The following is a 72,089-nucleotide window of genomic DNA, read 5'->3' on the forward strand; positions in this document are numbered from 1 at the left end:
ACTAGTTTGTGTCACTCAGCGGCTGGTTTAGAGTTAATTAGGAACGACTCGTGAAGAAAGTGTTCGTTATTCCGATTCACAGATACTTCTAAACTAATCATTACCTAATGATTCATTAATATAGTATTTTCCAGTCTGTTCTCTAGTAACTCATTATTTACAAAATAGTCCTCGATTCTGGGTTATTCAGGAAATACTCATTAACAACTGATTAATTATCAGGTCATTCCTGATTCGTTCCTCACTTGTTCCTCAGTAACTACATTTTTGTGTACCTAATTGTAAAGTGTTACCAAATAACTGAACACCAGTAGTTAGATGACCATGAACCAGGTTAGCCAAACAAAGATGAACAGTAAATGATCACCCAATCTGTCTGTAGTAAACATCAATCACAGTTTACGAGACTATCCTCACCACTTCCATATAGGTACTCTGTGCAAGCAGCTTATTACCAGCCATTTTTACGTTTATTGTAGGATGCAACCTCTAGTGGTCGTTGTAATTATGACAGGAGCAAAGTAAGAAGTGGTGTTGATGGATGGCGCAAACAAAACACAGGATTTTCACCCAGGAGACCAGGGTTCATGTCCCGTGTGAAACCAAAAGTCAACGTTGACTTATTTAAAGTTTTAAGTTACATAACGTTAAGTATGTGACTTATGTTAGTTACGTCACTTACGTCATGTGACATACATAACGTACTTATTTTCTTTTCCTAAAAGAAGAGGTTTCTTTTCCTAAACCTAACCAAACTGCGAGTTTCACAACGTTAACCGTGACTAATGTCACGTGATTTATGTAACGTAGGGCACTTACAGCCCATCCTCACCTTACAACCTGTCCTCACCTGTCACCGGTAGGGGCGCTAATTTAGGAAACACTCCTGTGGGTCGTATTAGAGGGCAGGAACCAACTTTCTGGTTTAACAGCTCTTACTTTAGTAAATCTCCAAGTTATCATAACGAATAGAAATGATGGCCAAAAGTAAGACCCAGAATTTTACTTTAAAGAAGTTAACCTCTTGAAACACTTGACTGTACCTGCATTTGCCTGTGTCCGTGTATGTGCGTTCTAGTAAAGGATAAAAGAAATTTTAGACTTTTCTCATACTGTATAATGACCTCTGGATGGAAAGAGAGAGTGGTGGATGTTTCACAAACATCCTGATTGTTATAGGTCACCTATTCTACATGTAACTCTAGCCCAGGTGTCCATTTCCCCTATCTTGCAGTGCATCTGTAACTGGAAGACGGACACGCTTCTTCCACAATCCCTCGACCCCTATGCTACCACCGAACACCGTTATGATTGTTTTTGAGAGTTTAAACTGCAAAAGGTAGACAGTTGGTATGTGAAAATGTCATCACTGTAAAACTCCCTCCACTTGGAAATGGGAAAGTGTTTCGGGTGGGTGGGGGGTGCAGCAAGCCAAAAAGGCCATTAAAATCTGCGATCATTTATTTCCACTCCCTCGTCTAATCCATCTCTTCAGGGAATGGTTCTGTCCTTATCCACCCAAGGCTACCAATCTATTCTCCTGTCTGTCTCTATGCATCAGAATGAACCTGTGAAACAGTCAGACATACTCGCTTTCTCTTTTACCCCTTTCTCTTCTTCCGTCTCTGTCTCCCACTGCCTAAACCCCCTTTTCTTTTTATCTCCTACTCTCTCCCCCTCTGTCTCTGACTGCTCCCGTGTCTTTCTGTTCTCACCTTTCCTTTCCCCCAGTGCCTGTTCCTTCCTCCCTCTTTTCCTCTCTCCATTTCACTGTGTCAGAAACGTCTACATGAATCCAATTCAAATCATATCCAGAAAACAGGGAGCAACAACAAGACTTTGTCAATGGCAATTTAATCCATGGTGAGCAAAGTGTATGTAATGCTGTGCATGTTCCAGGAAGCTGTCTGATTGCATTTGGATTTGTGCAGATCTGGTTGCTGCTCACTTGTAGAGAGAGGAAACATTACACAGAAAGAGACAGCTGACTCATTTTTCACAATGTACTTTAATTTCTCGTTTTTGTATTTGTGCAGATATTTTTCAGAGAGATGTTTATTTAAGTTTTGATGGATTTGTTTTGCTCAAAGAATTGGTGTACACGTGTTTTCGGGGGGGGGGGTTCCCTCCCCTCCCCTCCCCTCTCCACCCTAACCTTGTATTTTGGGAAGATAAGAATGAGGGGTCTGAAGCATGCAGCTCATCATTCACTGACTCACTAGTCATGAAAAGCAAGAAAATAAAAGTAGAGCTTCAAACCAAGGTCCAATTCCCCATCAGGCCAGTTCCCCAAGGTTGGCCACACCATTGCGCTGTCACGTCAAGAAATAAAAAACTCCCATCTGCCTCCCCACCCGACACAAACATCTTTTGCTAATGGCCGCCACAAAGTCCCGCTAAACATTGAGTGAATATTTATAGACCATTAATAACATATGTGTAAACCGCTAGTGTCACCAACCGGGTGAAGCAGATGATGGGGAATCATGGTCAGGGCATTAATATTGGCTCAGACTTCCCCAAAGGTAGATAAATGGGCCTTAGTATCTCGGACTTGTGTGCACATGGGATTGGTTGCCAGGAATCCCAGACGGAGAGGTCTGTGATCTGAGCCCGTCCAAATTCCAGTGACATAATTGGTGTAATCATGTGATGAATTGCAGCCATTTAGCTTTTTTTCTCCACTATCTGCAAGCTTCAGTAATTTTCCTTATAAAGGTATATCCAGCTGAGTTCGTCAGGCATCTTCTTATAGTCGAGTTGGGAGAGGACCGGGGCGATGTTAAATATGTACAATTGGGCAAGTAATTAGATTAATAAGGCCTAAATGAGCTCCAGGCCAGGAACTGAAACCCAAAATCCCTCATCCTTTGAGAGTTTGGAGTGAAACACATTATAGTATCTGTTCAAAGTTTAAATGGAGCCTGAAAAAAGTTTCTACGCTGTGGTTCCTCCGCTCGTTTCTTCCCCCAACAGACTTAAATTCCCCCCTGCTCATCTCTCTGTTTATCAGACTAAGAAAGAGATGTTCAGCATAAGTAATAATGAAGCAAAACTTGTGAAGCTCTGCGGGGGAGAAAAAAAGAATGAGATAAGAAAAGGCCCTTTAGGATTATTTAACTTATTATTCAATCTTTGGCTGCACAAGTTTCATGTCAGATTTTCTTTGATTTGGGTAGTTACAGCATGATATAGATTCCTTTCGTACCTGAAGCTTTTATTGATTAAAATTTATGGATTAACTATGGTGAATGCACAAACTCACTCAACTAAAGAGGGGGCCAAAGGAAAACCCTTGGAGTTTTCCTCTCTGAACAATAGTACAGGGTAGTTACGAACAACTTCTGAACAAGACTAATAGACTCCACAGCCAGGCTGTACGTAGGTACAGTGGTGCTTTAAGCTAAATGCTAATGCTAGCATGGCAACATGTTAACCATGTTCAACATCTTATTTTAGCTTGTTAGCTTACTGGGCTTTGCTAATTAGCACTAAACACAAAGTACAGCTGAGACTGATGGGAATTTCATTAGTTTTGCAGGTACTTAGTGATAAGACAAAGTATTATCAAAGTATCACCATTTTGACCTGATGATAGCGCTAGATGAAAAGTCAGGGGATCACCAAAGTTATTACAATTCATCCTGAGAGGGACATGAACGAAACCACAAATGTCAATCTCATGATGCTGCTAAAGAAAAAGTCAGTCGGTCACTAAAGTCACTACGATTCATCGTATCAGAACCAAGTGTCAAAAATGTACAAAATTTTGTGCCAATCCATTTGGTAGATCTTGAGATATTTCACAAGATAAATGACCAACTTTGACTTGGTGGTGGCGCTACAGGAAAAGTCAAGGGACTACCAAAGTCATTAGGATTCATCCTCTGAGGACCACGAATGTCTGTACAAAATTTCATGGCAATCAAACCAATAGCTGTTGAGATATTTCAAGTGGTGGACGGACAGGATGGCATTGCCATCCGTAGAGCAACATTGCTAGCATGGCTAGAAAAACAAATCTAGGCATGTATGCCACAGAACTGGAATATTAAAATTAAATTTACATCCTTTACACACTCGATATTTAGTTGTACATTGTAGTCAGGTTTTGAGTGCCAATTTAATTTCAATCTCTTTCACAGACTAAAATTAAGAATAAGGCATCCAATTTATAAATGTCAATCACGTCAGCAAATGCTACCACTCCCATTAAGGATTAGTGTTTTTCTGTCCTCAAATGCAAGTGTTTATCAACATGATTGACAGCAGCACTTCTGATCGGGCTAATTCAAAAAGCTTGCTATTGAATTGGGTGAACTATTATTATATCACCAAAGGTGGGAGTGTAATGAACCTTTTCACCTCCATTAAACCTGAAAATTGGTTGTAGAGCCTTTTATTCTCCAAACATCATAACTTAACCAGAACTTTTTGTAGCAGGGGAGATGATTTTTATATCACTTTATATATTTTATATGGATCGCACATTTTAATTTCAGTTATTTCTACTCTTCTGATTTGATGGTGCACATTGAAATTGGGGTTATACTGTGGTCACATATATGAGCCCAGCATGAATTGTCTTTTGAAGATATATATTATTTGTTCCGCCCCCGCTAGAAGGCTGCCTCTGTCCTATAGTGGAGAAAGAGTACAATGGGACAAATACAGCTTCAGCAGCCTTTAGAAACATGAAAGTACTGTAGGAGGGCCCCAGCTCCTTGGGGATCCCAGATTTCCTTCATGAATGCAAAACAATATAGCGCAGATGTGTGTGTGTGCGTGCGTGCGTGTGTGTGGAGTGGAGTGGTGAGGTGGGGGGTGCTATAATCAAAGGCACTTCGGCTCGTTTCCCTTAGTTTTCCTTCTTCTTCTTCTCTGACCTGACATGGATTAATTACAGCCCTGCACAATTTACACCCTGCTGGAACTGTGGCAGAGAATAAAGAATGGTTGAAATGTGAGCTCAGTGACAGGGTGTTAGAATGCAGAATTGCTTTGTGCTGCACGTGACGCACCTCTATTGCCTTTGCAGGGACCATGTTTACGAGGCCCGACTCAGAGGTGAGCTCCCAAGCCTTAAAGTGACAAAATGCCCTCACTTAGATCAAGACAGCCGCAAAGTTTTATGGACTACACAGGATCTGTTCCATTTTTGTCTTTATGCTGCGACTTGATCATATCAACCTTATCTTGAAATTACAGCATGCCTCTTAGGGTCTATCACTGCTGTAATACTATGCAACTTGTTTCTGAAATTCAGCGGGACTGGCATGACATGTATTACATACCCAGACGAGAGCGTGTAAAATTTCTGCTTATAAAACATGCACTATGAGGCATGCTTATTGCGAAGGCAGCATTAGCAGACACCTCAGCCAGAGTTGGCCTGGCGCTGCCAAGGAGGTGTCAGCAACAACTGGCAAATCGGGCGCCCTGCCAGGCCGCCTGGCCGCCCTGCCTATGAATGGTGCTTTTGTCAAAGGTGGCAGTGAGGACACTTGAGTGGGCCGCAATTAACACCACCTAAAATTAGAACGCATGACCCTGTGCATCTGGCCTGGAAGAAAAGCCTTCCTCCCTTTTTTTTCTGAATACATTATGATTTTAGACATTTGAAAAAGCAATAATTTTGACAGGTTCGTGCACAAAACCATGTATATGGGGGCAACCACACGTCAGAGGCCACAGGGCAAGGGCCCAGGCAGTCACCGAGTCCACTAGGGTTAACTGGGTGGGAGCAAGCGAGACGAGAGAAGCCATATTGGCTCAAAGTGACCGGTGGATCAATGCACTAAAAGGCAGAGCCAAAGGTCAGGCTGCTCAGTGGCAGCTCAGGGATTCACTGTGACAGCCGACAGGGTGGGGGAGAACCACCACCTATAGCTATATATTTAGACCACAGACATCACTCGTAACACACCACTACTCTTTTGTGTTTTGAAAAAGTGTTGAACACATACAAGGGTGAACAAAAGTGCTACCAAACAGATTTTCAGTCATTTTTTCACACAACTATATTCCAAAAATGTTTGTTAGACATTTAACACATGTATTTAAAATTTTTGTCAAACAAGACATTTATTGGTGACCAAAGGGCTTTCACTCCCCTTGAATTTTAAAGCAATACAATAAAATATTACCAATTTGTCACAGATAGGATGCGTGAAAGCAACATCATAGCCTCTCTTCTTAATACTCATCTCCCCACAAAGGCTACATTGGCTCGAGGACAGAGCAGTTGACATACTGGTCTGGACACCTGCTTTGAATACCACTTCTGTTGAGTAGCATACTTGGCAGACCACAACCAAGGCCACAGCTTTTATAACAGGCAAACTGACAAAGGACTGTCCTGTCCACAAGACCATAACCTTCAACTCTCATTAAAAAAAACAGTTGTGTTGGGCACGCTTTAATCTTTTATCTGATGTATTTTGCTATATATTTCAACCCTCTTCAGACATGACAGCCTTTCATAATTTTCACCTTCATGCTCTGTGTCTCTTTCAATTTTTCTCTTTCTTTCTCCCTCTCTCCATCAGCCCTTCCCTTATTTTCCTCCTTTAGTAGACTATAATATCAAACTGTCGCACAAATCCAACTGAATTATAGATTTTCTGAGGGGTTTGTTGGTGTGTTTGACAGTGAGATGCAGTTATAGAAGGAAATAAACAAGATGCCTACCAAACTGAAAAGAGGGGGGTTCCCCTGCTGTGCATTCAAATTGGTCTGCGCAATTTGACAGGCCACTGTCATGCACGTCTGTGGGATTAGAAGGCCCCGAGATGCTGTTTATTTGTGTCCGCTTGCTCGCAGGATATTTTCACTTTTGTCCACAGCTTATCATCTCCTTCCTCAACCACCGCTGTCACCCAACTACACTATTAGTGGCTACAGAACTTCTGTCAGGAAGCACTGACCCCTAAATCATCCCCCTCTTTTGCTATGTTCCATCTCCATCATTGTTGCTCCAAACAATCAAGTTGGGAATTTATCACTGGGATTATCCATACTGCTTGACAGTCAGATTGTAAATGTTGGATAATGTTGAAATATTCAATGTGGAGCTGTGGCCATTTCCGATTTATTTCACCAGTAATGTGAAGGGTAAGCTTGCATTTCTAGGCGATATGGTGTCTTCAGTGATCAGTATTAAAATAAGTTTAGCGTTCTGTATTTTTTCCAAAACCAGTTAAATGTACTGAAAAACATCAAAAAGCATTACTCTCACACAATCTGCTGCTCATTTCTCCAGTCATGAATAGTGCTGTACAAACACAGAATCACCCCCACCTCCATGCAGCCTCTATTTTCCCTGGGATCGCTGGACGCCAAACAGGCAAGAAAAATGACCAGCATGCTCTCCTTACTCCCCTGAGAAGTGAGTCCTACACACAGGGATGTGGCTATTACTTATCATCATCAAAAAGTGCTTGTTTGGTGATAATAAGGGCCTGGGATAGAAATCTCAGCTAAAGGGAGGGAGGGGACTACCTGAAGTAGCAACAGAGGAATCCTTCCTCTGCTTACCCAAGCAGTTTCTGCTTTTCTGTAAAACGGAGGGCCAGCTCTAAGACCCGGCTTAGCCCAGAAATAGAGGAAGATAGGACAAACTGTTATTAGCCATGGTTAGAGAAACAAAATAAGATAAAGAATAACAGACAACAACTTGAAATGTGCTTACTGTGCAAGACACAGTCGTCGGGGAATACGGGAGGAGGGTATAATAAAGCATTAGGTCGTAGCGTCTTGTTTTTATCTAATATTCTTGTGTTTGCAATGGTAAACATAAAAGTAATATCGCTTCAGAAAGGAAAGCTGTCAATATGTGAGGCCCACCTTGAAGAACTAAGTCTAAAAGGCTTTTGAGTGAACAAGCTTTATTGTGTATTTTTTCACTGCGCATTCTATCCCCACAGTATTCAACCTGAAGCATGGTCATAACAGCTAATAGCAACATTCAGTCCTAAGCGAAAGTCGCAGCTCATGAATTTCCATCTACCTTTTCTTTTCTTTTTTTTTTGCATTGGGTCAGGAGGACCGTGCACCCTGGGGGAAAGCAGGACAGCTCACAATTCAACATGACACATAACTCATGTCATGCTGCGTGGGGAGAAAGTTCATGCAATACATAAATTTAGGGTCATATGTTACAGTTCCAGCAGGGGTTACGCTCGATAATAGCCCAATTGTGATGCAGGGCTAGCAGGCCTTATCTGTAAAAGTTCTCGACAGTGCAGCGCGCATCGCCTCCTCCTCCTTCTGCAAGCAGTTCACGTTCCTTGTTTGTTTTATCTATCACCATTCAGCTATTTGAGTTTGACACTAGGTTCATGACCACTTCAATTCACCTCCTGGTATCTGATGATTTCGTCGCTCACACTCCTCCTAATGTATTCTGAGGAGAGAGGGGATACGTGTTGGGCAAAAGGCACACGTCCCATCTGATTGCAAGGTCTTCCCTGATGAATCATACCGAAATGAACATCTCGCCTTTATCAAAGGGTGCTTTCCATCTCACTAGTGTGATTAATCAGAAAGGGACTTTATTGTTAACACAAAAAGTCACTGCAGATCACTGGAAGACTCATAAAATCGTATCATTTATTCTGTTGATGAGACGAGACCTCAGCATAATGGGGTGATGTGCCAAAGCTAATTTTTACCCAGTTCATCTTCAGTGTCCTTTTTGTTTTTAGCTTTGTTTATATATTTTCGTAAATTAAAGTTGGAAGGGTGTGATTGGTTTGTAACAAAGGAAGTAAAAAATAGAAACAAGACAGATTTCCCTTTAAAAAACTGAATGGAAGAAGAAAGTGGAGACAGAAAAAGACTCATCATCCGTGCTAACAGAAATACCTGCCTTGCCACAAGCATTTCTCCGTTTTGTGTAGATTTCTCCACTGGTCACAAGCACTAAAGGACAGAGGGGAGAGAGAGGAAGAAAAATTGAGAGAATGAAATAAATATCTATTTAAAAATAGCCTCTCAGCATGTCAAGGAGAGATGTGAAGATATTATCCTCAAAGGCTGCTGTGAGTGAGGCCGGGAGAAGGGAAGGCTGTCTACAGTGAAATATGAAAGGCACATACTCCCTGACAGCCTATGGCTTTTCCTGATACTGCCAACACCAGCCCACTGGAGTGATCCATAGACTCTTTGTGGAGACTTGTGATATAAATGCTGAGGGCTAGATGTTGAAGATCCTCAGCTCGCTGCCGCCCCACCCTCCCTCGTCATCCTTCGCCATCGCCTTGCCTGCCGCATGGGGGGAATTTGTTATGTTCTCGTACGCCTGCCTCGGAAATATCAGAACGGCAGACAGGGGCAAGTCGACTGACTTGTCCTTGTCCCTTTTCAATTTGACAAGGCAAGCAGCCTTGGGGACTTTCCAGTCTATTTTCAAATTGACCATTTATAATCAGTTTTCTAAAGGAGAAAGAGAAGGGGTGGAGGAGTCGAGCCAGTCCTGTGTTGTTGTGGAAGGTATAGAGCTGGGGGTTGGGAGATGATAATACAGCAGCGTGTTGTCTGATGTGTCAGCAGGTAAGATGAATGAAGAATAGGGAGTGGGTGCATAAAAGGGAACACACGGTGGGGAATTGACCTCTATTCAAAAAAGAAAGGGAGGGAAAAAAAGGGAAGAAATCTATATCCTCAAGCAAATAAACATATACAGGCTCTCTTTGAAATATGCACCACCTCTCAATGAACCCAAATCATAGGAAAAAGTTGTGCTGGTGGTGGCTAAAACCTTCCAGAAAGAAGATGCACCCATTGTCCATTTTTTGACACCAATGTGGCTGCATATATCAGCACCTGCAAGGTCAGGCTGACTCGGGCGTGGCGAGGGCCCCAGCCCGGGAGGCGTTACAGCATTCTGTCACACTGCTTGCTCCACCACCACCACACGATGACATTTCCACAAGATGGCTCTTCTGAATTATGCGGCCCAGCGGAAGGGTAAGAAGGGAAAGGGGGGGGAAAAAGCTCATTTTCTGGGTGTCTGCTTCCGACCTGAAACTGGCACTTGTTTTCATCAGCGCCTTTTGCCGCTTATGCAAAACGGTGTGCAGGGTAATAGGGGAACAATCAAGCCGGCCTGCTGCTCCTGTTCTCCATTCCACAGCCACCTCTCTCTCTTTGGGGTGGAACGACACGGTGTCACCTCTACACTGGCCCCCATCCTCCCCAAATTAATCCCAATTTGGCCATCAAGCACAGGGCCGTCCAAAGGGGCAGGCGGCAAGTAATTGACATTCTCAGGTGCATGAGTTTTGTTTATATAGTAATGCTGAGCCAAGGCCTTTCACCGTGGATGACAGCAGACCCGGTTTGCATACACCACTTGATTCGGGAGCCCTGCATGAGTGACTGCTCAGCAGCCCGTGGCCCTGTGGCATTTCAGCAGAGGACATTTCAGTAAAGATCGCCTCAGGTGTCAAGCGGCTTGGAAGGTGCGCACGGCAGCGGGAGGTCGTTTGTCCAGTGCATTGATTCCACCGTGACCCCATCGCTCTCTCTAACTATTGATCCATCCCCCAAGACCCCTATACAATGCCCATGCCACACTGGGGAATTAGGGCTTAGGCGTCAATGTGGCCTACCCTTTAACGAAACAATGGCAAATTTTCAATAGGACGTAACACATTACTATATAAAATAGGCATTGCACTGGCCACTTACCTCCAAGGTCATTTCAACAATACGTGGAGTCCATTTTGGTTATTGGGATTCCTTGAATGTGGGGAGTGGGGAGTTTATAAACATGAGAGCATGCTGGGAGCAGGGAATGTAAGTCATTACAGGTGGGGGATCTGTGTGTGTTGAAGTGGGGGTGTTGGTGCTCGTATATGGAATACCCTTTCCTAAATGCTTTTCTAGGCAGATCTCCCATGCCTTTTAGCATGTCATCCAGGGCCATGAATCACCATTACAGCACCTACATTTTTACCTGGGCACCTCTAAGGCTTTTTCATTAGGGTAAAAGGGACCCCAAGCAGGCATGGACAGGGTTGTTGAGGGGGTTGGCTGTGTTTGTGAAAGGGAGGGTCAGGGATTTGGGTTGGGTGGGTTAATTACAATAACAATGGGGGCGGCCAAAAAAAAAAAAAGAACACACGCCATGGCAGGGCTGAGCTGCTCTCATTTGTTTCAATAAGGTAAATTGATTCCTATGTCCTCTGGTGCCATTTGCATCGCATCCATTTAGTGCGCGCCCACTCTCCTCCCACCCTTTGCCACCTCCTCCTCCCCCTCCATTCACTTCACGTGCGGAGGGCAAGACAACATTGATGCGGACGCATTGATCTTCCCGGACAGCAGATGCATGAAAACACTCACCAAAGTCCACACGCATTCATATATTCCACCTGTGCATGGACGCGCATATATGTACATGCACACGTGGACACCTAATAAAGATATTTGACATTCAGGATTCGAGACTTCCACATATAATCTTCGTATAATTATATGATAAAAACTCTGCAGATTCCTATATTTGATCACTTGATTTTTATACTTTTTCAGATAGTTAGGAAGCAGGAAACATTTCTATATAAACCTACTTCATACTAGGGTTAGGGTTATGACCTGAAATTGATATTACAGTATTTTTTTTGTGTTTTTTACGGTCACTGTATTATATCACGGCATTACAAAAATAAAAGGAAACTCTACTCAAAACACGATTCTACCTCTTTTCACTCTATTGGCAATGTAAGAGAAAATATCTTAAAATAGAAAAAAAATATTAAAACGTTAAGGAATTAAAATGAGGTATGGTACATGTGTTTTGAGTAGCCTTTCCCATAATGTAGGTTAATTAGTAAATGTAATGTCATTCATTCTCAGAGTTAGACAAGGGTTAGGCAGATGGGGCTTTCGTGTAACAACAAAACCAGCTGAGCTAATGTTACAGTATGAAATTCCACAAATAACAACAACGTGAAAAAACAGTTGCCTACATCCAACCTACTACTCTGGTTATTTAATTGGCTTCAGATGACTTGGCTTCAGTCAATTTCTCTTGACTGTCCCTAAATATTACAACATTAGCTAGTCCAATATTGTCCCAGCCTGTGGGATAATAGACGCTAGCCACATTAGCCCCGCACCATGCTAACATCAAGTTCAACAGGCTATCCTGCAAAATAAACAGTGAAGCAACATAAAAATGACTAAACTTACAGCTTCCAAGTTTGAGGTCAGTATCCATCCATCCTTGAGCTTCAGTTTTGAAGCGAATCCTGCTTAGTACTGGCCCTCGTTGAGAAAGCAGTTAATTAAAATGGTTAACTTAGCGCACACATATAATTAATATAATAGTTTTCTGGTTGTTGTGGTGGACATTTCCATCAAAAATAAAGTTAATCCACTGGGTCTTCACTTCCTCAGATGATGGGAGAAGATGAAGACTTTTGTGTTGGTTTTTGCAGCCAACAACAGAGAAATTGGCGTGCTTTTCATAATGTTGGCGTTAATAGTAAGTTACTGGATGTAACTCCAGTTCTATGTGTTGCCCTCTGACTGCATATTTATTGCAGCCACAGTAAAGCACATTATTTTTAATATGCTAAAACATTTATCATGGTAATGACGGTATTGCAAAATCCATGTTGTGACACTGGTGATGGTGACGAAACCGGTATACCGTCCACTCCTACTTCATATGTCTTACCTGTCAACATTTCATTTTGCATTCTGAAAAATCTTGCAAACCAGAATCTTGTTAGCCTCACGAGTGTGAAAGCACTCTTGTTTCTTTATTTATTTCATAACATGAAACAGATTCATTCAATTCACTGTACATTCCCCTCCTGCAATGCCTCAATTCCCCCCGTGGACCTCCACACAACCACTGTTTTAGAGTAATAGTAATGCTATGTATGACAATTCTCCCAGTCTACTGGTGAATTTGAACCACAACATATCTTTTTGTTAGCCCTCTATACCACCCAACTATACAGTGCCAACCTGTCAACTCCAACTTTCTTTTCAGTGTCATGCTGTCCTTGTGACAACTGGTCCATCTCACCAACACTGTTGTCCTTGCTTGGCTGCTGTGCCCAATAGCCCCTGTATTGCTCACAGGCACGGTCAGTGAATGCAGCACTGCCCACTGGCCTCTAACCCAGCCCTCAGTAAGGGTGGTATCCATCTCGTCTCCCTCACTGCCTGCCTACCTGCCACGGACCCCCCTTTGGTACAACACACTGGTATCTGGTGTTAACACATACACACTCCCATCCCACACACCCATCATCAGTCACCGCCAGGGCAGATAGCAGCGGCCGTCAGGCAGATGAGTGACGACTGGGCCTGTTACCACCTGCATGACAATGGGCCTGTGGGCTGAGATAGAGAGACAAAAGCTGCAACTCTGCCACACACACGACACAACACACCAGCTGATCGTTATTGTCTGCTGTACAATTAGCTGTCAGCCTGCAACATGTAAAGATGTGCTATACAATGCACCCGACCTAGTAACACGTAACTGACTACTGTGTGTATGTGTCTGCACAAGTCATCACAACTTTTCACCTGCCATAATTAGAGCTATATTCTGACACTTAGTTTGATCACATATGCAGAGCAGTCAAAATACTGTCTGCATTGATCGAAACTAGTTGAAATCAGGGTACTGTATATATACCATATACAGTGAAAAGTGAACAAAAGCATAATAATAATGTATCTAATCTAGTCATTATTGCAGTTTCAGCATATGTTTCACCATTTCCTTCAAGATGACAACACTCCCGAGGGCTTATTTCTCAGTTAATACTATAACTTAAAAATATACATTGCAGAATGAAATTGCTACCAAAGGTATCGCAACCACCTCCTTGAATCAGCAATAAGCAAATCCTATTAAATCCTATTAAATCCCTTCTAATTGGGCCTCGTTCAGGCAAATCCTGACTGCTTGTGAACAATATGAAAATATAGATTCTAATGACTTCAGGGAGGTGGAAAGACCTTGCATATTAGACTTCATCAATTCAATCAATAGTTACACCCCCCCTGTGCTCTTTCCTGACACACTTCTGCATGCTGCAAGTGTGGGATGGTGTGCAGGCCAGGAGGGTGCACTTCCCTTCTAAACCTCCATTTGCAGGTTTACACAAGCAGATGTTGTACCCAAACTTGCGTTCCACTCCCTGGCATACACAAACACAGTCACTCAAACATACATGAGTACACCGCAAGATTTATAACAATAAGACTCCCCAAAAGGCATTGAAACGCACCGACTATTTCGCGAGCAGCCTTGAACTCTGGCTGATCTGCTATTTGTTACCTCAAGCACTTGGCAAAACAAAAACGGCTACAGCCCAAACACTTGAAAGGGCTTATTGCTCATGTTGTCCACAAGTTCAGTGCTGTCTGGCTGAAACAAACCATCACAGTTAAGCTCACTAGACAACAAACCGAAAATACCTTGATCCAATTTGAAACACAGGCTTATTTGCTTTAGTATAAATGCTTAAATTGGTAATACCAGCAGGTAATTATTAAATTCCCCCAACCCGCCCCCTGCAGAAGGTTTGTACTGCATCTGGAAACACTGTGAACACAACAATTGAGTCACAGGTTTGGGCACCAAAGGATGATGATTATGGTAATCCAACAATGCCAAAGTTGTATTGAATGTCACAGATTTTTGTTGCAAACTCATGACCTTATTAACCTTCTTAATCCTCAACTGGGTTCTCATGATAAGGGGCTTACATGCACACACAAGTATGCACACGCACTCAAACACTTTCACTTTGATGCCCGGCAAACACTTCTGAAGCCATATCCACCTGTTTTATCCTGCACACCTGAGGTTCTCTGCATATTCTCAGCGAAGGCCCTTGAGTCATCCAAGACAATTAACGCTCTCCCTTAGATCAACAGTGAAAAAAAAAAGTGGATGGCAGCGTTTGGAGCAGAGGGCCCTCCCAGTGAAGGCACATGAGAAAGCGGGTCTGATTGGTATTAAGTGGTGAGATTAAAAAGCCATCTCATAAGTCAGGTCAGCTGGTGTTCATTTGAATGCATTACCAGGGTCCGAGGCTAGATAATTCTCTCATTAGCACCACTCAAACCCTGAGTGACAACACGGGTGAGAAGGGAGCATGTCGTACAACACTTTAGAGTTAATTAGTCCGCGTGCACTGTTGCTCTGCGCCCTATGCGTCCGCTGTCTCTTGAAATGGCCTGAACCTAAAGCGTCTGCAGTTAATCAAAGATGAGCTGAGGATCTTTCCAAAGGAACCACTTGGTGTTTCAGGAAATACCTGAAAATAGGCTGCATTTTTTTCAAACTCCAAGAAAAAGGTGCACTCTCACAACTGTAAATAAACTATAGGCTATGTAATGTAGCATGTAGCAGTATGTCGCTAAACTGCTGTTCTCTTTGCGCGAGGAACAGCTAAAAGAAAATCTCCGTTTTTTACAACTACTTTTTAGCTATTTCTTTTTATAGTTATGCCCATCAGTTTAATTAGCCAGCTAGTCATCGCATGTTTATGATATTAATTTAATTATTTAAAGTTGTAATCCATAGGATTTCAGTCCTAACGGCTAACAGCAAGTGCGGTTTAATAGCCTACTATAGGTCACAGAATTCTGGGGGCAGCAAAACAAACTACTGTCATTTTAATAAAGAAGTCAGGCAGTAATTGGCTTTTTTCCATCATTCTGTGAGCAACCGTGATCTGATTTTATGCTGTACACGGCATGAGTTTGCGAACAGCAGGGCATAGTGAAAGGAGTTGGTTACCTAGCTCTTCATCTAACAGGTCACCTTGGCTGCTCCTTCTTGTTCCATTACTCCCTGCAATATTTCAAACTGATCCGCTGTCAAAAAATGCCGAAAATGACCGTTGTCTTGTTTTGTAGACGCATTTTTGATGAGCGATAGCGGTCAGTGCTAATCTCACTGACAAACACATCACATTTCCTGTGACTACTTTATGATAATAGTCAACTCATGTTTCGCCATTTAAATGCTTTTAATATGAGGCTGCAGTAGGAAATGTTCGCTTTACATTAGCAGTAACTTAATACAGCATTTTTTCCAGGAATGGCGCCACCGACACCCAGTTTGTAATACTGCAAATGCAAGGGCAGGACAATTCATCAGTGGGCCATAGGCTCAGTCACCATTGTGTTACCTCATTCTATAGATTGTGACTTAACAGACTTTTATTTAAATGAAAATCTTACTTATTACTTTAAAAATATTTTTTGGGGGCATCAGAAAATGTTTTTTGAGTTCCAGGGCTGAGAAAGAAAGTTATAAGTAAACATTGTTAACATTGTGCTACATTACAGAGAAATACAAAACCGTAAAATTGAGCCTTTAAAATAAAGACTTTAGTGCACGCATGAAGCGAGCCACCTGTTAACAACAATGCTTACGGCAAAAGCGGTAATGATTCTGACTGTGTTGGAACATTAACAACAAGGAGACTGAACATTTTGTTCATTTCTTTCTACACAGTATAACATCATCCCTCCCCTGTCTCCGTCAACTTTACCCTGGCTAGCACCAAAAGGCTAGCATGATAAAAAAAAAACTTCACTGATACTTAGCCTATGGATAGGTCTAACAGATGATATACATTAACAATCTTCAATAACTAAATCTTCAACAAATAAACATTACCTTAAAAACAGAAAACACTTTTGTATTTTTTACTTACCAAGTGAAAAATCAGTTTTCTACTGTAACTCTGGCAAAACTGATTGGAGTGGGCTGATTTCTGGCTGCGAACTCAATCATGGGATGTACTTCGTGTCCCGAGGCACCACAGAGAAGAGATGGATAGGCTGAGCCGGTCCAGAGGAAAATCATATCCATGGTCATCCTCCCAAAATTACAAGAAAACTGGTGAAAACTGTCTACAGCTACAACTGAAGCAGTATGCCATGTTCACACGGATGTATAAAGAGAACTGGACTTCACGGCATGTTCCTGACTTCCGTATTACAAGAGAAAAGGTCTGTGTTGCAACCGTCCCCCTGATACTTTCGTCCCGGCCCTAACGACAAGGTGCAGCTCCTGAATGGAGTTTGAGGGGGGGCTGTTTTCTGTGACTAACCGACCAATGAAAACTTGGTCGACTAAGACTTTTCTCATTGACTTGGAATGGAGTGATCAGTGTTCCTGTTTGAACGGTAAGGGAGGCTGTGTCAAAAATGTTCCTGTTTGTCACACTGACATTTGGAACCCCCTGAAAACCGGTTTGGTTGACTATTAGGAGGCAGCCCTAGTGAGCACGTCGACATCGCTAGACAGAAGTTCTACTGGATAAGAAACCCTAGCTGTCAGACTGCAAACAAGCTAACAGTTTAGCCAGAAAATCAATAAACCAGGGGTAAACCGGCAATTATCTAATTAAACCAGATTAGTTGGGTATTATAACACACACATTAGACCTTTATCTCCCTTACCTCCCTCAAAGAAACTCATCAATTTGAGAGAAACTCCATCTCTCTCAAATTCTTACAAGCTCTAAATGTTTTGGTTTTACTCATGTCAGCTAGCTAGTTGCAAGAGGAAAACACAGCACATAGAGTGGCTTAATGGGTGATGACGGACTCTCTCTTCTCTTACATTTGGATGACCTACTTCAGTTCAAAACCAGTATCCTGTTGTTGTGGGCATGACAGGGTTATGATCACCTTACTGCTTGTGTTTTTTGCCCCGTCTGATTTCTTTTTACAGTAAAGATGTCGCTCCATACTATTATTACCAATGGGAATGAAGGCCAAAACTACAAAAATAAGAAACAGGTTGTACAAAAGTAGGACATAAGGCCAAGGTAAATGTGGGATGAAGCTTACACCATAAGTTGCCCCCTGTATTCCCTTCATTTTTTTCAGACAGATAGGACCCCCAGGTAACCATTTTCTGTCTTTAAAGTTTCAGAGGAGATTTAGAGCAGAATTATTTTTCACTCTTTCTTTGTTGATGACATTGTGTTTGCATATTGGGAGCATGAGGTTATATCCACGTCATTATTCTCTCTGCTTGGATCCAGGCCTGATAACTACACCGCCATCACAGTTATATTCACTTTGGTTCTAAAGGTTCCATAAATTGTCTCTTTCCCTTTCTCTCTTATGTTCACTCGCACTCCTACCACTGTTCCCATGAGACACGTCGCTCGGCTCATTGGCCACCACACACACACACACGGAGGGGGGTTCTCTCTTGCTACCACCGCTGGGCTTAACCACCACACACACACAGGCCCTGAATACCAATCACTGCATGTGCCCCCCCCCCCATCACCACCCCCAACCGAGCGCACAGGGTTAGCTGAATATTCTAGGAGCTTTCAATTTTTCATACAGGTCTGCGAACCCCCTCCCATCACGCAGCGCCATCACACTCAAGGGAGTTAGAATTTCAACAGTCGTTAGCAGGGTCATCTGCAGTCCCTCAGGGAGGGACTTAAAAGAAAAAGATTTGAATTGCCTTTCTCTCTTTTTATTCTCTTTTCATCTCCCCACGTTAGTTCTCTGTATGGGTCTGTCATAATTCCACTTCCTGTCTTCAAGGCCTAGCAATATTCATCCCCCTCAATCTTGTCTCCACCGCCAAATTCATCAATCAAAGACGAGGTCTTCCAAAGCGCTTATTATATAGTGCCGATGTCACGCTTCTTACGCCACTGTCAAAAGTGGTGACAGAGCTCCAAACCGCTGGTTAGGCCACGGTAAAGCGTTTATCCACTTGTATAACGTACTGTAGTGCTCATACAGGATCAAATATTGGATGTGAGAAAAATGGCTTCCAGCTGAAAGAGAAGGAGGGGGTTGTGAGGAAGACGGGGGGAGAAATGAGAAAACATTTCTTCTTCTAACTCTTTTTGCACTAATATGAATTCCCAGTGAAATGTCTGGCGAAGTAGGTCAATGGGATTTAGAAAGTTTGTGCTGTTTTTTTTCTCCCTCTCTCCCCATACTCTCTTGTCAATGGAAAATGAGCAATGCGATTAGGAGAGGGGAAGATGATGAGCTACAGAGAGTGAGCGAAAAAGAGCAAGAGAAAGAAAGGAGAAAGACAGGCGGAGTGGTGGTTTGGGCCTCTCACAGGTCTCTTACCAGCTGACTGAGAGACCCAGACAAAGAGAGTGAGAGGAAAGGGAAGGGAAGAGAGAGATTTGTATCTGTGCTCTAGAGGAAGGGAGTGGCTGATGTCTCATCTTGATATTGAAGCAACAATCTAATTATACAATTTCTCCAGGGAATATGCATATGAGGGTAATCAGTAAATAGAAAAAGGTAATTATTTGCCAGAAGTCATACCCTTTGCACCTGTAAGCACTGCACTGATACATGAGATTGTGCTTTTCCTATAATTCACAATGAAGATAGTTTATCAGCAGCTAAATTATTTAGTTAATTTATAATAAGTAAATGAATTTCCCAGTTATTGAATATTTCATAGTGTCTGTCAAAATATAATGACTTAAGTTTGGTCAAATACAAATGGGCCTCTTTTTAATTTGCCGTAATGTTCCTCAGGGTAAATCTCCGCCAGTGAATGTGATTGAATGTTACAATTAAACGTACTAATTCATTGTCAAAAGCAACTTATCGGTACACATGATATATTTGGCGCTAAATTGGAAAGCACATTTAGAAATGGCTTCTTCGGTGACTTTCTACATTATGGCCTAATCAGAATAAATTCTGCCCGCTGTAATGAATTGAAGTTGAATATTCGTATTTGGGCTATTAAAGGGACTTGAGGGGTGAATTATTTAAATGCTAATTAATGTTTTAAGCTTTCCAACCTGCAATAGGCACATATTATTCCTCAGTACCCCACAAATGGCTAATTTCAGCATTCACTAAGTGCAGAGTAACTTCTTGCTCATATTTCATTCAATCAATTCAGCAGCAGGGGTGGTTCTCTCACCCATGCAGCTACCTCTATCCAGCAATAGAGGACGATGGAATCCATCAATACTCGGAGACAGTCGGTGGAATTACTAATCAACTCTTAGCTGGGAATTCAGTTGCCCATCGGCTACGTTGATGAATGATGGGAAACTTGATTCAAACCTGCTTTAGTCATGATTTTGTCCCTGACACAGGTAAGAGAATTTTCAGTTGTTGCTTTTCTTTCTTACCATAAAAGATTTAAGTTTTATTAACACATTGCTTGATTTTTACACCAATGTCTCCACCTGGTTTACATTAGTAAATGTTCAGTGTTTTGTGCTCTGTCACCATCATTCTGCAGTGATTTAAAGATCACCAGCAGCTTCTGACAGAGCCACAGATATTAGATGAACGTCATTAGCGTTGAAATAGTGTGCAATGTGGTTCAACTTTGTGTTCAAAGCAGCCTGCAAAGGAGTTCTAATGCGAGCAGCAGTAGCATTATTCATGTTTCCACAATAGCTTGTTATTCATCATAAGACAAAGAAGAATCTCACTCGGCTTGACATAGATGGAGGAGGGCCACAAGGGTATTACTCACATCTGTTGAAAACAGTATGCACAGCCAACTGGATGTCACGATACACCATGCTTATTAATGCAAACAAAGTCTCCCAACACAGAATATAAATGACATTTTCCTTCACATCAGAGCATAAATATTAATTGAGTTAAATCTATGATGTATTGTGGTTAGGGAGCTGCTTTAGCTGTTTATTGTTAAACCAACAGGATGCATTTTATTAATCAAAGCAGCACATCATGTGACACCACATTGTGAAGTGCAGTACAATACACACTGGGCTGTTGAATTCAAAGCTGTAGCTCCCTTTAATGCCACAGGGTGACACTGTAGGCTTACAAACAGGAGCCATCAAACTGCTCATCCAAGTCTCTGGTTCTCTGATTACTGCAAAGATCAAGTTGATTTTAATTGGCATTTCCTTACACTTGAACCTAAAACATTACAAATGATCTACAATACGCCAGACCTGTACACACTAGTGTCAAAGCCTAATATTCAATATGCTCTCTCTGCCTTGTTGATCTACAGTGCATTGTTCAGCACTCCATATAAATAATCATACCTTAACCAAGGCACGCACAAAGAATCAACAGAAGGCTTTTCACCTTGTTCGCTCTTTTCTTTCTTTAAGTAGAGAGTTTGCACAGCTGCCCGTGGAACACAAATGGCATTACACTCTCTTCCCGTGGCAGGACATCTGTTGCTTTCAGCTGGCATCCCTTCTGAGTCTACTGGAGTGTGCTTAATGCAGCCCGACGGCATTATAATAACTGAGTTGACTATTTTTTTTTTTGATGGGTTCTTTCCAATGTGATATGTGAGGTGGTACAGGAGTTTTACGTCGAATATAAAAAGGTTGACCAAATGGACTGTATAATGTGTGATTTATTTCCCCATTTTCAAATAACAGAAAGTACAGTATTTACTTAAGCCCATCAAAGAACCTTTATTCCGAATAAGGTGCTTTGTGCTATTTGGCATATATTGACAAGCCTTTTTCATCTTATGCTTCTTTGTCTTGGCACTTACAAAGTAAACAAGGAGTAAACCTTCATGTCCCAAAGTGTAATCACTTCAGACCATGTTTGGGCATTGACTCCTCCCCTGGATCAGTCCCTGCGTCACTACATCTACAAACTTCAACCTGAAACGTCCAGTGTACAATGCAAGGTACTATACTGTATTTTCATCATGGCAGCTGCATATCAAAGACACACTCATCTGACTCTCACGGGTATATTTAAGGAGAAGATAAGATCTTAGAGATGTAGATAGACTGCCAAACAGCGTCACCTTACATACATACATGTAAGGTGCATGCATGTACTCAGGCACATAACAATGCTGTTATTCAAGATGATACCACCATTAATATTGCTATTAATCGCTGACAAATACAGTGTATTCATACACATCCTTCTGCAGCCCTGTGAGGTGGCTGCAGCAGCTCTCTCCTCTCCATAAACCTTGTTGTACAGATTGACTGGGAACCGGGCAGGATAGAATACTAATTTCATTCCATTGAATCAACTTAACACTCTTCGCCCATGTCCTCGCTTCCCCTGCTGAAGTCAGAATTTCTATAAAGGCAACAAAGTAAAGCGTACTTGTTGGACTTTTCCCTGACCATTTTCTAAACCGAAAAGATATTCAGAGACGATGGTGGTGCTTTTCATTTTGGATCTACAATGGAAGGAATCAGATGCCTGGTTGGTTAGTTGAATTGGACTGATTCATCTAATTTGTATGAATGTTTGAGTTAGACAAAAAAACTATGAAAAAAATGCTAGTTTATTAAGAATGTATTGAAAATTTCCGTCTTCTCATCTGTATTTCCAGATAATCTTCGCATACTCCCATCCAGACCGGTACATGGTTCGGCTTAGCTTTGCGTCGGCAAAGTCCACATGGAACAATCCAAAACGAACACTGAATCCATCAGCCCATTCAAAATTGTCCAGCAGCGACCATGCAAAATATCCACGGATGTTGACCCCATCTTCTTGTATAGCTATACAAAAACACGGAGAGTTAAAACATAGAAAAAACTAGTCATTTTGTAGATTTGAAAAGAGTAAATGCAAGTGCACTATTTTTTATCACAAATGTATACCATCTTTGTGCTTTGGAGGATACAGCCATCAATGACACATGACAAGATGAGCATCATTATCAAGACTTCTAAAGCATACCCAGAGCATGAATTATTTTCAAGTAGAAAGTACAGTAGCCTAGTTTAATGCTCATAAACTGCAAGCATCTTGGCAAGCCATGCATTAATTGTGTTTTCTATGACTATCATGGGAGGCAATATCTCTAATCTCATGCCAACTTTCAGTTTTACACTCTTTGATATTGTACAGCATATGTAACATAGCCAAAGGGGCTAAAACAATTTTCTCCTTTATCTCACCTTAAATGACTGCTATGCCATGCTACAGAAACTGTGAATCCTAGAAGCTCCCGAATTTGGTAGATAACTTTCAACATACCTGGCATTAAAAAATACACAGATTGGCCAGATGGTGGTGCCAAAACAAACAGCTTTACATGTGGGCAATAATTCCTAAGCCTGAAGGTCTGAATTAAAATAATATTAATAAAAACGTTTTCTTCCGTTTTCATGAATCAGGAAAAGCCATTGAGATTTTTTCAGATTTTTGTTTCCACCATAATATGTTTTTAAACCATTCTGAATTTAACCTATTTAGTGATATATGTAGATATGCCCACACAATTGCATCCAAATTAACAAAACTTGAGCCAAGGATTCTGAAAATCATAAGACTTTGCCCATAGCGCACAGATGGTAGTGTTGTCAGTGATGTGCTCTTGATGCTACAGCAACCAATCTTTGAATCCTAGATTTCTGACAAATTTATAGCCAACTGAAGAGGGGTGAGGGTCCTCCTGACTAGCATTAATTTTCTAAGGACAATTTCTCAGTCAGTTATTCATTGGCAGCTGCAGGACTGACACAAATTATTATGTAGAATGTTTCCAAAATGCTGAATTAGAATAATATTTGCCCCATTGGCTTGGACCCTACTACTCTCTGCTAATGGCTATTTGCTTATTTCCAGTGCAGATTTACCAGCCATTACCTTTAGCCACTTCCAAGATGGTGTCCTTGTAAAACTCTGAGCGCTGGACATCGTCAATTTGCAGTGGCCCCACCTGAGAGAAGCCATTCTCTGTAATGTAGACTGCTGGATTGTTGAAGGCGTCCTGGAAAGTCATGGGGCAAATATTATTGTCAAACAAGGCATCTCAGCTGTCAGACATTCCAGGGAGAGACAGATTGGTCTACACTGTGCCGTTTAGCTGCATTTCAACGGTGCCAAGCTCAAAACTAATGGCCTGTGACAAGTCACAACAGCAGGAAATTGCAATTGCAAACACTTTCAGCAAAGTAACTGTTTCATTCAATGTGACAGCACTAATGAAGCATCAATGTGTTTCTGGAGGTGTTAAAAGGAGATTACTGCATACAAAATCAATAGCAAGACACTAAACAAATGTCAGAGCATTCTCCTCGTTTGGTTGAAGGTGATTTGTCTTCTTGTCGGTCAATTCAGTTTGATGCCAAGAGAAAAAAGAAAAATTACTTCACATTTCAACTGATTGAATTCACAGTCAAAACAAAGGATGTGTTTGAACCTTGTTTGGGGTACTTTGTAGTGATGTGGGCTGGTAGGAGCTGGCTTTCATCAAAACATGACATAGAAAATGACCCCAAAAGATGAACCGGTAGTTGTAGTTTTACCTTGATGTACTTGAGAAGTTTCCTTAACCCAAGGGGCACTACAGCGAGCCAAGACACACCACAAATAGGCCAGGACGGATCCAAAACTTCTCCTGCATCTCGGTCGCCTTTCATACACAACATCTTTCCACAACCTCCTCCTGGCTTGACTTTACGAGACGTGTAGTAGTTCAACGCAAAGAAGTCCGCCGTGCCCAAAATGGCAGGCTCATCCTTTGAGAAACTGGGCAGTCTTGAGCTTCCATTGTATCCCAACTTCTTACTTTGAGCGTCAATGGCAGATCTCATTATTTCTGGATAATCTCCAGTTACAAACACAGGCCAGGCAAACCACCCTAGTGTAAATGCAAGGTAGCGTTCAGTTGCAGCAATGTCCTCGGCGCAACCTGCGCATAATGGCTCAAGCCAGTCGCTGTTGATGGCCAGAGACACTGCGCCCTTCTGCTTTGTCCTGTAGAAGGAGTTGTAGCTGTGCCAGGCCATGGAGTGGGCACGCAGCATGTTATGGCCCACCAGGTAGGCAGCAATCCCCAGTTCTTTTAACCCTGGGGCATGGATGCCGTCTTCATGGCCCAGCTTGGCACACACATAGGGCTCGTTGATAGTGATCCAAAGTTTGACACGGTCACCAAATGTTTGGAAACAAAACCTGGCATAGCTGTCAAACAAGGTTGCTATACCCGGTGATTTCCAGCCACCCTGATCTTGGAGAGCTTGAGGCAGGTCAAAGTGGTAAAGCGTGACCATAGGTGATACACTGCAAGCCAGCAAATCATCAATCACCTTGTTGTAGTACTGTACACCTGTTGGACAGATATACAGTGCTGTTGTTAATGGGTAATAATAGTAGTATACATAGTAACAGCACTACATCCATCAAATGAGCTTGTTCCATCCATTTGGATTTAAATATAGCATGGGTCGAATGGGAATATCGAAATACCTTTTTGATTGACATGTCGTGTGGTCCCATTAGGCAGGAGGCGGGCCCAGGAGAGAGACAGGCGATAGTGCGTCAGTCCAAGCTGCTGGATACACTCCAGGTCCTTCTCCCACAGCTCGTAGCTGTTACAGGCCACATCTCCATTCTGCTCCCCAAACACTCTGCCGTTCTCGTGACAAAATGTGTCCCAGATACTTGGTCCCTTGCCGTCTGCCTGCCAGCCACCTCAATGCGCACAAATAGGTTGTTTCATTTCATAAAAATATGAAGGATGTTGACAAAAATCACAGTAATGTTTCTATTGGGACTGAGTGAGTCTGTGGATTTCACTGAATTCATTCTGACTGTATCTTTGGCTTATCTCCAGTAGGATTTATTGTTTCAATTTTGCTGTAGTTTGTCCTCTATTACAAATGTAACTGTCTGTAGATGTTTGTAAGTGTGTCAGTTTTACATTAGGGTAACCTGTGAGTTACTTCAACTCATAGACTGTATACAGTCTATTGACCAAGTTGGTCAGACATTCCAATGGTAAAAGGTCAAGCTCTGTATGGGTTATAATTACACCTCACATTACATTTATGCATAAAACATCTGGTATGAGAAAATTGCCCATGTGCTTTGTGTCATCTAGAGTCTATTGAGACTATGGAGCCTATGATGTTCAGTTTGTCAGAGTGGTGTGGATTCAACTCTAGTTAAAAAAGTAGTTTGACATATTGGACTTTATTATAAATAAGGCTCATGGTATCTCCCAAATACTGTAACAATAATTATAATACTATATCACCAAAAACTAGGGCAGAGTTAGTTAGAACATAATTTTTTGACATACTGAATAACAATGATAAGCACGTTTGCATCATTCATTTTATAACAATTAACTGATAAAGTTTATTTAAAAAAACAGAAAGTTCTAGTCTCAACGAAAGTAACATTTTAACTTTAGTATTTGTTGTAGGGCTATTTATTACATTAGCCTACACAGGTGTTGGTGAGACTGTGTCCAGTTCACCCACTAAGTTACACTGAACAATTCATAAAACTCGTGGTTGTATTTACGTACCTTCTATTTGATACGCAGCAGTTCCCGCTCCCCACGCAAAGTCACATGGGAACATGTCTTTTTAGTGTTAGGACCTGTTTTATACTGGTTAGGACACTGAACCAAAGCAGCTCTAATGTCCTACTGCGTTATGTTTATCTATATGTCTCGTAGAAATCTTACTGGTCGTTTTTGCGCATAATATAACATAATACAATACAACAAAACGGCGTAGCTGAAAATATCCTCCACACCAGGAATTACTCCAAGATGTGACGTTTAGGAGGCGTGACGGTTGTCACGTACAGTGTGTTCTACAAGCCAATGTAAAGTCAAAACACATTTGCCTAACATGCTTTCTCTTTGCTTCATTCTGGCCCCGTAGCATTATTTGAATGTTGTAGTTAAATAATAATCAGCGAAAACGACTTTAGTTACAGTGTCCAATCTTAAGAAAATCCCTTGAAAGTTGTTTTTCACGACTTGGGATTTACAAATCTACCGAGGAGCACTTGAAAGCAGCACAAGAGGGTGCAGCCCTCGACTAGTTTGTGGACGTCAAGTGTGCGCTGTATGCAACGACAACTTTTACTTTGTGGGTTTTGTATGTGTACATGTTAATATGACAAGTAAATAATAGGAAGGGCTTATCAAAAATCATTACAAGAAATGTTGACTTTCAAAATAATATTTGAATTATGTTTGGCGTTATAAGCAAAACAGCTAAAAGATGTGTGTCTTGCTTGTATAACAAATTATATCGAATTAGCTAGCTTAACTGTTGCAACTGGGGGTTAGCTGCAACAAAATAAAACAAATAAATAAAAACGTGTAATTATGATTTTAAAAGAGCCCACATTCTATTAAATTCATTAATTAAGTTAAATGAAACCATACAGTCTATGAGTGAAACGTGTAAAAAAAACCTGGATATGTATAAACTTTTTCAGGCTGTGGAATTCAATTTCATCCAGAGTGCTTCTGAATGTATCATCCATTCCGCTGCATTAGCTTACAACAATGTGACGTCGTGTATGCAAACAAAAAAGGTTAAATGGCGCTTGTGAAAGTACGTCAAGCCTCACAGATCCTGAAAACAAATGGACTAGTGGAGGTGAAAGCATTATAGCCTGAAGGCATATCACTGGCCTGGGATCATTTCAGTGCTATCTGCTGGTCCAGTTAGAAGTGACTCACTCAACCTGATCATAACAAAGAAAATGGACTGTTTGCCAAAGGGCAAACACCCTTATCAGCTAAACGTCCTCCTCATATAGCTACAAGATATCGGCCTACAATTGGATTTTTGCTCCTCATGTGACTTAATCTTTCATGGTTATTATGTGTAGGCCATACAGCAAGCCAGACGGAATTTGTTTAGAGGCACCCAGAGAAGATCAGGGGCGGAAGATAAATACAGATCATTTACTTAAGTGAAAGTAGCAATACAAAAAGCGTAAAAATACTCAATTTGATTAAGTGAAATGTATTCAAAACTGTACTTAAGTAAATATACAGAAGTACAAAATTGTTACAAAATGAAAGCAGGCTACTAATGTGTAGAAAAATAAAACAAAAGTGTTGGAGTATTGGAGTGTTGGAGTATTTCTGGATATTTTTACTGAAGCAGCATTTTACTGTTGTCGGTCAAGGAGGAGCTATAATTTAACTTTATATAATGTTGGGTAGTGGTTTTGTGTCTCATTCTGCAGTGTTATTATGAACTACTGTGAAATAAATGCAGTGGAGTAAAACGTAGAATATTTGCCTCCCAAAGTGAAGTAGACGTCAAAAGTAGGATAAAATGGAAATACTCAAAGTACATGTTCCTTAAAAATGTATTTGTACAGTACTTGAGTATAGTTACTTTCCACCACTGACGCCTGAATAGAATTGCAACCATGTCCTACAAACTCATAGCTACTCAGTGAATGACAAAAATGCCTCGGCTGCGGGCGTTTTATTCTGAAATACGGACCGGATGTGGTTTGAATTCCATTGGACTTGACAATGGAGCCCGGGGCAGGATCGTGGGAAGGGGACTTCTCAATGGACAGAGAACTGGCTTTGAATACTTTCCAAAGACGCAGTGGAGCTAAAAGAGACTCATCAACCACTCTGGATACTCATCTTTAAGCGATGTAGAGCTTTTTACTTTGTTTTTCGACCATTTGCAGCACACTTTAAGCTGTGTTGTAGCGCTTTTATGGCTTTTTTTTCGAGACGGGGAAAGTTTACTCGCTCTTGTTTGGTTCAGTATATAGTCCGGGGAAGTTGAAGTGGGTGTTTAAAAAAATAAAAAATAAAAGCCTGGCCGCGTTTCCTGAAGTTAGTGCGGATAACCTGGGATCACTGCAGCCGCCTCCCGTGGAAAAGACAGCACTCGGAGTTGGACCCACGCTATGGGCAACAAAGAAAGCCTCTCAACAACTGGACAAGTTAATTAGTAACCAGCGAGCATATTCAGCATTTCAAATTTGTGGAGTCTTAGAGTTGGAGGAAATGAACACCACGCCAGGATGGAAAGGGTATTATAAATGAGTCGTTTGGCAAACAAAGGAGGACACCTCTGTTGGACTGAATACCGCCGTGCAAAGGGAAAGCCTTGCGAGAAATGGAGGAGGAAGGCTCACTTGAGTCAAACAAGATACTGGAAAAGGTCTCATTTTTGTCTTTAACGGGGTCTGGATTTCAGGTCACCCTTTCATAACAAAGCTACTCAGTATCATCTACCCTGTTAAGTATCAAAACATTCTTTGCTTTGCCAATGCTGCAGCTGTTTTCTAGTCGCGTGTGAAAATGAGGGTGGATCTGTTGCAGTTGTTTGGGATTTTGCTGCTCTGTGGCGGCGGCGGCGGTTCTGTGGTATCATCTGATTGCAAAGCATATGACGAACGCTCGAAAAGCGGTGGGAAAAGCCTGCCGTCCGACAGGAAAGTAGTGTGCAGCAACATGGAGCTCCATCAGGTGTTACCCCCGGACTCCTTCCCCAACAGGACAGTCACACTGTGAGTATACAGGAGGTGCATTTTGCATTCAGCTCACCAAAGTAAAACACATTACTCCTATCTCCTAAACCTGTTTTACACTAAACTTAGAATCTTTAAGGTTTATTACCAGGTTTCAAAAGCAAGTTTCCACTGTTGAATGCTGTATGTGAACTTACTTATATTCCCAGTGTTGTCTACTTCTAAATAGTTTATTTGGTGTCACTAGAGGGACTTAAACATGTTTCACTTAATACTACTAAAACTACCGATGAGTTTCCAAAAGGGAGTGGAGGCTTATCATTATCTAAAATAACTGTGTGGTTGACTTCATTATGCATAATATAGTGCAAAATGGGGGAAAACAAGATAAATATGGCTAAACAAGTGCACTTGAGCTATACTTGTGTTCATTCCATGTCAGCCATACATCACTCATTCACAGCTGCTTACTGTAATGTTGTAAATGTAAACCCATATAACAATAACCGCCTGTCTTCCTGTAGTGTAGTGATTCACACACAGGAAGATATTTTGGCTATTAAATCAGTGTTCACAGGAGACACTTATCTTACCACATCTCCAAGGCTTTTTAATAGATGTAAGAGCTCATTGGCTGTTGAGTTAACCCTTGTGGTGTTTCTTTTTTTCTTTTTCTTTTTTACATTTACTTGGCTGAAATATACACTCTGATGGGGCGAGAGCTAGTTTGCGTGGTACTTTGTTTTTGACAGCACACCTCAGTAAGCCTGATGTTTTACCCAATTTTTAGTTTAGTTTAGTGTTTTAAGAAGTCAAGAATTGCCCTTGTACATTCACCTCAGTCATCACTGTTATTGATACAGTTGTTAGTCTTTGTGTGGCTGCCCTCACAAGGATGAAACACACACACATAGGACTGACAGAGCACAAGTGGATCTCTCTTACAAACCTGTTCATGACCTCATGGATCGAGGTCATAAAATGTTTCTGCAGATTTTTGAGGCCTTTGCTGTATGTTATTATGCTGACTGGGTTTTAAATGAAACCAGATTTAATTTAAAAAGCAGTTTTGATTTTGGTTTATTAAGAGAGTGCTTGACAGAACAGAACAAGTGGCACCAACTAAACTAGCAAAAAGACAGAAATTCGAAGCTGTGCGTCCAGTGCACTCGTGCTTTGTGGTGGTGGTGGTGAGCGATGGGGGAAACATGAGAATACCAGGGCATGGTGCAGTAGAAAGCAAATAATAGACTCCAGGGAGGGAAAGAAAAGGAGAGGATTGGCTGGTAAGTTAAGTGAGTGTGCATGTTTTAACCCGTTTACCACAAATCACATGCACATTACTTTGAAGCACTTTCCAAAATAGATTTTAAGAATTTAAAATCTGCTTTCCATACATACATACATATTGGTTTGTAGTCATTTCAGGGCAGTATTAAAGCACAATTGCAGGGATTTGAAACTTGTTTGAGTTAGGTAATCATAAGTGAGCAATATGTCTGGTTTTATTTCTTGTACATTACACCATTGTAGCATGGAAATGCAGGCACAAGCATGTGGTGATTTGGAAAATTGTAGAAGTACTTGAACATGTTGTCTGTGATATCATGTTTCTGCAGGGATGTTATTAAGATTGGAATTTGGGTTTATGTTTGCAGTCATCTTATCTTATTAAAAATAAACAAATGTTAACAGTGTTAAATTACCTGGCTCAGGGAAGTATCGTGTCTCTGTGAATGAATAATCATACAGTACCAGTAAATGGGGACCATTAGTTGCCTAGGTTGTAGGAAATGTCATTACATTTTATCTGAAAAGCAAACAAACAAGCTTTTCTAAGTAGAATAAGGGAATTGGCTAAAACATGCAAAACACACAAAGGGATCTTGGATTTTGGTAGCTCTTGATTTTGTTTTTATTCTGGTCTGGAATTATCCCAGTGTCCTCTCAGATATTTATAGAATTTGAAATACGCTGATCGCTTTTAGCTATGGTCTGCTCTAAAGTCATTATAGTAAGCCTTCCATCTTGTCCTGGTGTTGGCTATGTCTGTATGTCTTCACTGAGCTTGGAGTCTGTCATCTTGTTCTGACAGTGATGGACTGGAGGTTGAGCCAGGTTCCTCATGATTTAGCATAGAGCTTAAGTGCTGTAATGTTGAGGATGTAATTAGAGAGCACAGACAGAAAAGCAGTGCAACTCTCAGGAATTCCTTCCACTCTCCACTTTTATATTTTTGGACATTTTGTTGTCGTCCATTGTAGGAAAACAACAGAACTATTGCCTTCGAGTGGAACTCTCTTAACAATTCCCTGTGGACACGAGTGGCAATGAAACAGCAATTTCTGTTGACTGCACAGTTTTTGGGTGTTATCTTATGAGGTGTAAAATCGGCGAGCCCTCTCAAGAAGGTGTGGTGGTCCTCTTTTACGGCTCTCCCAGTGTCTTGTGGCGGGGTTGACCGTGGCCGAGACACAGCTGGTCTGAACTGCAATGAACTGAAGCAGGGGTCGCTGCTGCTACGAGAAACCTTTCATCAAACTTGAAAATCACCTGCCATTATTTCTCCTTGTTAAGCCAAAGCAGATCCCACCCTGTTTACCTTTTTTCACTTAGCTTGAGCACATGAAAATTCTCGCTGTCAATTCACTAGATCCTGTTGTGACTCAAGTGGCGGTGACTATTTTACTGATTATTAAATAACGCAATGCTTTAAGGGTACTATTTGGTTTCATTTCAATAAATTTAAAGGCAGACTGTCCATGTTATTAACTTTCATGGAACTAGCATCTTAATGCTAGACTTTCGTAAAGAGATGTTGGACGCTTTGCAGCTAGTCCTTTTGGGTTTCCGTGGCTTTGTTCTCCAAATATGATTAACAAACAGACCTGGATCAAAATGGATTGTGCACCTAATGTTTATTAATCTCAGCAGACAGACATCTCTAATTAGTTTGTTTGGAACTGTAATTAATCATTTTCACTTGATAAATGTACATTTTAAAATCATTATACAAAATAACACCGTCACCTGACTTTTTAAACTACTCAGTTTTAGGATAATGTTATCTCGCTAATGTAGTGACTGGTGATAATACAGTTCTCTTGTTATATGGATATCTTTCAATTTGTGTGTGGACACGCCTTGTTGTGTGTGTTAATTAAAGGCCTTGCCAGAAACGGCAGTATGAGCTAGGTGTGATTAGAGACCCAATCCATTCATCATACTTGCCCCCCTCCTTTTGTACTTAAGATTTCCTGTTTTCCTCTTCAGGGGTCTGGAATCTAATGAATACATTTTAATCAGGCTTTTCAGAGAACATTCAAGAGATTTGAACCACAAGCACACTTCTTTGAGACATTTCTCAACTACTCTTTATGGTGAACTTATTGAACCACTGAGCTAATTGTTTTGACTCCACGCCAGAAAAGTTACCCCAGATACTCTCACATGATGCGTCTTACTGTTACCTCGTCCTTTATTTTAACTACGCCTGTCTGTACATGAGCAGTTACACATAAGTAGCTGTTATTTTGCCAGACTTAAATGATTGTTGGTCTTAGTTTACCCTGAGATAGAATGCATGTAGATATTCAGTGCAGCTCTGCTCTGAATGCCTCTCTGTAGAGAAAAAAAAAAGAGCGATGCATTCCCCGCATTTGTGCTCTCCAAATGATACCGCATGCCGAAGTAATCCGAGAGGAAATGACACAAATGTGTTTACAGCTGGCCTGTTCTCCCATGTCAGTGTAGGCCTCGGCTAAAATACGAGGGCTTGAACCTTTGCCTCACATGGAAGGATAAATCAGGTTGTATGAGTAGTCTATATGGATGTGTACATGAGCGTTTATTTCGGCGTACATGCTTAAGTTTCAGCCTACATACACACACAGACAGGAACTGACTATATTTAAGCTTTCTGTACTCACCCAGCTCATATTTCTTGTTTAGTGTAATCAAGAGCCATTCACAGGAACACCTGGGTTGGACGGTGCAAATAAGCGCACCTGGTTTTGGCCTCTACAGAACAGCACAGGATTAATGTCAGGAAGAAAGCAGGGATTTCCTCCCTCGCTGCAGGAAAAGCGCGCACAGTTTGATGACACATTGGAGTGCAGTAAACTGTCTTGTTTCGCGGCAGTGCAAACTGGCAGCTAGGGTTACATTTCCCTCTGGTTTCCTTGACACTTCACTTCCTTCAGGTCAAGCTTGTGGAGAGGTTTTCCTTTGGATTTCAGATCTTAAAAATCTTACAGTAAATACAGACACATCAGTTTGGAATGCATGATCAGTCTTTATGTCAATCGTATATATGTATAAATATGTTTATTCCCCCCAATATTAAAAAGCTACTATGTTATGCTGGGAGACTTTTTTGAAGTGCTTGTGTAACTAGACCACAGGTGCCTGCTGTCATGCATGTCCTAAGAGGATTTGTGTTTGTTGCTTTCCCGGTGAGCCATTTGTCTAAAGGAATGCTCCTGTGTTTTTTTTATAGTAGCTCTGCAGTGTTTGCAGAGAAAAGCAAAATCCCAAAGGCGAGGCATTGACAGCTGCACATTTAGTCAATTTGCAGCCTTTCATTTCACAGACCTGTTGAGCTTTGACTTTGCCGAGTCTCATTTAACCCCAGACAAGTAGTTTAGTGAGTCGAGATGAGCTAAGGCGATGCAGTGCCAGACCAGACGAGAATTTTACTGCTCATCTGCTTTTATCCTGGTGTTTGTGTGGTGGATGATTTTTCCATTCAGGCAGAGATAAGGTGAATACCTTGCTCTAATGGTTTGGCCTGTTGGCATGTTGAACAAGGATATTGCAAGGCCTCCTGTACGATTTACAAGAATGAAGGGGCAAAAAGAGCTTGTATGACGAGTTCCCTTTTTAGCTTGCCCCAATGCAAGTGAATCCCTTTAAAGGACTCGATATTACCTCAGTTATATGTAAAACAAAATCCTCTTCGCAGCATTGGTGCCCATACTCAAAATATATCCAAATACTGCAGAAAAATCTTTATGGAACAAGAAAGTGCTGGATAACCGCAAGTATTACCATGGCAAGTTGCAGCACCTCCACTGGACCAGTTCCCTTTTCCACCTGAGTCGAGGCCCACTTTTCCATCCATTATATTCAGAGGAAGTTACTCTAGGGTTTTTATGAGCTCAACTGCAGCCTGAAACTTACTTGAAAACCGTTGAAGAGTTACAGCTCTCCGCTCTTTGGAGTTCTTTGTCTAAAAGCCTCCTGAGCATAAAGAAAGTGTTGAGAGAGCATAAGTTGGCTTTGTCCTTAAAACGCTATGTGCCTGTGAGGGGAGTGTGTAGTGGTTGGCCATTTTTAGTCCTTCTCTGGATAATATGCCTACAGCCAGAGGTGTATGCTTTCGAAGGTGTATTTTCTTAAGTGAAAAAGAACTTGGAACTACATTTGATAGTGTCATATTTACTCACTTTGATGGCAAGATGAAATCTAGGCCAATGCATTTTATATTACTCTTTGACTAAGAATAGAAATTCCAGTTTCAGAGACAGCTTTTCCGTAAATGTCGTTGAGATTTATACCATCAGTATCAGGAGACGGGATGTGAGATTTGGTAGGATCCCCCGGCAGCTTGTTCCTGGCTTGCGTTCAAGCGGGTCTTATCTATGCACCAAGATAAGCGAGACTCCCCTCCTCCTCCTCCTCCTCCTCCATCGTTTGAGGCCTAGCCTAAAGAAATTCCATAGACAGTTCTTTAGCCTGGAGACCTCAGGCCGATGTGCAGAGACATACAGTAAGGAAGCAGACGGTCTAGTTACAGATGGCCTGAGGGTGGTGGAGATGCTGGTGGGTTTAATGGCCATAATATCCATGCAGGTTTGAGGCTTTGCTATATGTATATTGCTTATATAGTCAGTAGTGGTATTTCTCACCAATGTAAAGAAGACTAAATTTTGCAGCCAAGGCAGTTTCCAACATACAGAGGTCACACTCCTGTCATGAGGAAGAGGGAGGGACAAGGCTAGCGAAGGAGGGCAGAGCGAGATGGAAAGAGGGCAAGAAAAGGGCTCATGACTCTCAGGGGGACTCTCAGATTTATTTTGACGACCCGTAGAGTCACAAGGCTAGAAATGTGTATTTATGCAGCCAGACTCGAATGATTCCCATGACGTGTTGTTTTAAATTTATAATCTATTCTGTAAATCTAATTATACAACTTTCCGTGAAGATGAAAGGCCTGTTCGCGCTGTATGCAACCTCAAATAGCTTAACGTCAATGTTTGTGAGGGTCTACTTGTGAGCCCTCTACGTCTTTGCTGTTAGACTTTTCCCATTTGGCAAATGTCTTAATGATTTGCCATACTTTCCTGTCACCACGTTACATAATTTAGCAGTTTTTCTGCCCTTTTTTGTACCTCTGTAAATTGGCTTACAATGCCATATAAAAAGGGTGATTGTCAGGCCCGAATTGAGGATGACAAATATGGTGGAGAGGAGGTTGTGTGGCTCAGGTCCTATCTGTTTGGCAGCACCTGGTTGGTGTTGCTTATTGGCATCCAACTAAAAGAGTATCTACCTTAATTTCTGGTGCATCAGTTGCCAACACCGTCAGCCCGAACATTCCCCAAACTAGTATTAACTGCAGTTCTATTGTTTTGTAAGGTGTTTTGTGCACTCTATATTATGTGGATTGAGTGTCACATTCCTAAATGTACACATGCGTCATGGTAAATGCATCCCACTGGCATGCTAACTATTCTTCAATATAAATGAAGCTTTTGTGACCACAATCTTGGGAGGCCCAGGGTCTGTGCCTATATCATCAGATCATGTGTACACAGGCAGTGATAGAATTTGCAGCCTTGTACATCACCATGTTTTAACATCTGCCATTTCAGCATTCAGAAACACAGGAACTGTTTGTGTGCGCACTCTCTCTGAGCGGCAGGGAGCCAAGCAGCAAATCTCCAATGAGTCTCCTCTGTCCAACCCTGTAATAAACCAACCCCTCAACACCCTATAATGACTCCAATCTGGCCCCGGGTTGTGGGTGCCACCAGCATGTATGTCACCCACCACATCCCCTCCTTGCTGGCCAGAAACATATCCTAACCACAAGTCCCTGCTTGGGATTTCTGTAGGGAAACAGTGCTATTGATTTCCCAGACCCTTTGGGAGTAGTTTGGGAGAAAAACGAGAAAGAACTCTCGGGGACATGGGCACAGAAAGCTGAGCTTTACTTTGCAGTTTTGTATGCAGTGAATCAGCTTGTGCTATGCACGGGGAATAAACTGGATAATAAAATCCGGTTTATTACCCAGGGAGGAAGCAATCAAGAATTCACACTTCACATTTTTTCAAGCTCACTTTTATTTTTGTGGTGATTAAGTTGAAAACAGTGACAGATTTTCTTATATAACAGGATGTGTACTTGTTGCTTGTATCAGAGGGGTATTTCTGAATACGTCAGGCTACTTTTTGTAATTTGGGTTTTTTTTTACATTGTGTGCATTTGTTGCTTCATATTGCATTGTATTTAATCCAGTGTTATGAATAAATATGATCGATCATTTCTCTTTACCTAACACTTTTTCCTAGTATGTAGACTTTGGGTTTTTGTTTGGGTGTCCTATAAAATACTCTGACCGCTCCTTTTTAGAGATGTAACCCAATTAAAGATTTGGTTGGTTTGGTTTACTATGCTGTTACTATGCAATGAGCATACAGTGTATAATTTTGTGTCAGTTAATGGCTAGATTTAAGCTGGCCTTGTGTTTGATCAAAAACATTTATTATTGTTAGAATAAATTTACTTAATGTGAGTTATTGCTGCTACAGATACGTTAACCTGTTAAAGTCAACGGTGCTTCACAGAAAGATCACTCTTTGTCATTTTGGCTACCTGTCTCAGTGCTGCCAATTTAACATGAAAGACAATACTCTGCTGAAGTTTTACGTTGTTTTTCTTCTGATCTCTTCCTGGCAGCAGGGAACATTCTGTGACTGGAAGCTAAGAGTGGCAAGAGGACAAAGAGACTTAATATTGTTATCTCTCAACAAGTAGCAGTGTGGCACCGTTCCACTTGTTGAAAAAGACCCTAGATCCTTTTGAATCCACTTTCACAATTTAATTAACACACATTCCTTGCTGATGTTTTCAGTGCTATGGCTGGTTTTCTATATGACAACTGTTGTTATTTGGCAAAGATTAAATGTAGTCCTATATTAAATTGGACTTTACAGAAACACTGCCAACAATAACACACTATGTCAGAAATAAAAGTTACACACAGGTGTTTTTGGTGCAATAAAAGACACAGCATATATTTTTAAATTAACACAACAGAAATGTTGCAGTATTTTGTGGACTTTATTCATATCTTGTACATTAAATTTCAATAGATGTATACTTTTCTGTTGCTTTTTATAATACATATTTTCTTTCCACAGAATTTTAAACAACAATAAGATACAAGAACTCAAAAATGGATCCTTCTTTGGATTGTCTACTTTGGAAAAATTGTAAGTATTATTATTTTCCCTTTTCTACTAGTGATCTGCGTGAGCATTAATGTATCAATGTTTAGCTAAACTTTCTCTTTGCTATTGTTTCCAGCATATGTTAGTCAAACCCTACCTTGGCAGTTGAAACCCTAATAAAAGAAATAATCTCAGCTTTAAAAGGTGATGTTGTCCAACAGGGTGTCCACAGGGTCTTAAAAAGTATTGTAGTTGATAAAGCAATTTAGCTACAATTAAGGCCCTTAAGAACTCTTAAACACCACTATAAGCCATGTTTAACCAATGTTATTTTGTTGTTATTATTTGTTATGGCACACAGTGCGATCACTCACAAAAATGTGAAGGATAACTTCAGGACGTTGCACTTACTTCATCAGTGAGCATATTTGTTTCACTTTTTTTCTTGCAAACTTTCTTTCTAATAAACCTTGCATTGGGGTTAGTTGGGGTCAACTCGAAATGGTGATGAGGTATTAAAATGTATGGAAAGGGTCTTAAAAAGGTATTAAATTTAACGTCAGGATTCCTGCACATACCCTGATTAAGGCTGTATGTATCCATGAAATATCACCAATGGACTTTACAATGGTGATGCTTTTGTTGTCAAATACCATCACAATATTTCTCATTATACGTACCAGTGCATTAGCAGCACCCATCCGTCACTCCACAAGTGAAGCCTGGGCTTGTGGAGTCGGAGGTTTGTAAAACACACATTGGCCTCATGCCAGTGGAACATCCAGGTCATAGAAAATGAGTAGGCCTCCACATGGCACTTAGCCTCAGTCAAGACTATCAGTCTATGGTGGAAGACTGATGGTACTAGAAAAGGCTAATTATAGGTAAGCCCCTAGGGTTGGTTGTTCTCTGCCTAGTGACATACTCTCAACATACAGCTGCTTGGGTATTCTGGGGATGGGGCCCACTTCAGAGGAGTAACATATAGGCAACTTCATTGCTTCCCCAATATACAGTAAAACTAGTGTATAATGCAGGCTATAAAGTCTCTGTACTTTTTCTTGGAGTTGAACCTTTTTGAGGGAAGAAACTGTGGCAAATAAGTGGGAGGAGAAGGAAATTAGTTGTATACGGTGAAGACATTTATTGGTATAGTCATGCATGTTCTCTGACATTTTTTGAACGATGGAGAGATGTCGTTCATCCCATGTGACTCTGACTTTGGAGATTGGAATGTCATCACCCGTGTTTCCTTCCTACAGAGATTTCAAGAAAATGGCTCTGGGCCCACACATATGGGCCATGGGTGATTTATCACTCCGGAATGGCTTCATGCAGATAAAATAACCAGACCATTAATGGCTGTGCTTTTACCCGAAGCTACAGTAACACATGACTGCATTGATGTGGAATTCTAAGGGCATGTTTTCCCTGTCATTCTTCCTGGTCTGGTTAAAAAGACCAGAAATATAGATGGTATATGAGGCTACATTTAGCCTTGTGGTATCAGTTCAGAAAGAAGATTTAGGTTGAACTATGCTCCCAGGTGTCTGATATCATTGATCACTGATGCCCATTGATTTTAATCTTCACAGAAAACCTACAGACGTCTGTTTTTCTGGGCCATACTTGCTAGAAAAATCTAGTTTTTTTTTCAAACTTCTCCAGACTATTATGGACTTTTTGTCAATTTTGGCATGCAGCATTGTTATGACAAATACAGCATGTGACTCTACAACAGTCATTCTCCTTGGACCACGCTGATACCCCTCGCAGCCACATTTGCAAAGTTTGATTTTGTACATTATCAGTATAAAGTACCTGAAGTATTTCCTCCTCTTTGATCTGCCTAGATTGTTTGTAGATTTGCAGGAGAATTCCCTGTAGGCTCTTGAATTGGGTCAGATGTTAGTTTTTACAGCTCAGACCTAGAGGATAAACAGGAGGCTGTGTGCTGGATGTGTAAAAAAAAAAAATACAGCTTTGATCTTTCTCCACCAAGAAAGCCTTTAAGGCACTTATGTGCTTTGTCTGTGAATGGTCAGTCGATTTGGTTGTAAACTCTGTTCTGCCTGCATCAATACACAGGCAAGTTTACCTCCAAAAGCAGCCCGTTGTGCCTCGCAGGCCCCACCCCACTCCTGTCCACCCTCAACCAGTGAAGCGAGATTGCTAGATGGCTTGCTTTTGTTATTGTAATGAGGCCAAGCCAAGGCCGGAGGTGTCAGCAGTACAATTCCCAAACACACTGCATGCTGAAGCCTCTCCCTCTCTGAAATGTTCCTATACCCCCCACCCCTACCTTCAATCACACTCCCTTTTTCTCCTCAAACTCTCGAGTCTGTTTGAATGCGCGGAGGCTCTCCATCTTGCCTTCCACCCCTCCTTCTTCCTGCCTTCACAGCTTTTTTTTAGTCCACAAAGAAACTCTCCCTCATTTGGACTGCCTGTATGCAGGCCTGAAGACTGAGACAGCAGCTGGCTGTGAGTGCCAGAGAGGGGTAGAGAATCGATTACGCCTATCCGGCACTCTGCATGAAATTGCAAAGTAACTGTGGAGACTGCTGTGTTTTGTCGGGGCCAAAGGTGTCCCTGCTTGGAAATAAGCCACACAGAATCCCCATTATCACTCTCCTCATAGAAATAGGAGCCAAACTAGGCGACCGTCACATGCTAATTCCTTACTAAATCCGCTGCTGTGGAGGAATGCTTATTGTGGAAAACAGAGCAAGGAGAACAGCTCTGTGCAGAGTTTTCTGAAGAATTGATTGTTGTCTATTCATGAATGGCATACTGCTACATACTTGTGGAAGTAAGTTTATAAGCAAGTTAAGCACAAATTGAACCTTTTTGAAAGGAGGACACTGTTAACACGGCTTACTTTGCTTAACCAGTGGGCTTAAAGCGAGACTAACTTTTTAAAACACAATCTTTTTTTCTTTTTTTTTAATGAAAAGTTGAAGTCATAAGCAATGAAATGCACCCTTGCTCATTTCAGCCTCACGTGATCTGGTATCATCACAAGCTTGTGGTGGCTAATGTTAGCTAATTTGTTTGTAAGCTTTATATAGTTATTGCTGTGTAACTGACATTAGTGAGTTAGTTATCGGACTTAATATCGCTTTACCTCTTGTGCTACAGTTAGGCTACACTACACTGTTTAAGCATTCCAATGGTTTTATTGCAAATGTAAAACAAGAAGTAAACACACCATACCTCACCAGGAGATGTATTTGAAGCGTGGGTAATAAAAGGACATTTAAAGTGCTTGAATTGAATAAGGGTACGTTTTTATTATATCTATCTATCTATCTATCTATCTATCTATCTATCTATCTATCTATCTATCTATCTATCTATCTATCTATCTATCTATCTATCTATCTATCTATCTATCTATCTATCTATCTATCTATCTATCTATCTATCTATCTATCTATCTATCTATCTATCTATCTATATATATATATATATATATATATATATATATATATATATATATATATATATATATATATATATATATATATATATATATATATATATATATATATATATATATATATATATATATATATATATATATATATATATATATATATATATATATATATATATATATATATATATATATATATATATATATATATATATATATATATATATATATATATATATATATATATATATATATAGATATATATATATATATATATATATATATATATATATATATATATATATATATATATATATATATATATATATAGATATATATATATATATATATATAGATATAGATATATATATATATATATATATATATATATATATATATATATATATATATATATATATATATATATAGATATATATATATATATATATCTATATATATATATATAGATATATATATATATATATATATATATATATATATAGATATATATATATATATATATATATATATATATATATAGATATATATATATATATAGATATATATCTATATATATAGATAGATCCATGTCACATGTGTTTTAATTATGACTAACACCTTTGGAAGACAGAATGTGTGCCCCTTAAAAATGGCAGCAGCTGCAAAACCACCCTTTCGTTTGGGGCCAGTTCAAGAACAGTTCTGGAACACACTACAAAATATTCAGCCAGCTATTTCAATCTGAGCATGTCTAGAAAATCTGGCATTTTTCTCCTTGGCAAATAAAAGGTGCCATTTCATGTGTGGTCAGCGGTCTTTGGAATCTGAAGTGCAGTTATGGATGGTTAAGCATGGACTGGTTCTCTCTGACTCCTCAAATTTTATCCACAAGTATTCGAATATCAGAGAGCTACAGTGTTCTTTTTTTATCATTATTAGTAGTGGTTACTCAGGACAATTTTACAGGTTTCCCAGTGTGATTGATACCTGAACTGTGAAGACCACCTGCAGATATCATTCAGTAACTCTGTCCTTTTAGAATCGGTTAAAGCTTCTTAATATCAGAACTTTAAAACAACAGAACTTAATGTTTATTAAAAATACCTTTAAAACTTTGAACACAGTAGTACAGTACTGCAGTAAATGTAATTATCATGTTTGATGAAAATAAATGAGTATATATGTCAGAATATCAACAGTATTGATAGCGTCATTGTTCTCTGTTACTTGTTTAAACCTAATTTTGTGGTTTGAGCATCCGACCAGTGAGTCAAACTGGAGCAGAAGAGCTTTTCTCTTGACTCATCAGTCAGTTCCATTCTGAGCTTGGCCACAGGAGAGGAGAGCTGACGGTGTTTGTGTCCTGCTTTTCTTCAACTCTAATAACTACAACTCCAAGCAAATTTTACATGAAAATAAATTAGCTTCAGCAACAAGCAAATTAGTAGACTTAACATGGTAGTTTCTGCACCTAATACACACTCCTAAAACTGGTTGTAAGGATATTTTTGAGTTCTTTGTCCTGCTTTCTCATTTTTCTCTCAACACTCCAGCACAGAGAAGCCAAGTCTGCCAGCTCACATCAAAAGCTGTAACAAGCAATAGATTTTTTTGTCAATGACTTATCTATAACCACCAACCCACCTTCAGATGACAGCTCCTCGACATCAAACGGGCAGAGTTACCCAGAGGCCCTTTGTGTGGGTTCAGGTGGCGACTAGAAAGCCTCCTGAACCTCCACTGTAATGACTGACTAGGCAGTGGCAGCGCAGGTGAGCGCCGCAGGAATTCTGTGACTGCAAGCCTTTGTACCTCAAGAGAGGGAGGTCTGGGTGTGTATCTGTGTGTGTGTGGGTGGGGAGGGGGAAATAAAGAGCTAGGAAGCACCTTTGAGGGTCGAGTTGTCAGAGACAGTGGCTGTGAAGTAATGATCAGAGGGTGAGGTTGGTGGAGGTCCGGGTGTTCCATTTGGATAGAAAACTAAATGCATCCATGTGCAAGATACGCTCCACTGTGTATATTGTAACCATATTGTTATCTTATATTATTATGGGTGTTGGTGAATTTGTATCATTATGTTCTAAGGATGGTAATCCAAGTCTTTCCTTGCCACTTTTTCTTCCTTGCCATGTTGATCATTTCAAAAGTCCAGTGGTTAAAGTGTAAAAGTATGTTTCCATGTAATTAGAATATTTAAGAATCAGTCTGCAGAATACTGAACCCCTGACTGCTAATATTTCATAACTCTTACCTATGAGAAAGTCCACAAAATGCTTAGAATTGTTAAATGGGGGGGAAATGGCAACATAAAATAGAATAAATGTCAGCAAATGACTGAGGCCTGAATATTTTTTATTAGCAGGAATCACATCTTATGCATCCCATTACATGCTATTTTGCTGGGCTGCGACTAATGATTGCTTTAATTATCAATTAATTTCCTGATTATTTTCTTGATTAATCGTTTCAAGGGTAAAATGTCAGTAAATAGTGAATAAATGCTCAATGCTCATTGATTATCAAAAGTGTTGTAGATTCATTTTCTGTTGTTTTGACTAATGATCGACTAATCACTACAGCTCTACTTTTGTTGCTGTATGAGTTGTTCATGACCTAAACTTTTTTCCCCCACAGGGACCTGCGGAGTAACATGATCAGTCGTATTGAACCAGGCGCTTTCCTCGGATTGCCAGCACTCAAAAGACTGTGAGTAGTGGTGGAGCCTCTGCAGCCTCATTGTCTCTTTAATATGGTTTCTGCACGTGTGTGTTTATTCTACATTCACACATTCAGCCCCCCTGGGATTTCACTGAGGTGTTCTTTGATTATTGCAACCAAAATATTTAAATTCCAGCTTTTTAAAGGCATATTTTATGAATATTGTGAGTGAAGAGGGAGAAGCCTCTTGTTCAATGTGTCTTCTGTTAAACTTGTCATTTTGAAGTGTGGTTAAAGCCATTTTGTTTTGGTATTTTAAATTGGTAGAACTGCTGTGTTTTGCAAAATATGTTGCAGTTCCAAAGCTTTTACAGATTCTTTAGCAGTCTGGGCCGTTTTCAGCAATGACTCTGGTTGCATATGTTGTGTTTAAAGCAGCTGTTGTTTTGTATCTATCTATGCAATGTGCTGTGCATGCTCTAGAGTCTAGCAGGTCTAGAGTGTAGCCAGTGTCCATAAGGGAGCATGGTCAAGCAGCAGTCTGCTTGTTTTGTCTGTCTCACTGCCAGAGACCACTGCAAACAGCATGAGGCCTTATATACTTTCACACACTGCTATATAAACGTGTGTGTGGTGTCTATGAATATCATGTGACGATAATTTTGATTTGCAGAGAATACATAAAGCTACAGTCCATCTGGGATATGTGGTGTGTGAGTGTGGGAGGTCATAAACTGTGTACCTTAGTGTATGGTTGTGTGTTTCTCTATGTGTGTGTGTGCGCATGAGAGAGAGAGCACAGCATGAATTGGAATCCCAGCCGCTGCCAACACAAACTTGAACTTGGCTGCTGCTGCGGAGCAATAAGAGCGAGACAGGAAGGCAGTCAGCTCCTTGGCGCAGACCCGGCCTCACCCCCCCCCTCGTGCTCGATGCATATTCATACCACAGTCACATGGATTCACTCCTGCCTATATGTCTTAAAATCTTGACCCCACACACAAGCTATTCATAAAGACTTTCATTGTCACCACAGAGTGATCTGCAACCTCGCATGGATATGTTTGTTCCAGAGTACAGTTTGGTTTTGCCTAAGGGTAAAAAAGTTTAATTGGCCCCACCACCCGTCTCAGTTAATTTCAAAGAGTGGCTGTCACTCACTCGACTGTGAAAGGGAGAGAGCACAGAAAGGAAAAGACAAGCGAAGGAGACGATGAGGTAGTGCTGGACCCTGGGAATGTAAACACAGAAGCCCTACATCAGGGGTTGGCATCCACCGCTACACATCCACCCTACTTTTTCCCCCCAGTTTTTGGAAAATGAGAGAGGAGTTGATTGGCAGCAAGAAGTACATGAAAATAGATTTTTTTTACCAGTTTTCATGTCACATTTATTTGACATACCTTTGGCACATGCTTCTCTACCTTTTCTTTTTGTCCTTATCTTTGACTCTACTCTAGCCAGACTTTGATTTCCCCCCATCTGTGTGTCTACCTCCCCATATCAGTATTGCCTAATTAGATTACTTCTCATTTCAAGACGTGCCATTTGGAGGGCCTATTTATCTGACAGGGACATTTAAAGAGAAGGCTGCAGAAGTTTGGATAATATGGGTTCTACACATCAGACCTGAGTCTTATTGACACACTCAAAGGGAATTTGTATTTAAGAAGCAGTTGTAGTTTAGTTGACGTAAGCAAAGTTTGTGAGTCAGATTTTCATACCGCCTTGGAAAACATGAGTTTGGTAGATTGGTTGAGAAACACTTTAGGTTCATATATACTTCTGCGCCGTACCTGTGCATAGACTCAGTAGCTACGCCATAGGCTACACCGTAGATGACGTGTACCCCCTCAAGAATGTAACTATGGAGATACCATGAGGGGTCTACTGTCCATGTCGAGTTAAAACCAGGTCTACAGATGAGAAGACTGGCATATAAAGAACTCTCCACTTGCACCCTTACAACAGGACTTACATCTGATCTAGAAATAGTCAGCTGGTCCCAGTTGTCTGGGTTTCTTTATTTGTGCTGGGAGCTCTGGTGTAGGGTGCACTGTTGGTTACACCCTCAGGGGAAGACAAGTGTATCCCTTACTTCACTTTACACACAGATCACACACAGTTTTGCACATGCAAACATCCCCATCTCTCACAATATACAACACTCAAACCCTATGGATTCCTCTGACCTCAGCCCTCTTTACTCTGCATTCCACCAACAGCTGAACAGTCCCTGCTCGAGCCTAATCACATGGGCTATTTTTGCTTCTGCTCCACGTATCATTCACAACAACTGAAGCACTGCACTGAAACAGTCCACCGTGCTGTTCATGTGCTACATGCCTGTGGTTGAAAGACGCATTTGAGATTAGTCTTTGGTAATGAATTCTAGTCGGCTAGTAAAAGCAGATGGCGAGTTAGATACTTTAGTCAGTAATAAGAAAAATCAGTGATATGTGGATTTATTTTCATTGTTCTGAATAAATTGTTACATCGATTCCTAACACAGTAAAAGTGAGTTTAAGTAATAACAGTATTCACCATCTTATGTTAAGTCCCTTGATGTAGCTGTAACTCTAGTATTTGAATCCAGGCGATAAAGTGAGATGAAAGTATGCCTTCAGCTAGGGGAGCCCTCCCTCCACCCCTGTGTTATCCTTCCCCTGACACACAATGCTCGCACAAATTGGCAAGCCTGCAAACGGCGGCTTTTTCTTCTCTTCCAAGTGGAACTAATAACCTCACACAGTGAACTCCCCAGCTGGTACCTTAAGGACCATCACCAATAATTACATAAATGCTCGGATGTTAGCATATGCCTGACAGTCATTTTCCAGGTATCACTTTGTGTCAGTATCGCATTCCTCCAGCACCCCAGGATACAGTTTAGCTGGTGGGTTGAGGTAATGATCTGTCTTTTCTCCCAGGCTCTTGTTTCTTTACTTGGCACCTTTCAGTGACTGGATCATTCACAGAGGAATATGTGTTACAGCTATTGTGAAGTTGTTGTGACTTTGAACTGTGGTTGCTTTAAATGTTATCTCTCTGGGAATTTAAAGAGCCCAAAATGTGATTGTTGGTTAATAACCATGTTTGACAACTTATCAAAGCTGTTCAGGTTTAGCTTTCAGCAATTTTTTAAAGCTGCACTAATAAAAAATTTTTTTTGTCAACAATGGATCAAATTACTACGTGTAATGTGAAACATGCCATTCGAAGTGACAAACTTACAGAGCATTATCACCCAATTCTGCAGTTTCTCTCATCTTTCTCTCAGCTAATAAACTTTTAAAAGATAGGCAAAAAAAAAATGTATCAGAAATGCTCTTCCCTTATTTCTTATGATTTTAATCATGCTAAACAAAAGAGGTCAAAGCTCCAGCAACACTCTTAATATAAAGAACATCTTGTGAGACCAATATGTTTTGGCTTGTGGGGTGGGGTGTGTGCTTCGGGAGGTCCCAACCCACAGGTGGGGAACCACTGGATCAGAGGGTGGTGTACTAAAGTTTACCAGTGAATATTTTCTCTTTGTGAATTACACCCAATATACAAACTTTTAGAAATAGCTGCAGAGGTAGGATCGGTCTTTTCTATGTTCTGTCCTGGACTTGTCTGCGATTCCTTCTGAAAGGCGTCAGGAGTCTCAGAGACTTCCATCAGATGTTTGCCAGAGACGTCATGTCAGGTCACATCCAGAGGAGAAACACACACTTTTGACGTGTTTGACATTAATCATAGGTGATTAATCATCTCCCAGTGTTACTCTGCCTTTGATGTGTAGGTTCCCCCGAAGGCCCACACAGACGATATCTAAAATCACCTTGAAAGTGGTAAACCTGTCAGCTGAATCTTTAGGCTCTTTGCCGCAACCTGTCTCTGTTGAACTTGGCTGTTTAAAATAAATAAATAAAATTTTTCCGTTTATCTATTTTTCTCATGATACAATCTGATTTTCAGGGCTTATCTTGTTGGAAAACATTCCCAGCTTTAATGCAGTTTACTAATTGATGGTCTTTTAGACCCTTGTAGCTGTCATGTTGTGTTATTTCTGAAATGTGGAAGACATAAACCAGAAACGTATTTTTTGTGTGTGCTACAGAGACTTGTCTAACAACAGCATCGGCTGTCTTAACGTAGACATCTTCAAGGGCCTCACCAGTCTGACCAGACTGTAAGTCATTACTATTTTTACTATTACTATTTTTACAAATATATGATTAGTGTGATTAGTGTGCTAAAAAGGCATTTATATAATCATGTCTTTTGTAATAGACTGGGATAAATGATCATTGTTTTTCATCATTTCTTTTTACATTTTTTCCTAGAAACCTTACAGGGAACATGTTCTCTTCATTGGCTCAGGGGACCTTTGGCAGCTTGGTGTCTCTGAAGTCATTGTAAGTATGATAAGACACATGTTATTGTATACTGAAATCACATGCAAGCATCACTATTTGATTGTGATGTCTGAATATTTACAATGAAAATCACTGCAATCAACACTATTTTTAATAAATGGTGTTTAAGATATATAATATGGCAGCAAAATTGGGGTTTTCTCATCAGACATATGACTGTTTGTCACTTATCTTGATATTTGGTAGATCCCCACCACTTAACCCATCTTCCCCTTGTTTCTCTATTTGTGTGTGTGTTTCTATACATCCATAGGGAGTTTCAGACACCTTACCTGCTGTGTGACTGCAACCTTCTGTGGCTGCTGCGTTGGATCAAAGAGAGGAACATAGCGGTCAAGAACACGAAGTGCTCATACCCCCAGTCTCTCCAGGGCCAGCTTATTACCTCCATCAGGCCGGAGCTCCTCACCTGCGGTAGGCACACACACACACCTGAACCACACAGAAACAAAGATTTGACACAGCGCAAAGGCGTCGCCCTAAAATAGTAGTTGAACACGAATCATTCATCATTTCAGTGACACTATCTGATGTGTCATTTGTCCAGTCTCAGACATTTGAAGAAAGGTTGAGTTGTGACACAAGTTGTAGTTTCAAAATGGTGCACTGTCTCTTTTAATTTCTCTATTTTTGGTATCAGTGAGGCTGCTGGTGTTTGGGGAACAGGGGCTTGTGCAATGACACGGGAGATAAGAGAAAGGGCTGCCCAGGCCAGTGCTGCCTTTGTTTGTACTTGCTCATGTCTTATCAGTTTGGCACTCATCACAGTGAGGGATTATGAAATACATGGCACAGATCTAGCAGGAGCCACGGCCTGACATGAATGACAAATAGCGCTAATGTACCCAGAATTCAAGGCACTGTTTTAGTTTCCCTGTGTGTCCAAAAAGTGCCAAGAGTGAATCAAAAAGGCACTGTGTCGAGAGTAAATGGAACAAAACATGATTTGTGAGGGGACTATAAGTAACAATCATTTTTTACCTGACTCTCTTCCTAACTTCTGTCTGGTTTCCTCAGACGCTCCACTTGAGTTGCCCTCCTTCCAGCTCACTCCGTCCCAGCGTCAGGTCGTCTTTCAGGGAGACAGCCTGCCGTTCCAGTGTCAGGCCTCCTTCGTGGCTGAAGACATGCAGGTGCTGTGGTACCAGGATGGCCGCATGGTCAAGCCCGACGCCGCCCAAGGAATCTTCATTGAAAAGCGCATGGTGCAGAACTGCTCTCTAATTGCTAGGTATGGCAGTGTGCATTCATGTTAATGCTAACCTAAGGTGGTAAGTGTACTGTCTGTGATCATTAGCATTATATAAGGAAAAAGCTTATAGCTTTTAGCAGCTGAATTTCCCTTTTAGGATGAAAAAAAGGCATCATGTGTCTTTGTTTTCACCATAAGGCTGGCAGATGTGCCAAAATATCTGAAATTTCACTGATTTCTCCATCATGTTTCCCATCAGCGCGTTGACCATCTCAAACATTCAGCCTGGTTTTACTGGGAACTGGGAGTGCCGGGTCTGGACAAGCAGGGGCAACACCACCAGGACTGTCCACATTGTGGTGTTGGAGAGTTCTGCTAAGTATTGTGCTCCTGAACGCGTCTCCAACAACAAGGGAGAGTTCAGGTTAGTGCACACACACAAAACCAGACACAGAGCTACTCACTTACACCAGTCGCCCTAACAATCGAGGGCAACTCTATCCTATGTCAAAGCCTGAATTTTATGTTAGATTTTATGTTGGCGCCTCCAATACAGCTCTTTATATAAATAAAAAGCTGTGGTCTATCTTGACCTACACCCAGTTCCAATCCTTTCACACTTCCAACTGTTTACATTTTTATAAATAGCTGGTTATTTTGGCTTAAAATTATTGAGCATTTTAGAAACTGAATTACATTAGCAAACAGGTTTATTCATAAATAAAACAAATAAAAACCCACAGTATGGGTTTTTATTTGTTCATCTGACTTTGTAATTTACCAGAGCGAATACTTAAATGTGTACATAGATCCATTCTCAAAGTAAATATATAAGTATGATATTTTAAGTACGACATGTACAGCATGCTGCCATGTCAAGCACTGTGGCTCCCCCTCGTGGTCAAACATAGAAATTACTTCATGGCTTTGACCATAATCATTACGTTACTCTGTTGCTATTGATGTTACGCACGTTATGGCTCACACAGGACACAAAGTTAGGAGAAAATAAGGACATTGCATGTATCTGTTAATGAGGAATGGAAACAGCAGGACTGTGATTTATTTGGCTCCTTCCAGGTGGCCACGCACCCTGGCAGGGATCAGAGCCTACCTCCCCTGCAACAGACTGCCATCGAGTGCAGGCACCTACTCGGGCAGCTCAGGTGACGAGCAGCGGGCGTGGCGCTACTGTGATCGCGAGGGGCTTTGGGCAGAAGACGACTACTCCCGCTGCCAGTTCCAGAAAGATGTCACAAGATTTCTCTATGTCATCAACCAGGTCTGTATCTGGTTGCCCTGAAATCTCATTCACTTCACATCTTTTCTTTCTCAGTGTTTCTTTAATTCCTCTTATCCTTTCTGCTCGTCCCTCTTTGCTTGGACCATTTCATGTTAGATATAGACTAATTCTCTCTCTCTCTGTATCTTTCCGCTAGATGCCTCTGAATGAGAGCAGTGTGGTGGCCAGGGCCCAACGCCTGTTGGTCTGCACAAACGATGCTGCCAACTTCTCAGACAAGATGGACATTATCTTTGTGGCTGAGATGATTGAGAAGATTGGCAAGTTTGTTGAGAAGTTTAAAGATGTAAGTACTATAGTGGCTGCACTTATTTGTTCACATTTCCAGCCCAGCACCAAATTAAGAATCAGAATGAAGTCCTTTTTTACAAGCTTACCTTCACAGTAGAATGTGATGCATGCATTTGGTGTATTACCCCTTCCAAGGACAAATAGATTAATGCTCAACAGCTGTTTGTTGTCATGTTGTTTAATGAGAAAGGATGTCTCGTCACGACTTTCGGCACAGCTGTAGGCCAATGAAAAGAAAAAGTTTTCAGAGCAAAGGAGCTCCTAGCGTGTTTTAACTGCTGTAGGCAGGGAGCACTATAGTTTTTGAGCATATTTTAGTTGGGCGACACCATGCTTGAAATGTGTTTCCAATAGTCACTTAGCTACAAAGAGTCAAGTATCTCCCTCAAGCATATGTTTAGTGCTGTTTGATACAAACAAGATGCTGACTGAACATATTCACTTCTTATGTTTCCACTCAAGTAATTGAGATTATGAGCTGCTGCTGCTACATGTAGTAAGTCACTGTTTATGGGTCAAAGAAGTTATAATGACAACTTTTCCAAGTTAGTGCCATGAATTTCCCAGCTGTTGTTGAATGCATCTATGTGTGTATTCACTCATGTCAAATGTCAATTTCTTGTCTCCCAGCTGGGTGAGGTGATGGTAAGCATGGCCAGTAACTTGATGCTGGCCGATGAGAGGGTGCTCTGGATGGCTCAGCGTGAAGCCATGGCCTGCTCCCGCATCATCGCCTGCCTCCAGAAAATTGCTGTCTACCGTCTGGCCACAGCACAGGCCTTCTCCCTGGTTAGTCCCCTCAACAACACTATGGCCTTATTTTCACGGCAGCGTAACAATCGGCGCAAGCAGCGCTCAGACGGTTTGTCCTGACCTTGAACTTCGCTTTCTTGGTATTTTCATGGAAATTAGTTCTTAGACCACGCGCTTAGAATTAACGTCTCAGAACAAGAGCAAACTAAATACTTGGAGCAAATGCGCAGCAATAACAGAAAATTCTTAAAATGTAGATAAACCATTTTAATTAATCACTCTTTAACCAGTAGGTGCGTTTTAAATCTGCATCAAAAATTAACGTTTAATGTAGTTAAAGCAGGAAAAAGCAGTCTGCATTGATCTATAAATTAACAAGAGTGATTCTTCCACTATCTGCTGTCCACAGCTGCTTTATACAGTATGAAAAGCTTCTCCTTCAGTTCATTAAATCCCCGCAGCCACCTGAAGGCAGCAGGACAGATATGTTGATAAATCTGCAGCCTCTGATTTGAGCAGTGTCACACGGCCATCCACTGTGTTTACCTTCGTTAAATGACACCAAGCTGCTACAGAATAACCCCACACCTCTACATGCATCAGACTGGTCGGTGATGACTTGGTATTCTGCTGTTTATGCAGGAGACGTCAGATTACAGCGGTTCATCAGTCCTGTGTGTCACACATAGACTGTGTCACAGCCTCCTTTCCAACTTTCTTTTTTAGAAAAAGTGCCGTTTTATGTTTTTATTCTTGATATGCTTAACGGTGTATACACAGTTGTGTAGCAGCTGAGCTTGGAGACACCCACACAGTCCGTGCGCCCAAGACCTACCACGTTGCTCTTGTCGTTGCTCTTGCTTGATTTAAAATAGGGCCCCTATGTCTTGTTGCACTATAAAACTTGAATGAAGCAGTTGAATCAAATTTCACTATTCCCGTTGTCCTTCCAGACATCGCCCAACATAGCACTGGAGACTCACGCTGTCAGAGCCAACGACTGGAACGGCATGGCCTGCATGTTGTTCCAGAGGCCCAGCCCTGAGCGCACACCTGGGCAGGACCGTCAGCTCACCTTCAAATGCAACACAACCAGCTCCTTCTCCAGCATCCTTCACAAGGTCAGCTCCTACCAGAGATAATTACAATTTGTTTGCAGATTGTTTTGCTGACTGCAGCTAAAAGGTCGTTCTCAAATGCTTAACATAATCAAAACAAAACAATACATTTATTGTAAAAATATGCATATTTTTGTCCCTGTAGAGCACCATCGTGGAGGCTTCCCTGCAGCTTCCTCAGTCTCTCTTTAGCCAGGCTGCACTCCCTGGGCAGGCTGAGGACACAGTGTACAAGCTCCATCTACTGGGCTTTCGCAATGGCAAGTTTTTTCCCTCCACCGGCAACTCCTCCCAACTGGCCGATGGTGGGAAGAGGAGGAGTGTGGCCACCCCTGTCATCATGGCCAAGATAGGTGAGTCATAATATTTTGGTATAGTCGTAAGTGTTTATGTTTGTTGTTTTTGTTTTTGTTTTTTATCAGAGAGGAGAAATCTGAAAATATTCTGACACATAACACTGGCACCTAAAGCAACCCAAACTGGACAGAACCAAATTGCCATTCAGCTCATTAATCACACAATAAAATGAAAACTTAAAAACAGCTTTTTTTGTCTGTTCTGATACTCCTGTCTGTGTTTTCCATCAGACGGCATGTCCCTGCGTGTCCTGAGGACGCCCGTTAACATCACCCTGCGGCGGTTTGTTCGCGGCTCAGACGCTGTGTCCGCCTGCTGGAACTTGAGCTTGGTGGGAGGCCACGGAGGATGGCAGAGCGATGGCTGCCACATCCTGGGCCATCATGACAACTTCACCACCATATCCTGCAACTCTCTTGGCAACTATGGCCTGCTGATGGTAGGTTGGGTTATTCCTTATGTTGGTTGTATGACATAGACAAGTTTGGCCATGTGTGAGGTGATGTTTTTCCAGTGATCAGCATCAGTAAAGATGGTCTATATCATGAATTTTAATTATTATTTTTGTTAGTTTTGTAAAGCGCTTACAGGATCTGATCTGAGCTGATCAGCCCTCTAGTGGCCATTAGGAAATATTGCCATGTCTACAAAAAGGTTAACTAGACTCCACTGAACCTGGAAAATATACTGCTGTAGAGTGCAGGATGCTTTTTTTCTGGCACTTTGTAGTTGTCTATAAGCACTATAATTCTTGCCTTATGACATTTATTGATGTGATGTAACAATATTACCTGAAACTGAGGATTTATCACCTCATCTGTCATGCAGGACCTCAGCAATGTGGAGTATTTCTCTCCAAGCATCCAGCCCCTGCACCCAGTCATCTACGCCACTACTATCATACTACTTCTCTGCCTGCTCATCATTATCATCAGCTACATCTACCATCACAGGTAAGAGATTACCTATATTGTTGTTTTATTTTTCTTGTTTTAAGTTAATAATGTTTGGCTGTTGGTTCTTCATATTTAATACCTTGGAAGATTTAATTTTGCTCCCATTAATTTCTGCTCAATAGACTACAGTCTCTCCTTTTTCATGAGACAAAACAACATCCAGAGCAGTGTCAACATAAACAACTCTCCCATCCATAAGTAAGACACTTTTTTCCATTTTAATTCTATGATTTGTTGTTTTTGTGACTCCAGGTCTGTCCGTGTGAGCCGCAAGTTTTGGCACATGTTGGTCAACCTGTGCTTCCACATCTCCCTCACCTGCGGGGTCTTCGTAGGTGGCATAAATCAGACGCGATATGCAAGCGTCTGCCAAGCAGTGAGTATACACCATCCGCCCACCTCCAACTCTCCCGCTGCGCACGCTTTTCTCTAAACTTAATAGTCAGCAGTCAGAAATGAACAAGTGTTCCGGATGTTTTCAAGGGGAAAAAACGCTGGAAAAAAGTTGCCTTTGGCTAAGTTCACTCTGCTCATAAAACTTGTGGAAACGCAGTGAAAGATGCATAAAAAGATACAGTAGATCGTTTCCATGGCTAGAGGCAATCCCACACCACCCCTCATGGTGTGTTGAGACTGAGAAACATTACTTATTAATTTTTCATTGCACAAAGTACCTGGATATCACCTGGAAAAGATTTTGGCAGATCACTTTTTGTTTATTTATTTAATCCCCTCTGACATAAATATATATCTCAGAAGGTGATTTTTCAACTCAGGCTGATGAGGACATACTCAATACAAAATTGCTCAAGGATCATCATGCCATTTAAAATACTCGCATGTGCTGCTTTCCATCATTTTTATTTTTATTTACTTAACATCAGGTGCAGTCTGTCATTCTGACCGTAGGAGATGGATTGATTGATTGATTGATTGCATTTGTTTTGCTTTATTAAATGTCACATACATAATGGTGCAATCTCTTCTAGGTGGGTATCTTGCTGCACTATTCAACTCTGGCTACCGCTCTGTGGGTGGGTGTAACTGCACGCAACATTTACAAACAGGTGACGCGCAAGGCCAAGCGCTATGAAGAGCTGGACGAACCTCCGCCACCACCGCGGCCTATGCTGAGGTATGATACCACCACTCCTACATTCCAACAGATGCGTGGTAAAAGTAATACATTTGGGTTGCATTTTCTTTGCTGGACGAGGCAACTTTACATGTTACCACCTCCAAATGGCAACATTAGGAAATTGTAGGAAAATCTTTGACTTTGCTGCTCAGACATCATGCAACATGTCAGTAACCTGCAGGCACCTTTATGTTTACCAAGCGTGCCATACTGTGACGCTTAATATTAAACACTGCCATGGGGATGAGATCTAGTGTTGTTGATTACAGCTTTCTCCCAGTCCTAACTTGCTGCTGTATCTGCCTCTCACCTTCTGTATGTGAAGAAGCGAACAAACCCAAAACCAGAGGTTCACTTGTGCCGTGCTGTCTGTTTCTTTTACGATATACCTGAATCTGCATAAGCATGAAAGTACAGATAAAATCACAGCAGTCAGACACAAAGTTCTGTACTCATTGGGTCTCTTTTATCATCTTCTAGCATTTGGTAATGCCAATGTAAACTACACTTAAGTTTCTAAGTGTTCAGAATAAATAGAGGAATGTTTTTTATGTTTTTGGGAGGATTTTTAAGACATAATCAGGTAGTGTGTGTGTGATCCCTTTTCTTCATATATGCGAAACCTATCTTTATTAGCAAGCAACATTTATAATGTGACCCAGGCATAAGTGGGTGTATTTTTTAAAATGACATGCTATGTTTATATACGTGGAATATTTTTACTTGATATGCATTTCTAAAAAGAGAAGGGGTGAGTATGTCATTGAGCTTTCCCTTGTTATATGCGGTCATGTTTCTCGGTAAAACTGCCACATGGTGTCAGTGTAGAGGCCTGAAATACCATTGGACCTCTGTGTCCAGTTCATGTCTGCTTGTTGTCCTACAGAGAGACTAAATCAGAACGACCTCTGTGCTTTCTCCGAAAGGTTCTACTTAATCGGCGGAGGGATACCCATCATTGTCTGTGGGATCACTGCAGCAGCTAACATCAAAAACTACGGCAGTCGGACCAATGCACCATAGTAAGTAGTCCCTGTATAGAAAGCAGTATATGCTCATGGTAATGCCGTGTCATTTTATATGGATAACAGCATTTAATGAAGGAACATCCAGCCCCGCAAGATATTTTACATTCTGTCCTCAGGAGGAGTTTGCTTTAGTTATCGACCGGCCAGACTGCATTGCTTCAGTAAATAATGGATATTTTTATGAGGGTAGGAAAAGTTTATTCCCCGAAGTTCTGATTATGGAGGCCTATTAATGGTGTGTGCATCCAAGCAACCAGCAACTGCTGCCAGTTTACAGCGAGCTCCCCCGCCCCCCCTCTCTACAGTGGCAGCTGTTTAGCTTGTGCAACGTGGCTGACTAATTGAGAAATCTGGACCCATATCTGTCTCAAGTCTTTGGAGTTTAATTAATTTCTTGCAAGCAAGATGAATCCAGCCTGTGTTATTAAACGTAATGGGACAGTTACTGTAAAAATTATATGCTAAAAAATTTCAGTGATTTTAACTTTGTGAAGTAAATAATGATGGTGACAGATTAAGATGAGGCGATGTGGTATTAATGGTTGGTTTTAATGAGTACTGTTGGCAATTTTCCTTATAATTTAAGTTATTACAATTGGGGGACAAAAACTAAGAATCCTAAAAGCCACATCTGTTATCTTACTGTATATGAAATGTTTGATTGGTCTGTCTCTTCCTCCTTCTAGTTGCTGGATGGCATGGGAGCCTAGTATCGGGGCTTTTTATGGCCCAGTTGGATTCATCATCTTTGTGGACTGCATGTACTTCCTCAGCATCCTGCTCCAGTTGCGCCGCCACCCTGAACGCCGTTATGAGCTCAAGGAGCCGGCCGAAGAGCAGCAGCATCTGGCTTCAGCCAACACAGAGTCCGGGCCAGATGGTCCCAGCAGCCACTTCCACCCCCTCACTCTCCAGCTCCAGCCTCACGAGGCGTCGTCCTCCATAGTGTCCGCTCCCCACGCTGTGCCCCTGTCGGCCCTGGAGAACGAGCACACCTTCGCGGCTCAGCTGATGGGCGCCGCAGGGGCATTAGGACTGTACGCGGCCCTCTGGGTGTTCGGCGCCATGGCTGTATCACAAGACCACCCCTTTGACTTAGCTTTCACCTGCCTGTTCGGGGTGGTCGCACTGGCACTGGGGGCGTTCATGGTGGCGCATCACTGTGCCAACAGGCAGGATATGAGGCGCTATTGGTCCCAGGCTTGTTGCTCTGGGAGACGAGCCTACTCTGCACAGGAGGATGTCCTTCTGCCTCAGCCAGGCGTGGCAATGACATCCACAGCAGGATCTGCTGACAAGGCAGATGGGGAGTCAACAAAGTGCGGCCACAGCAGTGCAGACTCTTCTTACACAAATAAGAGCGCCCCAAGCATGCGCAACTCTGCCCATGGCAGCAAGCTGACCAATCTGCACGCAGAGGCAGCTCAGTGTAAGTCTGCCTCGGCACCAGTGACAGCCAACGGTGCAGCCGTTTTGGACAACAGCCTGACTGAACATTCACTTGACAATGAAATTAAAATGCACATTGCACCAGTTGAGGTGCAGTTCCGCCCGATGAACAACATCAACAACCCGACAGCTGCCACTAACGGACACACAAGCAGGCATCACAAAAACAGAGCGCGAGCGCACAGGGCGAGCCGGCTAACTGTGTTGCGAGAGTACGCCTACGACGTCCCCACCAGCGTGGATGGCAGCGTGCAGAGCGCCCCCCACAGGCGGCACCACCATTACGACGTAGCAGCGCGCAACAGTCGACGGGCAGCCTACATGGCTTACAGAGAGCGGCATCAGAGCCAGCTGCAGCAGGACAGCAGTGACAGTGCGAGCCTGCCACGCCGCTCCCGCTATGCAGATAAAGGAGGTGGCAGCACCCTGGGGAACGGGAGTGTGGTAACTGTAGAGACTGAGCAGGCAGCGACTGCTGCAGCGTCAAGCTCAAGTAAAGACTCTGGTCCTGTAAAGCAGCCCAGCAGCACAGAACTAGAAAGCCAACCCAAGTCATATGGGCTCAACCTCATCACTCAAAATGGTGGCACACTTAAAGAAAATGCACAGCTAGTGCCTTTAATTAACTCAGACAGTGCAGCCAGTATAAAGACTGGCTTGTGGAAACATGAAACTACTGTGTAGCGACAGTTTCCGGCCCAAAGACTGCATTGTGATATGCTCTCTCCTTTAAACTGTGAAGTGTCTTTTTATTTTTTTCGATTTGTACATTTTTTTTAAAAATGTACAATCAAATCATTACTGCCACTGAACTGTCTTTGTAGATATGTTTTTGTAAATGGTCTATTTTTATAACTTTTAATCCAAACCTTTTCATTCCGTTTAAGAGTTCTGTTAATGAAACTGCATAGTCTGAGCTGTGGCCCTGTGCATGCCCTTACCCCGGGGATTTTTCCCCCCATTTTCAAGTTTGTCCCAACAATAATAAAACAAAAGTTGCGTTTACCTAATTGAATGTTTTTATTCTTGTGATAACACCCACAATCTCCTCTCAGGCCTCTGCAGCCAGTGTAAAGGTGAGTCAGAGCTGTTTTGTTTCCAAGAATTACTCTCGCTGGCAATATATGACAAGCTGGTAATTGGGTTTTCCACTGACCTTCAGGTCCTCAGGTTCCTCTTTCCGCAGCGGAGCAGCACTTTAATTGCAACTGGCTGTGGCTTTGGGCTGAAAAGGTGTTTTCTGCCTGCCTGCTGGCAGATTTGATGAGTGCACCGGACATTCTGGGCTCCCGCTGACTTGATGCCCAGGCTGTGATTGACAGCTGACTCACAGGCCAAGTGAAGCTGCCATAAGAAGAAAGGATAATGAGAGGGAGTGTATCTTCGTCCTTGTCCACCTCATTCCATTCTCAGTCTCCTCCACAGCCGGCAGCTGAACTGGAGTCCCACTTACGGCTTGACATCGCTGTTGGGGAGAGAGCACATGGGCACAAAGTGTATGATTTGACTGCTGAGTAGTCTGAAAATGGATTAGTATGACTTTTTGCTGGGTGAATGCCATGTATCTGACTAGGTGGTTGTGTCAACAGCCAGAGACCATTCAAGTCTGACAGTGAATCAGTTCTGCTACACAAATGTATTTGTGTAGCAGAACTGATTGTGTATGTATTTATTCAATTTTTTTATTTTTCTCTAATCTTTGAAGCTTAAAGAGGTCAAATTATCCAATATTTCATTATATATATATTATATATATTATAATATTAATTAATATTTTTTAAAAGGGGAAATCACTCTTTGGTTGAACTGACAAGGAGCCACAACTTTGTAAGAGGTCATGACAAACTTGTGTTTCGTGTAGCGAAACCTTTTTTTTTTCTCCCCCCATTGGAGGGTGCCCGACCCCTCGGTTGGGAACCACTGGACTAAACCACTGAACAGTATGTAATGTATGTAAGCCGTTAAAACTAGCTTGACGTCAACCAGCTACAACAATAAAATGCTGCTTCTAAATAGTTGCATCAGTATTAATCTAATATAATATACTGTATAATAATGTATCAGTCACGGGACGTTTTACTGCAGAAGGAGTACTTTTATTTTTGATACTTTTAAGCATATTTTGCTGATAATTCTGTACTTTTACTTAAGTGGGATACTTTAAACTTGTAATGGACTTGTAACTTGTATTTTTACATTGTTGTATTGATACTTGTACTTTACTTCAACCACTGAAGATAACTAGTAACCACAGCTGTCAGATAAATGTGGAGTAAAAAGTACAATATTCCCTCTGAAATGTAGTTGAGTAAAAGTATAAAGTGGCATGTACCTCAAAACTGTACTCACAATAAATGTACAGTGAGTAAATGTACTTAGTTACTTTCCACCACACACTTAAGGCAGGCATGTAGCGTTATATTATTTTCAGAAACTCCATGACACACTGTTTGAGGTTGAGGAATCCTCACCAATGCATATATATTATTAGATAAGGAAAGTGATGTCATAATCATGACTTCTTATAGCATGCCACTAACTAACCATCTTTAAATTTTGTAGCTCATACTGTAAAATAATCCTGCTATTTACCACATTTAAGAAAGAATCCATAATCGTCGCCCACTGATCATCTTAGCAGAGACAGCACAGCTCCAGTAGCTCCAGTTTTTCATTAATAGCATATTAATAAAACGCATATTTCATTAAGGCAAAGATGTATTGCCCAGCCATCTTGGATGTGACAAATTATAATAAGACTTTTGAATTATGTAGAGAGCAGTTACGCCTTGATTAGTAGCAGCCTCACTGATTCCCTCCAGGCATGAAAGAGTGATATTCAAATAATTGCCAAGGTTCTTTAGCACTGCCATCTGTTAGAAAGTTCATCTGAGGTTGTCAGCGAGGCAGGAATGACAATCGGAGGATCTTTGAGCTGTGTGGGAGAAAAAGCTCATCAGGGCAAATAAACTGATTAGTATCTCTGCTTTAAGATCACAGGGACACCTTGGGCAGAAATCGATAATAAATTAAGATAAAACAAATGAAAATCTTTTCTCAGTCTTGTTCAGAAGTCTTAGGGTCAGACAAACATTTTAGAAAATAAGTCAGATGAGAGAATCATATTCAACACCCAAAAGCATCAGTTGCTGATAACCAGCTATTTTCAGACACAGTGATGATCCCTCCATGATGTCTCCTATACTTTTTCCACCCAGTTTCCACTTAGCGTGCTCTGTGGAGCATATCTGAGCACAATTCCTTACCAGGAGGCCCACGGACGACCAACGTCAGACAAGTAATTTGTTGTTTACATTTTCCAATCGCTGCTTGTGGCGCCCGGAGGAAGCATCTGGCTCTGTTGTGGAAACTTGCCACTGAAATGAAGATTGATACTTTCTAGAAAGTGAAGCCATCTGACTCTGCTGATTGTAATTAGGTGGCTCTGGCTGTCCAGGGGAACCAAACACATTCTTACCTGCAGTGTGCTGATCTTCCCGAAACCTCAGAGGCCTGACATACAGATGAAAGCATTACTTAGCATCCAGGGTTTGTGATGATCGCCGTCACTGTCAGGCAGCTGCCTGCAGAGATAATTGGTGAATTTATGTAGTTTGGTAAGTTTATGTGGACTTCATTTAAATATTTGCAAATGAGGCAAAGTCACATCTGTATGCAAGGTCTGCTTAAGCTAAGGTCAGGGCTTTTGCAAATCTTTGCATTTAAGCACTTAGACATTCAACACATTCAGTTACATAACACTGCACAACTTTCTTTTTAAGACAAATGCATGACTCCTAAGCAGAAACTGCCATTTGTCCTTCACATTACAGGGATACTCGACATTATTAATATTAATTGCACTTTTTTTAAATCAGAAATGTTTCATACTTGGAATATTATATTTGCATTTCCTCAAAAAAAGGCTTACTCACATCCTGACTGTCCAGAAATTTGCATTCTGCAATGCCAACTTGGTTTTTATGCTGATAACGCTAAAAAGGCATTTTAGGGAAACTAAATCAGAAACAGAGAAACTTTCCTGCCCACGTTGTGTATCTGATTCAAGTAAGTGAAAGTGGCAAGCATGAAAATGACTTAAGTTGATGGTAAATGCAGGTTATTCTAAAGAGAATGGAGGGTGTTTGAAACTTTGGGAGTCAACCCGGTCTTTAGGTGGTGTCTTCAGGGGGAAAACACTTTGACTAAAGGTCAAAGCTGATTGCCACCTTGATACCAAAGGTGTGTCAGCTTTTATTGTCCAGCTGGTGGAACACTGGTGGACTGCATTTTTAATGTGGATTATCAAATGCCCCCTCTCACTTTAGCCATTGAACTCATTTCTTGTTGGTCTCAACTGCAGTTTGGTCACACTGTGTCCCTTAAGTTCAAGCTCACATTTGCCATTCCCATGACTTGTCAAAGACAAAACCAGAGAGATACAGAGCATATTACCTCTTTGTATTACACTCTTTAGTAACAGTGCATTAATGGCTTCTGAGATTGCCTTTGTGACATTCATTCTTGTGCCTGAATAAGATGAATGCTTTACCGTTCAGTCTTATTTCATTCAAACTGATTATGGTGTCTAAAGGACTTTTTGGCAGAAGAGCCGGCTTTAAGTGCTGTCTTAAATAATGGTGTCGCAAATCGAGAATCTGGCTGTCATCGGTTGGAGATTGCAACTCCACATTTCATCCTGTTAAACACTGCAAAAGTCAGCTTTGATTTCCACCTCATAACTGACTTTTCTCTTATATTGTGGAGTGCCAAAGAATTCAGCCTTTACCCCGCAGTAGTTTCCACACTTCTGGAATGTGTTTGATGCAGATATAATGTTCATTTTTGAACTGTATGTTCAGATGAATCGAAGTGATGGGATGTCAGCACAGTCTCCTCATTAAGCACAGCACAGAGACCTTGTGCAAACCAAAATATATCATGATTAAACTTTGGGCACCATCAGAGAGGACAGAAATAGATGCTCATTTGATGATCCCGGGGGGGGGGCTCTGCTACTGGTTTGATATCATTAGATCAGAAACACACTTCAACGCATGTGCGTGTATTGAAATAGTTTTTCCAAAGTGAGAAAAGTATCATTCCTTCTTTGCATTCAGACAACCTGGACTTTAATTACATGTTAAAATAATGTGTTTATCGTCTACAAGAGTAAAATCAAAGTTCTCAGCGGACCTACACAGATATGTTGCTGTTTTTAATATTGTAATGTAATTTTTCTCCAAATCCTTCCTATAATTATTAGGAAAAAATTAGGTTCAATCACTCTCCACTGCCATCTTCCATCTTTTTTTCCCCCCGACAGAATTACACAAACACACACATACACACACTGCCATCTAACGATGTCATCAAGCCATCTGCAGAGCTCTTGTCCCCATGTGCTGGAAGACCTGTGCTCTCATTAATGCCCTCACATTGCCGTCCATCTACCTGTACCAGTCTGTCTGAGCAGATTTTGGCTTCATCTTTCTGTCCAGGTGCTCTGTTATTTATAGCCACCTCAAAAACGGTATCAGTCCACGGTGACAGTTGCAGACAGTAGCCCTCTCACACACACATCTCGGAAATTGAAGGTTGTCTATTGGAATGCATTTGTCTTGGGAAGAGGCTTTACGCATATGTGGATGGAGGTTTCCAAATATTGAACAAATGTGATGATATTTTCTCTGACGTATTTGTGTTAGAGGTTATTTTGTGCTCCTTTTTTGATGCCAAAGGGAGATTTTTGATGATCCACAAACACACCTTGACAACAAAACCTTAAAAAAAACATTAAATATGATTCATATTATTTGAGCTAACAACATACAAAATAAATAAATTTTAGACTTAAAGCAAAAGTTCAATATTTTGTGGGAAGCACATTTATTTGAAGATCGATAACACTCGCACATCTGTCCGTTAAATATAAAGCTACAGCCAGGCCTGTTTCCAGTCTTTGTGCTAAGCTAAGCTAACCGGCTGCTGACTGTCACTGACTTCATATTTAACAGAGTGGTATCGATGTTCTCATCTTTCCACCAGAAAGCGAATTAGCAGACTTCCCAAAAAGTAAACATTTGCTTCAAACGAAAAGTAAATTTAATTGGTGCAAAAATCACAAGCTATAATAAAAGTAAAAGAGAATGCTACTTCCATGTCAGACTGTGCTGCAAACTCTTAAAATGACATTTTAAAGTATAGACTATGTAACTTTTGAAAAAATAAACTACCTGTGCTATTGTTACACTGTGTTTTAGCATTTATTATCAGCATTTAAAATAAGCAAAATAAGTTTTCTTGCAGTGCCTGGAAATAATCTCAAAGTGGTTTTCAGATTTGATTTGAACGTTTTGAATAGAAAGATGCTCACAGGGCATACAGTACATCAAACATCAGACAAACTGCAGTTTATATGTACCTTTCACCTTGACCAACATCTGTCTTGATGAATCACTGACGGTTTGTAAAGCTCCTGGATTCCTTTTTATTCTAATAAATCTGTTGCAGTCCACGTCAGGTATGAGGAACATGTAAGCACCAGGTTCATACTTTCCTTTTTATCAGCTGCATATGATTCATGTACAGTATATTCCAGAAATAAATATGTCTAAAAATATTCATTACACCATGGTTCTAACACACGCATCCCAATCGTTTAAGGGAGAAGCTCCTGTTTTTGAGGAGTGTCAGCAATTTCCGATAATAGCAGCTGAGTAAATGTCCTCCTGTTTCATGATTTGTCTAAAGCTGTCTGTTGAACTGAGTGTGTGTTTTACAGTGAGACAGAAAACTGTATCCTTTGTGGTATTCTTGGTAGACGGTTACACAATCCTTTGCAAACTCTCCTTATTTGCTGCAATGAAGCAGATGTGCTATGTTGTTAAAAATGTTCCCGCTGTATGTATGCGTGTATTTGTCTGCAGACTCCCATTTTATCAGGCAGCATCCCAAAGTGTTTTGACTTGCTGCAGAATTATGTAACTGTCTAAACAGTTTGTGGCGAGTTTAGAAAGTGGAGAGATTTATGATGAAAACACTGTTGAAGACCCCTGGTGGGCCGTGAACCACACTTTAGGAACCACAACTTCAAGGTTGAATGTAACAGAGACACCGTAAATTCAGTTAATGCCAGTGGACGGAAATGCTACATCGTAAGACTTGGAATTGCTGTATGCTGCGTTGAGTGCAGTTCTGAGATACTAAAGGACAATGATTTGAAAAAGTATGCAGACACCAGAACATTATACCCATATGTGACTGCTGAATTATGGGCATTAAGATGTTTCCTCCACTCTTCTGGGAAAGATTTCCAAATGTTTTTGGAACCTGGCTGCATGGATTTGCTCCCATTAAGCCACAATAGGTCGGCCACTGTTGGGTGTAAGACCTGGCTCGCGGTCAGCGTTCCAAGTCATCCTAAATGTGTTAGATGGGGTTGACGTCAGTCAAGTTCTTCTAACCTAAACTGGAAAACCATTTCTTTATTATATTAGGTTTGTGAATGGGGGCATTGTCAATTTGAAACAGGAAAGGGCCTTCCCCAAACCACACTCTTGTCTAAAGACAGTAGGATGCTGCAGCTTTAACATTTCCCTTAATTGGGAAAAAATCTAGTCCATACTTAGCCCCATGTAAAACAGAGGAGCAAATCCTGGCATGTTTGTTAGCTGGAAACAGCAAATACTTGGCATTTTTCTTAATAAATAAACTATTGATCAATTATCTAAATTGTTGTAAGTTAACTTCCGGTCAATCAGTCGTTTAATTGACTAGTCGTTTCAGCAATGCATATCATTAAAAACACTGAAAAACATCCAAAGGCATTTTTCTAATCTACAGACATTGAGACCACACAGACACACCATCACCGCCACCAACACTCACACACTGGTGCGCGCTCCCGCCGAGAACCGCGTGCACGAGCAGCGTTCCAGCGCTCTCGCTCACACTGCGAAACTTGGGAGTTAAATGAGCAGCAACTAGTACCAGCCGTTTACAAGTCAGCGCGGACGAGCTCCTGTTACTGAAACGAGGCTCTTTCGACTAAAAAAAGTCCACCTACGAAAAAAAAAAAACAACAACTATGAACGCAAAGAGAGTGGAGACCATTTCTGCCCGGGTGGATGCTTCTGGTTCTTCACCTGGTAGGACAGTGGTCGCATGTTTTGGCGCGTTCACCGATAATTTGGTGATTTGTGGGTCTGTTCTGTTGGTCTTGCATGGAGAAAATGTCAGGCAAAACTCCTAGCATAAAAATTACAATTTAATATTGCCTTGCTTATCGGTCAAAATATATACCTGGTACAGTATAACTTAAATTTTGTGTGATTATAGGACCACTCCTTGATTCGGCTTGTACTTAATGCAACAACAAATACATTATTTTGATAAAATTACAACTTTTTAAACTGTAAACGCTAACATTAACTAAGCTTAATTCCCTTAACGTTCACATTAAATATAGTTAGCCACACCAAATTAGACTGTCGATAGCAAGTCTGTAGCTAACAATTTAATTCTGTTGTAAAAAGTTAAAATTTTATTGAATTTTTAATGACCATTACCGCTGATTTTCCTGTCGACAATATCGATTTATAGTAGGTAGGTTATGTAACGTTAGTCTCTTCATAGTTGTATTAGTATTATTTTGAAAGGCAACATTAAATTGATTTAATTTTAATAGAATTTGGCGTAATTTTTTCTTATTACAAAGGTTAGCTTGCATGCTTCTGCAACATACATTTGTAACGTCTTTTGTCACCACAAGGTAACTGTAGAGTCATGTCTGGACTTTTGCCTTCTCTTGAAAGGAAAATATTGTTGGTTGATGGGCGATTTGGTCAATTTGTCAGAAATTCAACTAGGCCATTTTTGTTCTTCATAATTGCAGTTACTGCTGAATGATTTTACCTACAGGGCACCAAAATTTAGTTTTGGTTGGTAAGGTTTAGAAATCCCTGTTGCAAAGAAGACAGTTCTTTTCATGTTTATCTGCCATTGTAGCCTACACTTTGTATCCACAAAAACTTTTGAACCCCCTTGTGATAATTGAATTTGAGTACTTGGGTGGAGGTCTATCAGAAAAAAAAAAACGTCCATAATGGATTCAGTAGCACAAATCCTCTCCTGGGTCCCCCCCCTCCAGTAGTTGGCAGGCATCCAGAATAATGATCACTGAGTCATAGTCCATAGGTTTCCCCTCAGGCTCCTCACTGCCTCTCTCAGAGCCAGAAGAGCAGTTAACCGCTCATCACTCCTGGCTCAGGTTAATGTTTGTTTGCACACCTAATTGACTTGTAATTGTTCTTTGTTAAGGATATGAGTCATACCTTTGAGGTTTGAAACAGATTTGAGTTGTTGAGAAGTATTCCTCTCGAACTTAATACTCCTTGAGCAAATGTTTTTTTCAGTTTTGTCTCTGGAATTTAAATGATATAAGGCAGAATCAGAATCAGCTTTATTGCCAAGTTTACACATACAAGGAATTTGCTTTGGTGTTTTGGTGCAAAACAGTAAACATAGTAGAAATATAAAGCAAGTACTGCAGGTCAAGAATCATAAATATATATTATATCATTGATCCGGGCCTTGTTGATGAGGCTGGCTGCAGACGGAAAGAAGTTTTTGTAACTAATGAGGACATGCAGCCTTGGACAAATGCTTCTAATGGGGCTGAATAATCCAGATCATGGATATGGACACAGAGAACGTACTGTTCAGTTTTTCACCAGAATAAGTCATTAGTTGTGGTGAACACATCTGACTGTTACAGTCTCAGTTATCTTTAATTTCTCAGTTATAGGAGACTGCAGTATTAGAGTGTTAACTAATATGTTATTGAAGGATATTGATTGCTGGCTGTCAGGTGGCGTAAAGTTCAGTTGATCTATAGAGGGTCAGTTTAGGGGCTAAAGATATGCACAGCATTTGTTATAGGCCTAGTTTATATTTATAAGTAATAACTGATTCTTGAAGAGAGAAACCAAAATGTCACTAATGCAATATTTTTTTTCTCAATATGCTTTTTTCCTCATATTTTCATAGTTTTTCTCTCCCTCTAAAACCCCCACCACTTTGTCCCCAGTGGGCTACCACATCATGGTCCCCAGGGAAATCTTAAAACATAACGATCGCCCAAAAAAATGCTACAGCCACCCATCCATGAGTTAATCCCAGGAGGAGCTTCCTTGGTGCAGTGATTCTTTGCGTCAGTGCCTTGGAGCTCTCTCAGATCACCATTGCAACTTCTCTCGGTGCCTGCTAAAGGCTCCCCTAGCCGTTTCTCTCCTTTAGTACCGTATCCCTGAGTTTCAGAAAGCCGATATATGAAACGAAGCCCCGTCAGGTTTATTGTTCCGAATGAGCTACTTTTAGCACCATAGCGAGCTCCGTCTTTTGCACTTAAATAGTTGAGAACAAGCTCTGTCCATTGTGGGCTGTTGGTGATGAATGTCCTCTTTTCCTTTGTGTCAGTATGAATTATCAAAGCTAATTATGCCTCATATTGTATATCCAGGGCCTCAAATAGTGCAAAACAACATTAAGTAATAAAACATAAACAGTAGAAATGTTACCATGAGGGATTACCACATAGCTGTTCAATCAATGCTTCATTTACTCTGATTTGCATTTAATTACTTTGGCTTATGTTTAGCCTACTACATGCATAATATTTTCCAACAGAACTAGTTAATAGACTAAAAACTCTGCACATTACTGTCCGTCAAGAGACAACCCAAGATCTTTGCAATGTTAGTACACCAGTGGGGACAAGTGGAAGCATAATGTGGAGAGTTAAGGTCTAGGTCAGTCACAATACAAATCTGCATATGCATGACTTAACAAATTACACTGAGAATAAACAGACTTAATCAATATTTAGGACATAAGTACTGAGTCAGGATCTTGCAAGACTGATGTTTGAGCCACTGAGTTATGTACTTTGGCTTTGATGCAGCCAAGTACAACAACCCATTTGCAGCATTTATTAATGTTATCACGCAGTATACAGAGTTTGATAGTGACTGCAGCACGTTCTGACAAAAACAGCCACTTTCTTTACAGAACGTTGTTTTGGTGACATGAAGGACAGATGAAGCTCACCATATGAAGATGGCTTAAAAAATATGTTTAATCATCACTTATAGAATATATAAGATGGTTATTTGCGTGTGGGATGCTTCAGTTAAGAATGTCCCTGAAGAATGTGCAGTCCCTGTGCTAAAAGCCATGAATTTGTTTTGTAGAGGGAAGGAAGGAACCATAATGTACTTTGTCTGCTCTTAGATGTCAGCTTTGAGCTTTTATGGCGTCGAGAACTGACCACATGCGGTGTGTGTGTGTTTTCTCAGCATCTGTCAGCCAGGGGTCCTGAGATGACAGTGAAGCTGCGATCTGAAACTGCTCCAGATCTGTCAGACAGCAGAACAGTGTGTTTTAGCTTTTCAGAGGAAAGTTTTGACAGTATGCAGCACACGATCACAGAAGTTTTTCTGTCTTGTTTGATTTGTTATTAGAATAAATTGCAGTGTGCCTCGTTTAAAGGCAACTTAAGGAGACTCAGATACCACATATTGTTTTTAAGGGCTGACATTTTTAGCAAGTGGCAGCTTCATTTTGACAGCATGTTCAGGTGCTGTTGTTTTTGTTTTAATTGCAAAAAATAATTGTGTGACTTTCCCCAGTTTTGCTTTGCACCTCTTGATGAAGAGATAATAATAAAGAAATCTGCGAGGATCACAGATTCTCACTTCACTCTATAAATAGATTCAAAATTGGACAGTTTGACTTATTAAACAGTCAGATCTGGCACATCAGATGGTCTTAATGGCATACCAACTGCTGTGAAGTTAAATGTACTCCTTAGTGTCAAGATGGGACCCAGAAAGAAGTCTCTGTCATTGGTAGATTGTTTTTTTTTGTGACCACCTGTGTGCTTCCTCTCTACCTGTCGATAAAAAGCCGGTCTTTGGTCACATCCAGGATTAATTATACCATGAACCTCCCTGTTTGTCTCCCGGGCACCCTCCAGCAGATTTTGTTTGTTTTGGATCCAGCCTTTGTTTTTCCCTTTGAGAGACTGGGTGGGGAGCATCTGCTTGCATGGCCCATCTGCCTTGGGACTCAGGCCAGAGAAGAATGAGGGAAGGAGAGGTGTAAAGAAAATTGGGTGAGGTGAGGATACAGGGGACAAAGAGGGACAGGTGGAGTAAGACAGTGATGGATAAACAGAGGGTGACTGATTGGGATGGAGAAGGGAAGCTCGTGGAAGGAGGCTCTAAAGCGCCGTTGCTGTGGCTATAACTGTAGGGACAGCGGAACATAAGGTGCTTGTTTATGATTGCTGAATGCAGAAAGAAGTGGACCGTCTTTCCTGTTTGTATTTCCACCCGCAGGCTTGTTTATACCACAGATTCCCTCCATTTGACTTCCTTGGATAGCGTGCCAAGCAGCCAATGCCAACTGGGTGGCAACGCTTGGCTTCAGCTTGCAAACATGTCTTTCTTTGTTAGTGCCAAGGTCATATTGAGGATAAACCACATTTCCTGGTGCCCAGAAGAATAACAGGGAAATAAGAAACTTTGGTCATCTGACATTTCTCACCTTTTTGTCCTGAAATTCAAGTCCTGTTTCTATAAAGCAATACGTAGTACACAAACAGCTTTTTGTGTGAGTCAAACCAATGATCAATGAGTTTTCTCAGCACATGTTTAATTGTCTCTTAGTTAAGGAATTATAGGTTTAAAGGCTAAAGTTCCTCATAACTTTGCAATATGGCTCATTAATATTTCATTTGTTGTTTTATCTTAACATCTTCATCGATATTTGATGATGTTCTTTGTTGTCATTCTGACAGTAAAGGAGTTTCAGTGAATTAAAGGTCTGTTAGGCAGGATTTGCTTCTTGTTTTCAAGTATGCTAATATGTTTTAATATAGATACTCACTGAAATGACTGACCTGTCAAAAAGTTTCTTGCATTTTTTAAAAGCCAAAAATTGAACAAAGGAAAAGCCTTTTGGATCTTTAACCAACTCTGAAAAATGTCCCATCTATTTTTAGGTTAAGTAAGCCATTAATATATTATCACATAGTTCAGTATCGGACAGTCAATTTGCTCTGTATTTATTGTTATTTTAATGTTTGATAAAGGTCCAAGTTCTACTACATTACCTTTTTATTGTTGTTGTTGTTGATGACGACCTCTTTCATAGCATTTTACATTGTGGCAGGGTGGCTCGATAGTGACAGTCACTGTCCCACAATCAAAAAGTTGCAGGTTTGATCCCCACAGTTCCCAAACTTTGCTGTGACCCTTTAATACAAAGTTCTTCACAGAGTGCATGTCTGTGAGGTGTGAGTAGTTCATTTGAGACTTCAGATTTTCTCTCAGAATGTTTGAGAAAGTGTTAAAGGCCTTAAGAGGTAAAACTATACAGTATTTTGCAAGAAAACAAATGTGTAGTAGAATCTTGATTTTTCTGATTTTATTACACTGTAATTATCTTGTGACCGCTTAGATTCATCTCGTGACCCCTTGTGTAGGTCCTGACTCCCAGGTTGGGAACCATTGCTTTAAAACTGTCCTTTAGCAGAACACTGAACTTCTACAGACTCATTGTTTAATTTTAAGACTAGATTACAAAAAAGGAAAATGTAGTAGAGGAAAAACTGTACGTAGTGATAACCTTTGTGTTCTTTTTTGTCTGTGTATGTATATGTATGTGTGTGTGTGTGTGTATATGCCCTTATTATCATATATCCTGCTGTTTGTTTTCCACTATTCTCTGTTCTGTTGGCAACTTGGCATTCAGATCCTGTTAATGAGTTTCGCTCTGATTTTGCTTGTCATCTTTTTTCTGTTTTGTTTCTTTGAAATAAGATATCCTGGGTCTTTAAATCTGACCTGCACAAATTAGTAATCATCAGTATTAATCACTGTGCCTGCCTGAATTATTATCATTCCACAAATAAGCACAAACAATGCATTACTATGTGCTTTAGAGATCAGTTCCAACTTGTGAACTTTGTCACATCTCACTCCCCCACTCTCTACTGTGCCTCATAAAACCTGAACAAAAAAGAATTATGGAACTAACATTAAAGAATCAGCTGTATTTCTAGTAGGATGAGTCTTTCCAAGGAGTCTTTGATGAAGTGGTGTCAGAGCTGAACATCATACAGGCCATATGTGGAGGCAGGCCTGGCATGAGTGGCCAACTGGAGGGTCCGTCTGTCTTTCTTCTTGTCCCAATGGGGGGGCTCAAAAGCCTATTCTGGGCTTTAGTCCCTCCAAAAGTCCATGGCC

The 72,089-nt window shown here is 41.0% G+C and overlaps 3 protein-coding genes across 7 annotated transcripts in view; 2 read left to right on the forward strand and 1 right to left on the reverse strand.

The window, feature by feature from the left end:
• Positions 1 to 20,541: 20,541 nt before the first annotated feature.
• Positions 20,542 to 26,544, reverse strand: gba3 (glucosidase, beta, acid 3). Its single transcript, XM_044183612.1, has 5 exons — positions 26,267 to 26,544; positions 25,201 to 25,425; positions 24,258 to 25,060; positions 23,596 to 23,719; positions 20,542 to 22,502 (listed from the first exon to the last, which is right to left on the reverse strand). The coding sequence occupies exons 1-5, from the start codon at positions 26,319 to 26,321 to the stop codon at positions 22,315 to 22,317; spliced, it is 1,395 nt and encodes a 464-aa protein (XP_044039547.1). The 5' UTR covers positions 26,322 to 26,544; the 3' UTR covers positions 20,542 to 22,314.
• A 1,687-nt stretch (positions 26,545 to 28,231) lies between these two features.
• Positions 28,232 to 58,782, forward strand: adgra3 (adhesion G protein-coupled receptor A3). Its single transcript, XM_044183611.1, has 20 exons — positions 28,232 to 28,904; positions 29,066 to 29,253; positions 37,642 to 37,713; positions 43,745 to 43,816; positions 47,874 to 47,945; positions 48,100 to 48,171; positions 48,446 to 48,606; positions 49,210 to 49,423; positions 49,644 to 49,808; positions 50,465 to 50,666; positions 50,824 to 50,973; positions 51,609 to 51,767; positions 52,685 to 52,852; positions 52,995 to 53,202; positions 53,437 to 53,645; positions 54,035 to 54,159; positions 54,415 to 54,538; positions 55,152 to 55,297; positions 56,227 to 56,322; positions 57,015 to 58,782. Exons 1-20 carry the CDS (start codon positions 28,860 to 28,862, stop codon positions 58,459 to 58,461), a joined length of 4,095 nt encoding a protein of 1,364 aa, XP_044039546.1. The 5' UTR covers positions 28,232 to 28,859; the 3' UTR covers positions 58,462 to 58,782.
• A 6,905-nt stretch (positions 58,783 to 65,687) lies between these two features.
• The window catches only part of kcnip4a (potassium voltage-gated channel interacting protein 4a), a 146,101-nt gene continuing 139,699 nt past the window's right edge, over positions 65,688 to 72,089 (forward strand). The window contains exon 1 of one of the 5 annotated variants that reach the window (XM_044183618.1): positions 65,688 to 65,927. Coding sequence is in view for 3 of the 5 variants with exons in the window: in XM_044183620.1 (XP_044039555.1) it covers positions 65,867 to 65,927 (61 nt within the window). In the remaining 2 variants the exon portion in view is untranslated. The remainder of the gene's footprint in view (positions 65,928 to 72,089) is intronic. The other 4 variants (XM_044183620.1, XM_044183632.1, XM_044183619.1 and 1 more) reach the window with 4 other exon arrangements.

Source organism: Siniperca chuatsi, linkage group LG22 (assembly GCF_020085105.1).
Source record: "Siniperca chuatsi isolate FFG_IHB_CAS linkage group LG22, ASM2008510v1, whole genome shotgun sequence".
Lineage (NCBI taxonomy): Eukaryota > Metazoa > Chordata > Actinopteri > Centrarchiformes > Sinipercidae > Siniperca > Siniperca chuatsi.

Bases quoted from the DNA above. Each gene is read 5' to 3' on its own strand.
- adgra3 (XM_044183611.1), top strand. From the start codon at position 28,860: ATGGAGGAGGAAGGCTCACTTGAGTCAAACAAGATACTGGAAAAG. The intron at 29,254-37,641 runs GTGAGTATACAG...TTCTTTCCACAG, and splicing joins CCCAACAGGACAGTCACACT to AATTTTAAACAACAATAAGA. The intron at 43,817-47,873 runs GTGAGTAGTGGT...TGTGTGCTACAG, and splicing joins TTGCCAGCACTCAAAAGACT to AGACTTGTCTAACAACAGCA.
- gba3 (XM_044183612.1), bottom strand. From the start codon at position 26,321: ATGTTCCCATGTGACTTTGCGTGGGGAGCGGGAACTGCTGCGTATCAA. The intron at 25,061-25,200 runs GTATTTCGATAT...TCTGTCCAACAG, and splicing joins ACGACATGTCAATCAAAAAG to GTGTACAGTACTACAACAAG. The intron at 23,720-24,257 runs GTAAAACTACAA...ATGACTTTCCAG, and splicing joins AACTTCTCAAGTACATCAAG to GACGCCTTCAACAATCCAGC.